Genomic DNA, 72,089 nt, shown 5'->3' with positions numbered 1-72,089 from the left:
AAAAAGGTTGAACAATTGAATTTCAATTGATTGATTATAGATCAAGACATTGACCAAGATTGCTACAATATATGTTAATCGGCGAAAACAAAATTGATGAGAATAATTAACCATAAACATCAAGTGATCTATATTGTATCTTTATGTTGTTGGGAGATTAGGAATGAGAACAAACTCGCTAGACAGACGAACAATTATTTATTTGAGTAAATTTCTATTAGAAGATACTGGAGCATTGAAGAGACAACAAGTGATTATTTTGTTTTGTGTTTGGGCTGCATTTGTTTTATTTTTTTTTTGTTTTTTGTTTTGTTTTTTTATATTTTGTACATTCTAGGAAATCTGTAGAAGTCATTCATAATAAAGTATATAGATTTTCATGAATCAATAAAAGTAAGTTGCTAAAATCAATGGTTTTAAGAAATCCATAACAGTCTATCAACTTTTTAAAGAATCTGTGGACTTTTCAAAAAGTCTGTCATTTAAAAAAAGTCTGCACAAATCCAAATACAATACACCCCCCTTAGTGAGCAATTCTGCCACACTGTCCTCAGATTGAACCTAGTTCACTTTGATCTTGAGGAGAGTCTGTTGTTGCTGATTAAGCTTGGTGTTGTCGCTTTGATGTAGCCTTGCTTCATTTGTTCAAAACAAGCTGCATTATCCTAAATGCTCGTAGGCTCATCTATGGTAGACTTCAAACCACAATTGTTCGAACATGCGTAATTATGGATCCAATCCATATACATTCACTAATCACTTCGTGAAGAGCAATAATCTCTACATTGTTCGAAGATATAGCGACTAGGGTCTGCTCTGTAGACCTCCAAGATATCACGGTCTTTACCCATGGTGAACACTTAACCAGTTTGGGAATGACCTTTGTGTGGGTCAGAGACATACCCAACATCAGCAAAACCTTCCAAAACACATGTCGTTTTGGGATGGGGATAGAGGACGCAGGCCAGTGTTGGCGGCGTTCCTGGTGTGTGATGGGTCTGAATCCATCATCTCTCTGTAGGGATAGAACAAGCCCATATCAATCGTACATCTCAAGTACTGAAAGATATCTTTTACACCAATCCTAATGGCGTCGCGTTGGCGCAAAGCTATATCTTAGTTAACAAGCTTACTGCAAATGAGATGTCCGGTCTTGTGCATTGAGCTAAGTACAATAATGCGCCTATTGTACTAAGTAAGGCACTTCTGCCTCTAGCACATCCTCGTCATCATCCTTTCGACGAAGAGGATCATTTTCAGGATCAAGACTATGGACGATCATGGGGGTGCTTGAAGGCTTGACCTTGTCAAAATTCCTAAGCATCTATCGACACGATGCTCAAGTTCCAAACCGAGACATAATCGTGTTCTCCCAAAATCCTTCATCTCAAACTCGGATTTCTAGTGTTCAGCGGTTTCCCTTAACTCTTTAAGGGCTTCTAATGAAGATCATGTCCAACATGAACCGCGATAGAATCCGAAACTTGTTATGGAAAACGCGTGGGCATATCCCTTCCCAATCAAGTAGTCACTTTAGTGAGCGTTTCAACCTCTTTGTAAAACGCGCCTCGTGGTCTAGAGCCACTTGACTTGGGTAAATGAAGTTCACCATGAACCTTCATGTATATTCCGTATCTAGATCCCCATAGAGATACGTAGTGACCACATTTGTAAGCTGCATGTGCAGTTATTCGGAAACTACCAAACTGACAAGGTAGTGGAGTGCAATGACATCCATTACGAGAGAATATGTCTCATCGTAGTCGATTCCAGGGCGTTTTGTGAGAAGCCTTGCGCCATAAGGCGAGATTGCCATCTCTTTTTCTCATCACACTTTCTAACGAAGACCCATTAGTCAATAGGTTTTATGTCAGGAGGTGTTGGCATCACTAGCTCAGAAAACCTTCGTCTTCGTTAGAGAATCCATCTTAACATGGATCACATCTTTCCATTTAGGCCAAATCTCTCTACGTTGGCATTCATTCATCAACGGAGCGTGGTTCGATATCATCTAACTCAACAAACTCATGCGCAACGAAATGCGCAACTACATCATCAATTATGATGGAGTTTCTATCCCACGTCTCATGTACACTAGTGTAAGTTTCATAGAGCTCTATATTCTCAGGAATAGGTTCTGACGTTGAGGCGTCCCCCAACGATAACCATAACCCGGAAGATACTCATGAGACGGATTTTGAGTCTTGATGATCAAAGGATTGGAATGTGCCAAAGTATCCTTCGAACCCACAGGCCTCCCACGCATCCTAGCTGGGGCCATGGCCTGTAACGTCAAAGTGCCACTCTCTATGGCGTTGGCGCCATGCCTACCTCCGTGTAGGGTGGCGCAACGTCCTCTCGTAGGGACGTCCATCCTTGCTGGAATGTTTGCAGCATATTTGTGTGATCTCGTCACTTTAGTAGGGATCGAGATGAGACATAGTGGGGATAGACTATGACAATTCCTGTCGTTCCTGTTGAACATTCGTGTTCTTATCTCCCCCTAACGACGGGAAGACTGTCTCATCAAAGTGACATCCGCAAATCTAGCGGTAAGGAGATCGCCTAGCAAGGGCATTTAAGTGGCGGACGATTGTTGGAATCTCAAATCCAACGTAGTTGGCCATTCGTTTGTAAGGACCCATCATAGAGCGCTGTGGTGGCGCAATTGGCACATAAATGGCACACTCAAAGATGCATAAGTACGATACTTGTACCCAGTCACTAGCTGTAACGCAGAGATACATTGAGTGGCGGTGGGTCGTAGACGAATTAGCATAGCTGCATGCGATATTGCATCACCCCAAGCGGATATAAGGAGATTGGTGCGCATTACCAATGTCCGGACTACCATCGTAGTCGTTTCGCGAGACCATTTGGGTGTGTACATGGGAATATGATGTCCAACATCAGTCCCAATGCAATAACCATCAAAAGTCTTCAATGTAAACTCTCTAGCATCGTCAAATCCAATTGACGGAATAGGATGATCCGGGGAGTGAGCCCGTCGTTGTATGATATGTGCTAGGAGTGTACCATAAGCAGCTTTATAAGTGGACAATGGCACAACACGTGACCAACGTGTTTGCGTGTCAACCAACATTATGAGATATTTAAACGTCCGCAAGTTGGTGGAATCAGTCCACAGAATCCCTACGGATTCTATGTAAGAACATAATGAGTATTTTCATATCCTTTGCATAGGACGGTCTCAGTCCTAGTTTCCCTAAGGAACGGGGCTTTGTAAAACGAGCGAGAGGCTTTAGAAGCAACCAATGAGAATTTTGGTTAGGCCTGAGCGTCTGAAACGCTATTTGAAGCAAGTTGGTAATTGCAGCATCACCTAGGGCGCCATCACCATGATGGACGCCATCCATGGCATCATGGATAGACGGATCATCATATCATGACCAGGATGACCTATCCTGTCGTGACAAAGCCAATATGTGTCTAAATCCAAGAGATCTTCTCTCATAACTTTATTGGATTTAATAGCTCGAATAGTGACATAGAGTCCACTAGAGAGACACATAAACTTCTCTAAGATGCGCCTTCGTTCGCAATCATTAGAGGCATTGCAAAGGAACTCATTTCTGTTCTCTACATGCGTTTTCGCATGGAATCCGTTGGCTATCCATAGGTGCGAGTTGCCCTAGGAGCGTAGAGAGTTTCTGTGACATTAATTAAGGTGCCATTTGGCAAAGAGAACTTGGGCTATTCCATGTCCTTGAATTAATACTGATGGCCCAGCCATTGTAGTCACAAAGTAACATGCTCATGAATCAAAATGGAGTCATAATGAAAAGAACTCAAAATTTTATTCACAAGCCAACAGAGTACATCATTGTCTCTTAACCATTAGGAGAATCTAATCCAAATGCTAGCTAATGCAAAACAATGGTAGTCGTCTAACTTCTTTCGGTAATTCCAACGCAAATGTGACCAGGTGAGTAGGGAGATGTCGGTGGAGCAAAGCTCGCTTAATTACCACTTATCTCAAAACCTTCCTAGACATCACATTTACTTTGAGTACGCCTACTTTGAAGAAAGACTAAACCATAGGCATCTACTACAAAAATAATATGGCAATTGCCTACATCTCTTGGAAAATAAAGACTTAAACAGAATTGGCGATCTATTGATCCCAGCCAGATTCGTAGTCTTTAACCCTTCACTCTAGATCATCTTCTTGATCTTCTTGTTCTACATAGTGAGCTTCTTTTGCTTCACAAATATGCTTTGTAGGCGGTGACAAGTTCTTCACGAGCTCTACAAATGTGTGTCCAATGATCAGACACTCCACATTGAGAACATACATCTCTTTGCTCAAACTCTATTGATTGAGGCGCTTTGAAAGCGTCATTAAGATGGCTCTTAGTGTTGGTGGAGCCACCAACATGGCCAGAGGCGTTGCCTCCCTCTCTCATTCCACGTTGACCTCTTCGATTCCGTGTTCGCCTATTTTGGCGATTACCTTCCCAAGTAGAGCGATTATATGGACCAGAAAGTCTAGAAGTATCCCTAATGTTAGGGTTTTGCTCTTGGCGCCTTCTCTTAGGGGCATGACTATAATTGGATTCCCGAATATGCTCTATTTCCACGGATCTCGAATTATAGTTCTTCACAAGGATGTTGTCATACTTTTCAGCGACATTCATAGCTCCAATGAGCTCATGAAACCTTGTGATCCGTCCTGCAGTAACATCAATTCGATAGTTCTTAGCAACCATCAATGCAGAAACGGGGAAGGTAGAGAGAGTCTTCTCAATCAACATCGCATTTGTGATCTCTTTACCACAGAATTCCATTAAGGATTTAATGCGAAGTGCTTCCGAGTTGTAGTCAAGAACTGACTTGAAATCATAGGAGCGGAGGCTATGCCATCTCACTTCTAGGTCAGGAAGCAAGGAAGGAGTCACGGACGTTGCCAAATCTTTCTTCGAGTGAGACCACAGCCTTCTGGGGTCTTCTTCATTCATACACTCGTACTGGAGCGAATCATCCATATGACGAGTCATTAGGATGATGGCTTTCGCCTTATTTGCCTCTAAGGCTGCTCTATTTGCTTCCAAAGCTTGAGCTTGCTCAACAGTTAGCACGTCCTGGCTAGGCTCGAGAATCGTATCCAGGATTCCATCGGCCTTGAGATGCTGGCGGACATCACGAACCCACCTGTGATATTCAGAGCCAGTTGTTCCCAATGGAGCAAAGTCCAATTTGTTTAGGTTACTCATCCTGAAAGAGAACAAGAAATTAGGGTTAGTTTCGGAGCGTGAAAAGCTACCACGAAAACATATAAAATTTCTGAGCGTAGTCGCTTCCAAGAAATTAGTAATTTCCGAGCGTAGTCGCTTCCAAGAAATTTAATTCCAAGAGGGGTTGGATTAGATCGAAACAATGATGTTTGCGGTCGATCGTTTTATCTCAACAAACTCTAAGTTTGGAGGACTCTACAAGCTCCAAGCTTGGAGTGAGCACGAACCCCCACAGTTCGGGTTAATTTGGTCTCCCCTATGATAAAGAAAGGGGGGTAGAAGAAGGGAGGTTGCAAGTCCCCGAGAAAAAGAAGAGAAAAACAATAAAAACAGGAAATTTTAGAACAGTTTACCTTGAAAAATTGCCGGAAATCTTGACCGGAAAAATTGGCCGGAAAAAGTCGCCGGAAAATTGCCCCGAAAAGTAGCCGGAAAACTGACCGGCGTTGACCGTTGACTGGGTGCTGACGTAGCTGCTGACTGTGTTGCTGACGTGGGTGGATGACGTGGCAGAGGGCAGTGACATCAGCGGCTTGGCTCCTGGGTTTGAGCTGCAGCTCGGGCTGCGGCTTGGGCTTCTTCCTTTTTCTTTTTCTTTTCTTCTTCTGCGTGGGCCGCGTGCCCTTATTCTTCTTCTTCTCTCTCTCTCTCTTTTTTTTTTTCTTCTGCCCAGCATGTGGGCTCCTCCTTCTTTCTCTCTTTCTTTTTTCTTCTCCTTCTTCTGCCTTCTAGTGTCTTGCGTCTTCAAGCCTTTTTTTTTTTTTTTTTTTTTGACAGCAGTGCAGCTGCTCTAGTGTGGGGGAAGCGCAAGCGAGACCGGTAACTGGGCTCCTGAGATTGAAGGCTACGATATTATGGATATTTAGGGTTTCAGGGTTAGGGCTTCGTGCTGATAACGTGTTGTAGAGAAACTGAAATTGAGAGGAATTTGTTGTGTATTCTCATTGATAATAGGGGTCTCTTTATATAGAGGATTACAATGCATAGAATCTCAATCGTACAAGGAAAGTAATCGTACATTGAATAGGAATCTAGATCCTTCTAATTTAACCCTATTACCACTAGGTCAAGTAACCTAGAGTTTGGGCCAATTTTCTTTTTAGGGGAATTTGATTATACACCCAAATTGACACACCTCTTTTAGAATAAACCCATCCATAAGAGTGTTTTAATATACACCCAAACCAATTAATTAGGTTTATGCAAAATAAAAAAAACTTATTAAATAGAATAAATAATAAAACCCAATGTTGTTAAGAATTACTAAAGCTGCCACCATCAAATTTCCCATTCACCTATTAAATAGCATTGATAATAAAATCCAGTAATGTTGCTGATGGAAGTCGATCATGAAACGGCTGCCCATAGACGTCGCCCCAGAATTACTTAACCCTTGATTTCAGCAATTGAAAATTCTCCTCTGGGTAACCTCCTTCACATTAAAAAGTCTAATCTGTACATTCAAAGCTGGTGTCAATATCTCTACAAGCTTGTGATATAAATGGATTGCACAATCAGATGTTGGTGGGTTGCCTGTGTTCAACAGCATATCCGATTGGTACGGTTCATGAGTATTGTGGTTGCTACCTATTCAAAAGGTGTGTGTGCTCCTGACGAAGAGGTATTTGTTTTGTGATGGTTCTAGGTTTTTGATATTGAGTAGGTATGATAGACTATACAAGTTCTTGATTGCAGGTATGATTAATATGCTCCGAGTAACAAAGTGGTTGAGAATGAGAATCAAATTTCAATGAACCTGAGGTCGAGGTCTAAATGCAAAAAACCCCCTTATTTTAGCCGACTTCATCACTGAGAGGACCAAGAAAGGAAAAGCAAAAGCTGAAATTGTTAAGAAGGACGATGATGATTTTGTCGTACAATCGCCTTCCAAGAAAAAGAAGACCCAACAGTAGATCAAAACACAGGTGTTTGGAGACTACGGGTTGGTAAGTGCATGACGATTCCTGATGCAAAGAGGCTTAAGGTTTATTTGGCGAAAAGAGAGAACAAGTAAGTGGTACAATTATGGATAAAAATGGGATACCCTTTTTATGAGTTCCTATTCAAGTTGGTGTCTCCGTATCACATAGGGTTCGTACCTCTTCATGAGAAGGTTGCTGTATATGTTTGCATTATGTTGTGCTGTAACCGGTGAAAGTTGGTATGTATGCATGTAGGTCGCCCCTGTGGCATGGAGTGAAGTCAGGAGTATTTGTTAAGGATGTACTAGCCATCTTGAATGAGGAAGCTGTCGGTGTGCAGGTTGTTGTGTGCATAGTTATCTACTGAAGCTGCGATTGATTTATTTGCCTGTGTTATAGAAGCATGTTACCATATTTATTTTCCTGTGTTATAGAAGCATGTAACCATATTTCCTCACATATATCCTTATATGTAGTGTGACTATAAATTGGAAATGCTAATGTTTTTGAATCAAAGCTGGTCCTTGCAATGATTGCACCCTCTAGATGAATAACATGGACCCTATTATGGAAAATTAATGAACGATATTGATTCTATACCTACGCCTATTGGAATGGGGAATCAAATTTCATTCAAAAAAAGGGAAAAAAAGAAAAGAAAAATGACATACCTTGATGAGAGGATGTTTAATCACTACATGATAAGAATACCTCCACAAAAGGATGTTTAATCAGATTGAGAAATTATCTACGAAATCTAATAGGAATATCTACACAACCACATCTACTTAAAAATGGCAAATATAAAGATCAAATCTGAAAGGAAGAGATATACAATAATTAAGGCAATTAATCTTTTTAAATAAGGAATATCTACACAAACATATCTCCTAAAATATGACATTAGTTACATACAATAATTAAGGCAATTAATCACGTTGACATATTTAATAATAGGATTATCTACACAAACATATCTACTAAAAAATGGAAAAGATATAGGTCAAATCAGAAAGGAAGAGATATACAATAATTAAGGCAATTAATCGTTTTTAAATCAGGAAAAATAAATTGATGGTATTAAATTCTAATTTGTGTTTATAACTGATGCCATATTTAAATTTAAAAAAAACACCTATATTTGAGGAATATTTTCCTTTTTCGACGAGAAGGGTAAAATAGTCAAACTAAAAAAATGAGAAAAAAACTTAATTATAGACTTAAAACCTATACGGTAGGTTTAATTATATGAATGGGTGTAGATTAAAAGAAAACATATGATTGGGTTTCTCTTAAAATGAGCTTCATTTTTTGGGTTTTTTTTCTAATTTTCTATTCTTTTTATTTTTTAGTTTTTCTGTTAAGCTGAATTGACAAAAGTACCCATCATTGTTTGTGGATATATATATCATAGACTTTTAGATAAGAAAGCATTGATCGCTCTTCCATCTAGGGATTTGCAAAAGAAGCATAGAGCTCAAGCTATGGTGATGGACTGGGCGATGAAAGAGAAAAATTCATAACTTTTTTGAAGATGAACTGAGAAACCAGATCCTTGAGGTATGTATTTTTCTATTTTGAATCTATTGATTGAAATTATCCGGGTGCAGCCGCAAAAACAAACAAGCACACATCCCATCAATTGGTTTATTCATAAATGGAATCAAAGGGTATTTTCCTGTAACAAGAGATTGTAATTAAGAGACACGTTCTGTCTTGAATGGGTCGAACCCAAAATAATAAAAACTCTATTCACTAAATGAATACGAGTGAAATTATGTTCGGTGATATTTTCGCTCACTGTGTGCAAATTTTACCCAACAGCAGCATCCCAGGTATATACAGTAGAGTACGCCATGATTTCTCAATTCGAACAATCGCAACTTGATTATACGACTAACTGTGCTAATTTGTATTTTCTTTCATCTTGTCATGCACTGTAGGTTTCTTTCAACTTGGTTGGAAGGTGTTCACGGGTAAGGGTCATTTCTCCAAGTACTTTAAGTTACAAGAAAATGTATGAGATTGCAGTTGGAGTAGCTCAGGGTATTGAATATTTGCATCAAGGTTGTGAAATGCAAGTTCTACATTTTGATATCAAGCCTCATAATATTCTACTTTATGAGAATTTTATCCCAAAGATTTCTGACTTTGGGCTAGCGAAACTATATCCAGCGAATAACAACATCGTCTCTTCAATGGCAGCAGGAGGCACCATGGGATACATTGCCCCCGAGTAGTTTTATAAAAACATCGGTGGTGTTTCATACAAAGCTGATGTCTATAGTTTTGGAATGTTGTTGATGGAAATAGCAAGCAGAAGGAAAACTCGAAATGCATTTGTAGATCACTCAAGCCAAATTTACTTCCCCTCATGGGCGTATGATCAATATAATGATGGAAAGGACTTGGAGATTGGCGATGCTACAGCAGAGCTAGGAAAAGAAATTGATTAAAAAATGGTTGTAACTGCCTTGTGGTGTATTCAAATGAAACCAAGTGATCGACCTTCAATGAAGAGAGTTACACAGATGCTCGTAGGAGACGTTGAATACCTAGAAATACCGTAAAGCCTTCTCTATGCCCACAACCAATGCCTGTAAGCAATTTGATTCCAATTATGTTCAAATGTGAAGCTAACGTACTCTTTCAGCTAGGTGATCATCACCTAGCTACCATTCACTTTACTTCATCTAGCTTATGAAATTTCAGATTTTCATAGAAATGCAGATTACTGTAGTAATAAAACATGAACCGTCAATGAAGTTCAAATAATGTATTTCTCCTTTACTTTGCTGCCTCATGGTTTCTGTACGTGCCTTGTAACTTTGATATTTACTTTTCGTACCCTATCAATCAATTATTTGCAACTAAGCACTTGGTTCTTATATCTCATGCATAGTTTATTTCGATCAAATACTAGTTACAGCTATTTATGAGCAGGTACAGTATAGAAATCTTCAAGATGTGAACCACAAAATTGAACGCTAATTACGAACAGAATCAAACATATAGAACATTTCTCTCCTCGTTGGTAAACTCTAGTCAATCCAAGTAAAATCTGAATTTAAGGTAGTCATATTTTGAGTCGACTTGTTTACAACCATTTGAACTAGATTGGAAAATGGCCAAGAGAGATTATGCTATACCTGCAAGAAATTCAAACTTCAACCGGAAGCAATTGTTGAGTTAGAGTGCACACCTATGCAAGTTAAGTTATTATAATGTTATGTAATCATCGGATGTGCAACAATTCTACCCTAACAAACATATGCTTAAATTCCACTGATTCCAAATTGAATATATGAATTGTCATATACCTGCAGGAGGCCAATGCTTTCTAGGAATGTCTAGACACTTGGTGCTCAGTGTCCACAAACATCAAGCAGCCAAGCACAAAGCTCATTGGGATTGGTGGTGAAAATACTCGATGGAACAAGTGTTGATGAATCACTTTACTTCTATGAATTTATTTAGAGAAAGTACAATTCACAACACGAGATTTGCTAACGCAGTGTAAACCTCTCCACTGAGGAAACTTCACTGCGTGGCTTTTAACGTAGCCAACACGAATAAACAATCCAATATGAATCAAAGGAGTTTACAATATACAAGTAGTGTTGTACACAACAAACACTTTCACTTAGCAACAAATGCCAACTTGATTTATAATTGATCTAACTCCTAACTAACACAATAGACCTTTCTAGACAATCTATATTCAATCCTTCCTTGCTCTTGATCGAATCACTGATCTTGAGAATGATTTATGAGCATGATTGATTATGCAAATGAACATATGAAACACATAATGAGAGTTTTCAGAAAACGATTGAAACCTGATACTAATGATTCAATAGCCACAATTTTTGCAATCGCAAATCTCTACATCGAAAATAGTTTTCAAAACCTTTTATAGGGAAGCAAGACTCCCCCTCAATCAAATCTTATCTTAATTACAAAATAAGATAAATATAGAAAGGTTTTTAAAACTGTTTTGAACAAGTAATCGGATATGCATACAAAAAGAGATTTTGAGCATAAGTACAATTAATGCATATCAATTAAGAATCATGCAAATATGATATGAATTAAATACACCTCTATCTCAAGATCAGTGAATCAACCTCTTTGAATCTCTCTTCATGATATGATTCTGCGATCTTCTTTTCCTTGCTTTAGGTCACCGAGCAATTTGGATTTGGAGAGATATCCTCCTTATTCTTTGCACGTTTGTTTTCCTTGAGATCTTGGGAAAGTCATGTGTTGAGAGGAGTAGTCCAAGTACTTACAATCTCCCCCTTTGGGCAATCCCATTCAACACATGACGATTTTTCATCTTGGTATTCCTGCATGTTATGTTTTAAACAGACATATACATATTGTGAACGAAAGGTGCTAACTTGGAAAAAGGAATCAGTTTCCATCCTTTTCCTATCCAAGTTGCCAAGATAAAACTACTTAATACTAATAATAAGAAGCATCCCAAGATCTGTGCTTATGCACTTACAACTTCAAAAGAAAATAACTTTGTCCATAAAAATTAAAAGTGCAAGAACAGAAACAGCAAAAAAAAAAAAAAATCTTTACTTCTCCCCCTTTGAATGGGAGGGCACGTCGAACTCCTCAATAAGTTTGGTGACTTGGTCCAGAAACTCTTCTTCATCAATGGAATCGGAGCTCTCCTCTGGGGCGATAGGCTCCTGATATTCCTGCATGGCGTTGGAAGGACGGGGTGCGTCAAACCCGGGAGGGTGGCGCTGCATGTTCCGGATCTCCTGGGTGAGGGTGGTCAGCGCATGACGAGTACGAACCAGAAGAGAATGCATGTCGTCCATGTCCGTAGTAAGGCAGGCAATTCGCCAGTCGGCCACCAAGATCTGGTCACGGAGACTATCCAGAGAGACAGGAGGAGGAGCAGCAGAGGATGCATCAGAGGAGCGAAGAGGAGGGCTCCGACTGCGAGCACGATGCATGCCGGGATGGAGAATACCGGCTCTGGCAGCGGCCTGACGGCCTTCCTCTGAAGGAGGCAGGCGGCGATGTCCACCAAGTCGAGTGGTTTGCTTTGTGCGAACCATTGGGAGAAAGCAGTTGGTGAAAGAACCTGCACACAGAGACAACCAAGAGTAAAATCCGAGGGAGACAAGAGAGGCTATATATATTGAACCAGTAGGGTTAGAAAACCAAAGGTTACACCAGTTGGGATAGCGTCTCAATTTGGGAGAGGAATTATGACAATTAGTGTTCCGAGATACACGCATGCAACTTACTTCTCCCCCTCAACTTAGGCTTAATCAATAAGGAATTTAAGTGCAACCAGATGGCAAGCAAAGAAAGGAAAACGAAGAGACAGAAATATTCCCATAATCTGCAATTATATCACATGAGCGTTTCCTTGGCTAAGTATCAGGGCAATGAATGCATTGGTCATATTGAAGAGAGAAAATATAGCATAGTTTAATCACAGAAAGCACAAAGCACGTAGTGAAAGGAACATAGTTCAGAGTACGAAGCATGATGTATTCTATCAACAAAAAGAATTGGTACTCATAGTCAGACCTTAGATAATAATGCTGTGATGAAAGTGAATATAACCAGGATGTGGGGCTTTGAGATAAGTTTAGTGACATGGAGAAGGAGTGAAGTAGGTGAACCAACCATGTAACCAAGCTCATGATATCTACTGAGAAGAAGTAGGGAATATTGATCCCAAGCACGAATTTTAAGTTGAGTTAGTGACCTCTTTTATTTTGTGACAATTTGAACTCATGTAGCAAGAATCTTCTCAGCAACTCCCAGAACAAATGTTCTTAGGGTACTAAACATATCAAGGATGCTCCATGGAGAGATTCTCGAGTAGTGGTCAGCAATATTGTATTTTACGTGCAAAGATCACCCACCAACTCGTTTCTTGCAAACCTTAGAAAGTTCACCACAACTAAGGCCTGATTACTCGGAGAGATGAGAGATAGTTATCCATTCTCGTTTCTTGCAAACCCTAGAAAGTTCACCACAACTAGGACCTGATTACTTTGAGAAGAGGGAATGAATCATCGGAGCATTTTAAGCAGTTCTTCTACTTCACTGAATCTCTTGTGACAGGAAACACATAGTATGCCACCACATAGGCTATGAGTGCATTGTAGGGTGACGTGATCTAGTGACTAAACATGAGTACACAATTGTATTTGTCCAGAATAAGGCATGGCAATAACAGATACATAGTTGAAAATATGTACGTTTCACTAGTGACTGTGGTCAAGGGATACTAAGATCACAATTTTCTCAATCAATAGTGGACATTCATTCTTTTGCCTTAATGCTTAGAACATATCCCTAGGGCATTTCTCAACATCTCAAACCTAGCAGTGTCAAGAGGCTTAGTGAACAAATCAGCAAGTTGATTTTCAGTGGGCACAAAGCTTAACTCAAGTATGTTTTGTTCAACCAAATCCCTAATAAAATGATATCGAAGGTCAATGTGCTTTGTGCGAGAGTGTTGAACAGGATTCTTGGTGATGTTGATAGCACTAGTGTTGTCACAGAAGATAGACAACTTACCTTGAGGAATGCCATAATCATGAAGCATTTGTTTCATCCATAGCATTTGCGTGCAACAACTCCCAGCTGCAACATACTCAGCTTCTGCAGTAGATAGAGAGATGCAATTTTGTTTCTTGCTATGCCAGGCAACCAGATTGTTGCCAATGAAGAAACATCCCCCTGAAGTACTTTTTCTATCCTTTAAGTTTCCTCCCCAGTCAGCGTCAGAGTATCCTGCAATTCCCACGTTAGTATCGAAGGTATAGAAAATTCCACAGTTAACTGTACCAGATATATAGCGAATGATTCTCTTGACAGCTTCCAAGTGTGATTCTTTAGGATTAGCTTGAAAGCGAGCGCACACTCCTACACTGTAAGATATGTCGGGTCTGCTGGCAGTGAGATAGAGCAGACTGCCTATCATACTACGATACATTGTGTGATCAACTGATTTCCCATCTTGGTCTTCGCTCAGCTTAGTAGTGGTACTCATGGGATTGCTCACTGTCTTCTTAGATTCAAGACCAAATTTCTTGATCAGATTTTCAGCGTATTTTGTTTGAGAGAGAAATAAACCTGTGTCCATCTGAGTTACTTGCAGTCCAAGAAAGAAGGTTAGTTCACCACACATGCTCATTTCAAACTCACTTTCCATGGCAGATTGGAACTCTTTGACGAGATATCTAGAAGTGGAACCAAAAACAATGTCATCAACATACACTTGGGCAATGATAATGTCATTTTTGGTTCGTTTTACAAACAATGTTTTATCTATAGACCCTCTAGCGTACCCTTTTTCTACAAGATGAGTGGAGAGCCTCTCATACCAGGCTCGGGGAGCCTGCTTTAGCCCATAGAGAGCTTTCTTGAGACGGTAGACATGATCTAAGTTATGTGGATCTTGGAAACCTGGTGGCTGTTCCACATAAACTTCTTCCTGAAGGTTCCCATTTAGAAAAGCAGTTTTGACATCCATTTGAAACAATTTGAACCTAAGATGACATGCTATGGAAAGGAGTAATCTAACTGATTCTAATCTAGCCACAGGAGCAAATGTCTCGTCAAAGTCGAGACCTTCAATTTGAGAGTATCCTTGAGCTACTAGTCTAGCTTTGTTTCTAGTCACATTCCCTCTTTCATCACTTTTGTTTCTGAAAATCCACTTGGTTCCTATAACATTGCATTTACTAGGTCGAGGTACCAAGTACCATAGGGGTCGTCAACGGGCCGGGCCGGGCCTTGCTGTATTTTTAAATAATAGCGGGCCGGGCCGGGCTTTATTAAAAATAGACGGATCCAAGCCCGTCCATATAAAGCGGGCTTTGCGGGCTTTTTCGGGCCGGGCCGAGCTTGGCCTTGCGGGCTTTTTTGGGCCGGGCCTTGCAGGCTTTATGTATAAATAAATATTTAAAGACACAAATATTTTTTTTTTTTAATCAAGCTTTGGAAATTCATTGGATAATGATCAAATACAATCAAAGATAACATATCTATAATTCTATATTGTACCAAAAAAAAATCTTTATTTATATATAGATACTAATTTATTGATAAATAAATTTTTAAAGGCACTAATTTTTTATAAATCTATATTTATACATCATACACTCCAAAGAGCAACATATAGCAATTCAAAGAAAATGAGAAAACTGACCGTTGGATGTGATTATTACAATAAAATAAGAGTGTGGTTAAAAATTTAGTCAATTTCACCATAGTTTCAAACCCGATCGGATTGGTCAACTGTAGTCACTTGCATGTTTTCTTGGTTGACCGATGGCGTGATGAACACAAAACTTGCTTATTTTTTTACATCATGTTTGTAAATATTTCATCGATGGATGTGTCTGGACATAAGATAAAAATTTCTATTTTTAATTACAAATACGTTGGCCTATACTAATTTATCTCCTAAAGTTGTATGACTTATACATTGCATTTAAATTGTTGAGGTCCATTCTAAAACAACCGTGAAGTGGAAGATGAATTTGGAGAAACCAACCGCTCGATTGAGAGATTGTAATATTTTATGGTGGTTGTAAAAAATCTAGCCAATTTGGTTATCGTTTCGAATTCGATCAACTAGGTCAAACGTAGTTACTCTTATAAACCTATATTTATATATCATACACTCCAAAGAGTAACCCCTATCAATTCAAAGAAAATAAAAAAAACGACCGTTGGATGAGTTTATTACAATAAATTATGAGTGTGATAAAAAATTTAGCCAATTTCACCATATTTTCGAATTCGATCGGATTGGTCAACCGTAGTCACTTATATGTTTTCTTGGTTGACCGATGGCGTGACAACCGCGAAACGTGCTTATTTTTTCACATCACGTTTGTATATATTCCATCGATGGATGTGCATGGACATAAGATAAAAAAAATTAATTTTAATTACAAACACATTGGCCTATACCAATTTTCTTCCTAAAGTTGTATGACTTATACATTGCATTTAAATTGTTGAGGTCCATTCTAAAACAACCATGAAGTGGAAGATGAATTTGGAGAAACCAACCGCTCGATTGAGAGATTGTAATATTTTATGGTGGTTGTAAAAAATCTAGCAAATTTGGTTATCGTTTCGAATTCGATCATCTAGGTCAAACGTAGTCACTCTTATAAACCTATATTTATATATCATACACTCCTAAGAGCAACCCCTATCAATTCAAATAAAATGGAAAAACCGACCGTTGGATGAGTTTATTACAATAAATTATGAGTGTGGTAAAAAATTTAGCCAATTTCACCATATTTTCGAATCCGATCGAATTGGTCAACCGATATTTAGAATATATATATATATATATATATATATATATATATATATATATATATATATATATATATATATATATATATATATGCACATATTTTATATAGAAGTATAAGAACTTCCACACACACACACACACACACACACACACACACACATATATAGATATATCTATATAACACACACACACACACACAGATATATATATATATAAACACACACAAATATATATCTATATGTGTGTATATATATATATTTATAAACACACACACACATATCTACATAGATATACACACACACACACACACACATATCTACATATATATATATATATAAACACACACACACACATATATATATATATATAATATTTTACGGGCTTTTACGGGCCGGGCCGGGCCGGGCTTTTGCGGGCTTTTTGCGGGCCGGCCCACTACCCACCCGAGGCGGGCTTTGCGGGCTTTTTAACGGGCCGGGCCGGGCTTTTAGCCCTCAGGGCCGGCGGGCCTCCATCGGCCCACTTGATCCGCGGGCTTTTTGATGAGGCCTAAAGTACCACACATCATTCCTAGTAAACTGATTTAGCTCATCCTGCATGGCACTAATCCAGTTATCATCCAATAAAGCTTCCTTAATATTTTTTGGTTCAACGATAGACACAAAACCAAAATGAGATATAATGTTCATGCTTAGCAGATTTTCAGTAATAAAGCAAAGTAATACATTTCCTTCACTTACCTCAGAAGCACTTACCTGAGCTGTAGCTTTTCTCCTTGTTGTCAGTCCATCTTTCAGATTTCCAATGATATCTTGAGAGGAGTGGTCCTTTTGAACTTGCTTGAATCCTTTCCTTTGGATGGGAGCTGGTTCAAAAATGTTGTCGGGGATCTCCTCTTCCTCTTCATCAGTTGAGGCTTCTGCAATTGGTGGTGGTGTGATAGAGGAGGGTGATGGATCTGCATATGATTCTTCCTGTTTTACACATTGATCATCAATAGAAACATTAATGGATTCCATAACAACTCGGGTTCTTTTATTGTAAACCCTATATGCTCTACTGTTTAGAGAATATCCCAAGAACACACCATCGTCACTTCTAGCATCAAATTTTCCAAGGTGCTCTCTATCTCGTAAAATGTAGCAAGGGCTACCAAAAATATGAAAGTATCCAACATTTGGCTTTTTACCTTTCCACAGCTCATAAGCTGTTTGATCAGTACCTGGTATGAAAAATACTCGGTTTATTGTATAACAAGCAGTGCTGATAGCCTCAGCCCAAAAGTTTGTGCTTAAACCTGCAGCATGTAACATTACTCTAGCCATGTCCAGCAAAACCCTATTTTTCCTTTCCACAATGCCATTTTGCTGTGGAGTGATTGGAGCTGAGAACTCATGAGACACACCAAGCTCATGAAAATAGTTAGAGAAAGAGGCATTTTTAAATTCAGTACCTGTACATACTAGGGAAGTCTCAACTAAGTTTGGCACTATCGGCTGGGCCCCATCGGTACTCCCATGTACTATGCCATGGGCCGGGTTCACGACCCACCATGGCGGGGCTCATTTGGGATGCCACCCCGGGCACCCAGGGCCCTGGGCAAGGCCAGCACAGCCCAACTATTTACACAACAGGAGGACTGATATGGCATCAGAAGAACAACTAGTGTCCCACATCGAAGATGGGGGAGACTTCCTTCACATGCTCGAGTATAAAGGCATTAGCACAACCACCTTTTACGGGTAATAACTCCTTTTGTCCACTATTTACTTGATACGCATCTATATTAGTTTCTCATTCAAGCATCAGAGAGGTGTAAACCGTCCGGTACGGTGTACCCCTCTAAGCGTGTGTTATTGATACAGGATTTAGGAGTTGGATCGGTACCCCAGACGGTATAGCATTCTGTGTGAGGTACCCGGAGAAAGCCACCAGAAACATTGGCGCGCCAGATAGGGGACTATCATGACTGAGCCGGAAGGAACGGCAGGAGAGGGTAGAAGTGTCGCCCGGGCACTGATATTCTCTCCGGGTACTTCATCAGCAGAAGCGCCAGGTGTTGAAGAAGTTCATGGTCTCGGATCCTTGGACCCGCATGTCCCGGACCAAGTGTCTCCGGTATCGGAATTGGAATCCAGCGGGCGGAGATAGCAGCCTTCAGGGAACAATCCAGGATCGATCGGGAACAACAGAGTACCGATAGGGAAACAAACCGCCTTACGCAACAGAAGATGCAGGATCTGGAAGATGAAAACACAGCGCTGGCCCGAGCACTGGACCGGAGGCACCAGCACAACGAGGCGCTCACCCAGGCCCTGGCTAGAGCATCCCAACCAGCAACAGGCGTGAACGCTGCCCAGCGGGTAATCCAAGTACCAGTAGAATTATTCCCGGAAAGCTTGAGGCATCTACCACCACCACCGTTACCACAGCCAGTACCGAATATCCCCCCCGGTAACCGACGCAAACACGGCATTACTTGTGCAAATGAGCAACTCTTTGCATGCTCTGCAGGCAAGGGTGCAGGCCACAGAAAACAGGGACACCTGGAGGGCCATGGCCACCTACGAGGACCGCCCGGGTCCTTTCACCCAACAAGTTAGAGGAGCCATTCGAACGGATATGTCGAAGCCACTGAAGATTGACTACACGGGGGTTGGAGACCCCTACCAGCATCTATAGGCCTTCCGCTCGCAAACAAGCGCCAAGGGATATACGGATGAGGTGTGTTGTAATATGTTTCAGGAAACCTTGTCAGGGGAAGCTTTGAGTTGGTTCTACGAACTGCCGGTCGGTTCTGTAGGGAATTTCAAGGAGTTAGCTGACAAGTTTGTAGCTCGATTCATCTTACGCACCGATGGGATACACACACCAAAGGGCCTGTTAAAGGTCCAGCAGGGAGAGAATGAAACTTTGAAGTCTTTTGTAAATCGGTGGCAGGCGGCTACCGCCAAGTGCCGGGACCTTAATAAGGAACTGGCCGAGCTGGCTTTCAGGAGAGGCTTAAGGCGCGGAGAATTTCTCTATGGGATTAACCATAATCCTCCAGCCAACTACGACGAGCTGATGGCCACTGCCATCAGACACGCCCAGGCCGAATTCGAAACCTACGGGGACACCCCCAGACCAGAGCTAAGGGTGCCAACCCCGGCCTCAACTGTCAGGGATGAGCCACGAAAGAGGGAGTGGGCCCATAGTCATGACAGGTCACCCCATACCTCGAGCAAAAGAAGCAAAGAGTCCTCATCCAGGACTAACAGTTATGGGACCACTCACCATCAGCGGGAGCCAGGGGTACAACAGGCCCCGCGAACAGCACCACCCCCCCGGTATGAGGTGTTCACAATCCTTAACGCTTCATACGAGACTATTTGGAACGAAAGTAAGGATGAGATACCGGGCCCACCCCCAAGGAAGTTCCCGAAGAGTAAACTTACCCAGAAAGATACCGGAAAGTTCTGCACTTATCATGAGGATGCCGGACACAATACCAATCTCTGTGTTGCTTTAAAAAATACTATCGAGTCCCTTATCCAGAGGGGCAAGCTTCAACAGTACCTGCCTGCTAAGGAGATAGGAGCGGTGGACGTGTACGGCCAAATCTTCACGATCCACGGTGGGGGCCCGAAGGAATTACATCCCCAGAGGAAGAGGCGAAATTCTAGTTTCGGTCATCCGGAAGTTTTCAATTTCCACAAGGCCCCGCGGCAAGACGGTGGTACCGGATGGACATCGGTGACATTCCTGCAGGAGGAGGAAGCCGATCTGAAAATGCCCCATGATGATCCCTTCTTAATCACGCTCCAAATGGACCATTATATAATGTCCCGGGTGCTCGTGGACACCGGGGCCTCAGTTAGCGTATTATTTCGCGATGCGTACAAAGCTTTGAACAGAGGGAGAGCCAAGCTGTCGCAGGATAATGAGCCCCTCATTAGCTTTTCAGGGGATATCGTCCAACCACTCGGATCAGATTACCTATCGATCACGGTAGGCGAAAGCCCAAATTGTTCAACCATCAAAACAGAGTTCATCGTGGTGGACTGCGTCTCATCCTATAATGCTATCCTAGGCCGACCGGCACTTTGGCGTCTGAAAACCTTCATTGCAGGTCACATGCTGATGATGAAAGTGCCAACCCCGATCGGCATTGCTACGATCCAGGGTGACCAGGCCGCAGCAAGGAAATGCTATTCATTGACCGTATCTCGCGGTAGGGGAAAGTCTGAGATGTTGCCCGTGGCTACTAACCCTCTGACGGACAGGTACGAGGATCCCAGGGATGATACCGATTCAGACGAAGAACAGCCCGGTGCCGTAGAGGACATTGAGGAGGTGGTGCTATCAGAGCAGTTCCCGGACAGGACTGTTAAGATAGGTACTAAGCTGTCTCCGGTTATTAGGGAAAGGTTGATCTCGTTCCTCCGCTCAAACTCATCTGCATTCGCCTGGTCATATGAGGACATGCCCGGTATACCAATGGAGATAGCCACGCACAATCTTAGTATTATCCCTTATTCAGCACCGGTAAGACAAAAGAGGAGGGCCTTCACACACGATAAGTACCGGGCTATCCAGGCTGAAGTAAAGAAGTTGATGGCCATCAACTTTGTCAGGGAAGTCACGTATCCCCGGTGGTTAGCCAATGTGGTCATGGTGCCAAAGAAATCTCAGGGATCATGGCGCATGTGTGTGGACTACACAAACCTCAACCGGGCATGCCCCAAGGATAGCTTCCCGCTCCCGCGAATTGACCAACTAATCGACTCCACTGCTGGGTACCGGTTACTCAGTTTCATGGATGCGTTCAGTGGGTACAACCAAATTCGAATGAACCCGGCAGACGAGGAGCACACTGCCTTTACCACAGACAAGGGTCTCTATTGTTACCAGGTCATGCCTTTCGGATTAAAGAACGCAGGTGCCACTTATCAGCGACTCGTCAACTCTATGTTTGAGGAGGTTATCGGTACTATCATGGAAGTTTACGTGGACGATATGCTGGTAAAAAGTTTAACTCCGGAGGACCACGTAACCAACTTGTCAATCGTCTTCACCATCATATTACGCAATGGTATGCGGCTTAACCCGCAGAAGTGCATCTTCGGGGTCGAGGTAGGAAAGTTTCTCGGGTACATCATTAGCCACAGGGGGATCGAGGCCAACCCGGAGAAGGTGCAGGCTATATTAGACATGGTATCCCCAACCTACCGGAACGAGGTCCAATCTCTTACAGGCAAGGTGGCCGCCCTGTCAAGGTTCATCTCCAGGCTGACGGACAAGTGTACTCCTTTCTTCAAACTGCTAAAAACCCAGCATGTCGAGGTAATAGCCTGGACAGCTGAGCACGAGACTGCTTTTATTGGCTTGAAGGCGTACTTATCAGCGGTACCTCTACTTTACAAACCTGTTCCCGGAGAAATGCTCTACATATATCTGGCGGCATCTTCAACGGCTGTAAGCTCAGCTCTGATTAGGAAGGACTCCGATTGCGAGTACCCGGTGTACTATGCTGGAAAGGGGTACACTGGTGCAGAATCCAGGTACCCGGACATTGAAAAAATAGCACTGGCCCTCCTGGTATCGGCCCGGAAGCTTAGGCATTACTTCCAGGCACATTCAATCACCGTTTTCACTAATCACCCGCTGAGGCAGGTTTTGCAGAAACCGGAGACATCGGGCAGGTTAATTAAATGGGCCATCGAGCTGGGAGAGTTCGATATCAAGTACCAACCCCGGATAGCTATCAAGGGCCAGGCAGCGGCAGATTTTATTTCTGAGGCGATTCCCTCCCATAACCCTTCCCTGGAATCACCTGAACCACTAGCCCCGGATCCGCCTCCACCAGGCACTTGGCGATTATATGTTGATGGCGCATCCAACAAGAAAACAAGTGGAGCCGGTATCCTGCTAATTAGCCCGGACGATCAAGTCTACGAGTACGCCCTCAAATTTGCCTTCAAGGCATCCAACAACACCGCAGAGTACGAGGCACTCATAGCAGGTCTGCAGATCGCCCGGGAACTAGGGGTGCAACACCTTAGTATTTTCAGTGATTCCCAGTTAGTCGTAAACCAGGTCAGCGGTAACTTCGAGGCAAAGGAACCCCACATGTCCTCTTACCAGGCTCTGGCTCGGGCATTAGTGCAGAGATTTACCTCCTACATTTTTACCCAAATACCGAGGGCAGAAAACGACAAGGCAGACGCCCTTGCTAAGCTTGCATCAACTTCCCCAAGTCCTACCTATGGAGCCACTAAAGTCGAAATACTCGAGAGACCTAGCACTTCTAAAACTGTGTCAGAAATATTCGCTGTGGATCACACAGCTTCGTGGATGGACCCAATTTTGAAATACATGGTCGACGGCCTGGCACCGGATGATAAGGTCGAGGCCAGAAGACTGCAGTTAAGGTCAGCTCGATACACGATCATGAATGGCAAGTTATACCGGAGAGGCCACTGCTTCCCCAGTCTGAGGTGTGTAACGCCGGAGGAGGGTCACAAAATAATGAAGGACATACATGCTGGCGTATGCGGTAACCATGCCGGAGCCCGGTCTCTCGCACATAAGACCCTAAGGGCAGGATATTTCTGGCCAACCATGTCGGCCCTAGCCCAAACAATATCCAATTCTTGCCACAAGTGCCAAATGTATGCAAATATCCCAAGGGCACCGCCCATAGCCCTCTCCATCCTCCTGGCACCGTGGCCGTTCTGTCAGTGGGGTTTGGACTTGATTGGTAAACTCCCCACAGCAGTAGGACAATTCAAATACGCCATCGTCGCTGTGGACTATCAAACAAAGTGGGTTAAAGCAGAACCTCTTGTCGCCATCACCACGGAAAAGGTAAAACATTTCTTGTGGAGGAATATCTACTGCAGGTTTGGAGTCCCGGACACCATAGTCACGGACAATGGTACCCAGTTTGACAATGATGAATTGAGGGCTTATACAGAAAACCTGGGCACCAAGATCCTCTATGCATCCCCGGCTCACCCCCAGACCAACGGTCAGGTCGAAGCTGTCAACAAGATAATCAAGAAAATACTGAAAAAGAAGCTCGACGAGGCCAAGGGTCTTTGGGCTGCTAAACTCCCGGAGGTGTTGTGGGCTATCCGGACCATGGCAACAGAGGCCACCGGAGAGACCCCTTTCTGTATGGCTTTCGGATCTGAAGCGGTACTCCCTATTGAAACACAAATCCAGAGTCCCCGGATCGAATACTTCGATGCGGGCACCAACTCAGAAGGCCTACAGCTCGATGCTGATTTACTCGAGGAACGAAGGGATGTGGCACACATGCATAACTTGGCTAACAAGCGGAGGATAGCCCGCTATTACGACGCCAAGGTAGTATCCCGGACACTGAAGTTAGGGGACTGGGTCATGAAGCAGGTCTACCCAGAACCCCGGGGACTGGATCCATCCTGGACAGGCCCTTACGAGATCATTGAAGAGGCAGGCCCCGCAACCTTTTTCATCCGGGATACGAACGGGGTTGTTTCCCGGCATCCATGGAATACCCAGCGCCTGCGGTACTATTACAAGTAGCTCCGGGAGCATCTTGTCCTAGCTTTTGCTTTTTGACCATACAGCTATGGCAAGCTACCCATCGGGTACTCATTCTGTATTTAACCACCATGTGGTATTTGAATGGAAAAATGAATTATTCAGACCATTTCTAGCATTTTTTTTTACCTACCCCGGACATGCCCGGACATAGCTATTGTCAGTTACTCTATTCCGGTAATAAGTGATGCAAGTAAATGCTTAAGGTACAAAATCCTAGAAATTTTAATTCCTTTCCAATTCCCATTCAAATTCAAAAAATTTTAATCCACAAAAGCCTGGACTACCAAGCACAGGAATTACGCCATTGTTCAAGGCAAGGATAACTTCTACTAAAAAAAAAAAAAACATATACAAAAAAGGAATCCAAGTACTACTGCTCCCCACCGGTACTCTGGGATCCACCGGCACCAGACCTGGCTGCCGCATCCTTGTCTTTCTTCTTCTTCTCAAGAAGGCCCCGCCTGAATTTGGCCTCGTCCAAGTACCCGGCCGCCACCCATTCCTTGAACTTCATGATAACAGCTTTGTCTTGGGCAGCAGCCAGCATGGCAATGAGCTCTTCGGAGGCCTTGTACTCCTCTACGGCCTCGTGCTTCTCCGCGGGAAGACGCTCCTCCAGGTAGTCTGCTTTCTCCTTCCAGGATGTGGTAGACTCCGCAGCCTCTTTTTCGGAGTCCCGGGCACTTTTCACCTCTTCCCGGGCCTCAGAGATTTCAGATTCAAGCTCCGCGATTCGCTGCTTGGCCGCGTCCATCTCGGCAAACAGGGGAGTAAAAGACTCAATCTTCTTCTTCAAGGAGTCCCGCTCCTTCTCCAGCCTGGCCTTCTCGCCATGAAGATACTTCACCTGTCCGGAGAGATTGCTAACCTCCTCCTTCAGTTGAGTATCTTCCTCGCTGGCATCCACCGCGTACACATTGAAGAGTGCCTGCAAGCGCACCGATTAAAATGTATATATAGTAATAAAAGGCTACAAGGGTAAAGCAAACCCGTACCCGCATCATGGATTCCCGGGCAAGACGGCGATTCTCTTTGGGAGTATTGTCTTTGGCCCGCACCCGGTCGAGATCAATGTCCTTCAGGTCACTAAGCATGGCCCGCACGAACTTCTCATCAGCAACCCCGTACTCACTCAGCAGCTGCTTGATGGGCTTTTTGGGGATTACCGGAAGGGCAGGAGACAACAGGGCAAGCGAAGGCGACGACTCAGGTACCGGGTGATCCTTCTTCTGTCTCTTAGCACCGGATCCCTTAACGTCCCGGCCGGTGTACGTCACCTCATGCTTCTCGCTTCGGTGCCGATGCTTGTGAGATCTCTTCTTCTCACCTGGAAGCAAGGCCTCATCACTCCCAGTGGAGCGGGAGGAAATAGATACGGAGGCCGGTGCTTTTTCCTTTCCGGTATCAGCAATGGTAATGACGTCAGCAACTGACGGCTGTACGACTTGGGTCGCGGGAGCTTCAGGATCAGGTTCCCCATACCCCGCATCAGTAATCTCCAGTAGGGTCTCTTCAACGGACCGACCCGTAGTTTTCGACCCTAGGTCGACTTCAATATGAAGGGCGTCTTCTCCCTGCCCCATCAGCATATCCATCAGCTGATTATCATCCATTTTGTCCTCCTCTTTTCCTTTCCGGGGTTTCCTCTTCGGTGCTTTCACTGCAATCAGTTCGAAGTTAGTCAAGGAAAAAGGACAGGGTGACATGCAAAACAAAAAAAAAAAACCTTTCAGCCTCACCGGGAAGCCATCCTAGTCCTAGCCTATAAAGTATAGAGTGCCGGATGAATCTATAAGAGCTCCTCTCCTTCTCATTCCAAACGGCATATACCCGGGCTATCCTCTTCCTTTCTACCTCAGACAAACTGTAGGCCTGATCCCCGATGGCTTGGAAGGTACCGGTCAGCTGCCACTTCTTATTTTTAATTTGCCACCGGCCCCCAGCTAGAAATACTTTATTCCTCCACCTTTTGCTCATCGAGGAAGGCATATCGGTAACTAGTGGTTCGTAGTCCCTAGCAGCAAAAGTCACCGTACCCGCACAGGACAGCTTCCTCGAGTACAGGACCCTGTGCCCCGCGCGGAATTCATTTACGGAAGGCCACCCTTGTTGGCACAAATCCCACATGGCCAACATACTATATATTTGGCGAATAGCATTCGGGGTCAATTGCCCCGGTGACAGGTTCAGCATCCGCAGCAGATACTGTAGGCACCGGGGCAGAGGTAGCGATAATCCTTGGTGGAACTGGTTCTCGTGCAGCGCCACCCACCCCGGGGCAGGATTTGCGGCCATCTCTCCATCCTTGAGAGGCCTAAGCTCCACTGTATCCGGTATTCCCCACTTCAGTCGCATGGCGATGATCTCCTTCATCGTCATACTTCTCCCGGGTTCGTCGCATACGGTCCCGTCCGCAAGTGTATACCTAGGCTTCGGTATGCCCTCGGGAATTGCCACCGTGACTACCGGGGCCTCCGCCGACCCTCCCTCGCTCTCACCCTCGACGGACTCCTCACTGCTCTCCGAGAACACCCCAGTCGAGGATCCGGTATTCTCTGCTAATTGACTTACTTGCGCTAAGTACCGATCGATGTCCACTTCAGCTTGCCTGGCAGAGGACTGGTACGACGATCCCGCATCCCCACCCTTGGTTTCTGATTCCATCCTAACTACGATACCGGGGACTTCAAAACTCGATGTATCTGGAATCAGAAGCACAAGGGTTAGCCTAGCCAGATCTAAGACCATGTTGAAGCGCGGATCACTCCCCACTTCAAACAAAAACCCAGAAAAAAACCCAGAAATTCAAGCAAAGTCCATAAACACCCAATCGGCCGTAGCAATTCCTACCCACTTTCACATATTGCTTATTCTGAGTAACCCAGAAACGCAAACAAAAAAACCCAGGAAAAACAAAAAAAACATGCCAAACGGAAACACACAAGAAAAACCAAAAACCAAACCACATTCTCTTACCTCTTTTCCTGCAGTCGCTAATCCAGCCAAGGCCTTCTCTGTGATCGCACCTCAAGGTTTTCGTCTTCACTCCTCACAGCAACAGAGGCACACAGAGAGAAGGTAAAAAGCAAAACTCGCAAATTCTCAGAATTTTGGAAAGTGAGAAGGGAAACAGTCTGTTTCCCTCTTAAATTCAATCCCTAAAGCATCAGGACCGTTGAAGACGAAAAGACCTCAACCGCAAGATCACTACACGTGTCCCACGTCTCGAAAACCGTCAGTTGAGGGGACGGGCATTTATTGCACTCAGTCTGCCCCACGTGGCTGACATGCATCGCCTACCCCATTGGGTAGCACGAGGCTCACATCCTCTACCCCATCGGGTACCAGAGCCAAGTCCTCTCTCTACCCTATCGGGTATCAGAGCCAAGTCCTCTCTACCCCATTGGGTACCGGAGGCTCACATCCTCTACCCCATTGGGTACCGGAGGCTCACTTCCTCTACCCCATCGGGTATCAGAGCCAAGTTCTATCTCTACCCCATCGGGTATCAGAGCCAAGTCCTCTCTACCCCATTGGGTACCGGAGGCTCACATCCTCTACCCCATCGGGTATCAGAGCCAAGTCCTCTCTCTACCCCATCGGGTACCGGAGGCTCACATCCTCTACCCCATTGGGTACCGGAGGCTCACTTCCTCTACCCCATCGGGTATCAGAGCCAAGTTCTATCTCTACCCCATCGGGTATCAGAGCCAAGTCCTCTCTACCCCATTGGGTACCGGAGGCTCACATCCTCTACCCCATCGGGTATCAGAGCCAAGTCCTCTCTCTACCCCATCGGGTACCGGAGGCTCACATCCTCTACCCCATTGGGTACCGGAGGCTCACTTCCTCTACCCCATCGGGTATCAGAGCCAAGTCCTCTCTACCCCATTGGGTACCGGAGGCTCACATCCTCTACCCCATCGGGTATCAGAGCCAAGTCCTCTCTCTACCCCATCGGGTACCGGAGGCTCACATCCTCTACCCCATTGGGTACCAGAGGCTCACTTCCTCTACCCCATCGGGTATCAGAGCCAAGTCCTATCTCTACCCCATCGGGTACCGGAGGCTCACATCCTCTACCCCATTGGGTACCGGAGGCTCACTTCCTCTACCCCATCGGGTATCAGAGCCAAGTTCTCTCTCTACCCCATCGGGTATCAGAGCCAAGTCCTCTCTACCCCATTGGGTACCGGAGGCTCACATCCTCTACCCCATTGGGTACCGGAGGCTCCATTCTCTACCCCATCGGGTATCAGAGCCAAGTCCTCTCTACCCCATTGGGTACCGGAGGCTCACATCCTCTACCCCATCGGGTATCAGAGCCAAGTCCTCTCTCTACCCCATCGGGTACTGGAGGCTCACATCCTCTACCCCATTGGGTACCGGAGGCTCCATTCTCTACCCCATCGGGTATCAGAGCCAAGTCCTCTCTACCCCATCGGGTATCAGAGGCAAGTTCTCTCTCTACCCCATCGGGTACCTGAGGCTCACATCCTCTAACCCATTGGGTACCGGAGGCTCACTTCCTATTCCCCATCGGGTATCAGAGTCAAGTCCTCTCTACCCCATTGGGTACCGGAGGCTCAACCCTCACCCTATCGCAGCGTGTAGATTAGCTACCTACAGCGTAACCCGCTCAAGATATCCCTTGAACGGGAACTTGGGGGACTCCCTATAGGCACACTAGTGCCAAACTTCCGAGACAATAATAAGTCCCCACCCAAGAAACATCTTGAACGGGAACTTGGGGGACTTGTACATACTAGGGAAGTCTCAACTAAGTTTGGCACTATCGGCTGGGCCCCATCGGTACTCCCATGTACTATGCCATGGGCCGGGTTCACGACCCACCATGGCGGGGCTCATTTGGGATGCCACCCCGGGCACCTAGGGCCCTGGGCAAGGCCAGCACAGCCCAACTATTTACACAACAGGAGGACTGATATGGCATCAGAAGAACAACTAGTGTCCCACATCGAAGATGGGGGAGACTTCCTTCACATGCTCGAGTATAAAGGCATTAGCACAACCACCTTTTACGGGTAATAACTCCTTTTGTCCACTATTTACTTGATACGCATCTATATTAGTTTCTCATTCAGGCATCGGAGAGGCGTAAACCGTCCGGTACGGTTTACCCCTCTAAGCGTGTGTTATTGATACAGGATTTAGGAGTTGGATCGGTACCCCAGACGGTATAGCATTCTGTGTGAGGTACCCGGAGAAAGCCACTAGAAACAGTACCATTATCTGATCTTACTCTCACTATACTAGTATTTGATGACTTCTTTTCAATAATCAATTTTTGACTCAAGTTTTTAAAAGATTCAAACGTTTCAGTCTTGTCTTTTAAAAAATTTACCCAGGTGTATCTTGAGAAATCATCGACAACTACTAGCATGTAGCTCTTACCTCCAATGCTTTCAGATTAAGCTGGTCCCATGAGATCCATGTGTAAAAGTTCCAAGACTTTTGTGGTTGTTGCGGAATTCACCACCCTGTGAGGAGCCTTGGTTTGCTTTCCAATTTTGCAGTCTCCGCATATCTTGTCAGTTTTGCCCTTCAAATTTGATAAGCCTCGAACACATTGCTTGGAAGATAATTTCAGCAAGTCCTGATAGTTTACATGTCCCATCTTTTTGTGCCAGAGTTCAAAGGTTTCCTCTATAGTTTTTACAGACAGACAAGACTGCAAGCTGGAAGATTCATTAGCTTGAATGTGATAACAGTTATCAAAGGATCTCTTAATTACCTCCCATGACACCTTCTCCTTTCTGATTTAAGACTAAACATCTCTGTTTGTTAAACCATACATCTTCGTAGTCGTCAGTCAAATGGCTTACGCTAATCAGATTTGCAGTTAAGCCTTCAACGAATAGCACATTTTTGAGATTAGGTATACTTGGGGTGTTCACTGTACCTCGAGCTAGAATGTTTGCTTTCCTTCCATCTCCAAATGTGACTGATCCTGTTGTGTTCTCATCTTCAAAAGAAGCAAACCAGGATTTGTCTCCAGTCATGTGTCTAGAGCATCCACTGTCGACATACCAGAAATCTCGTCTCTTGTCAGCTAATGCAGTTAGGGCTACTAAACAAGATATTCAATGTGAGAGCTTTGTTGAGTTTTGCTTGCACAAGCAAAGAGACAAGTATGATCAGTTTTATCAATATGAGACTGAAGATATCTACTTTCATTTTTCTTGGTCCAAACAACTTTTCCTTTTTCAGTTGGAGGGTTTCTCTTTGAAACAATTTCTGTTAATTTGTTTATGAGTTCTTTTTGTTCTTTAAGTTCAAAACTCAGAGATTCAACAGTGCATTTTTCTAGAGAGTGCTGTGGTTTTGAAAATCTTTCATTACATCTAGGTCTGATATGGCCTATCTTACCACAGTGATGACATGTAGGAATAAAAGGTCTAGGGTTTGCGTACCTGTTCTGACCGGTGTGAAACTCTTGGTCAAGTTTTACCTGGAAGTTTTGATTTGGTTGACCTTCCTTCACATTTTTGACAGAATCATCAGTGGAGACTTCTTCCTTTTCAGCAGGTGGTCGTGATGCTCTTATGAACTTGGTACATTTGGAATTCTCTCCAGTGTATCCTAACCCACAAGTGTCATGAGGAGCTTTTCCGGATCCGAGTAATTTGGACATGGCAATAGAGCTGACATCGAACTTGATGAACCTTTCTTGAGTCGATTTTAACTCTTCTTGCAATGTTTCGTTTTTAACCAACAGTTCCAAGTTCAATGCTCGTTGTCCTTTAACATCCAGTTCCAGTAATTTTATCTTGTTGAGATACTCATTCCTTTCAGTCTTCCAAGTCACCATTCCTTGGTCACCTTGTAAATCGGCTGCTTCACCTTGTAAATTTGCTGATTCCAATAATTGCTCCATTTTTTCTTTCTCGGTTCTCAGAAAATCAACTTCTTTTTCCAAACTCAAGTTTTTTAGCAGGGTTGCTTTTGAAGCTTTGTAGAGTCGTCTGCAGCGGATATTTGTTTCATCATCAGAGAAAAACTCGTCACTATCTGAATTAGGTTGAAATGATGATACCAGTGCTACGTTTTCAATTTCTTGAGACTCATCATCACTCCAAGTTGACAGTAGAGACTTGTTGTTGCCATTTTCATGCTTCCTATTTCCACATTCGGTAGAGATGTGACCGTAGCCACCACAGTCATAGCACTTTGGCTTTCCTGAGTGATTTCCTTTGAAGTATCCTTTTCCACTCTTGTTGGTGTAGTCACTGTGGTTGCCACTGCCGGTATAATTATTCTTTCTAGGAGCATTCGAATTTCTAGAGGAGTTCTTGCTTTTGAGAAATCTTTTGAATTCCTTTGTCAGTAGAGCAAGATCTTGTGTTTCCTCTTCCTCTTCTGTTCCTTTCACTGCCTTGAAGGCTACACCCTTGTTTTTCTTCTCAGGTTTTAACCTCATCTCATAGGTTTTAAGATTTCCAATGAGCTCATCAAGTGGGTACTCATCAATGTCAAACGAGTCCTCTATGCTAGTGACTTTTGAATGAAATTTTTCTGGCAGGGCCCTGAGTATCTTTTTAACTATCTTATCTTCATCAAAAGGTGCTCCCAGACTACGACACTGACCGGAGATTTTAAGAATTCTACCATGAAAATCATCCACGGTTTCATCATCTTCCATAGTCATGGTTTCAAATTCAAATATCAGTGCTTGCAGTTTCTGTGCACGTACCTTCTTATTTCCTTCATACGTAGTCTGTAGAAGATCCCATGCTTGCTTGGCAGTGTCACAGTGACTGATTCTCAATTTTTCTCGTTCAGATAGGGCTGTGAAAATACTGTTCTTAGCCTTGAAATCTGCTTGCAAATCACGAACTTCTTCCTCAGTCCAATCCTTCCTTGGTTTGGGAGTGGCAGTGGAGGAGCTTTCTCCTTTTGCTTTTACCATAGGCATAGTCCAACCATTTTCTACAATATTCCACACATGTTCATCTTGAGCATAGAGATATGATTTCATGTAGATTTTCCACTGAGTATATTTTTCACATCCACCCTCGAACCATGGAGGACTATTTATAGATCCGCCAGCAGCCCTATCACGTGAATGTTCCATCTTTCCTGGGATCACTAGAAGATTCTAGAACCCGCTCTGATGCCAAATGAAAATACTCGATGGAACAAGTGTTGATGAATCACTTTACTTCTATGAATTTATTTAGAGAAAGTACAATTCACAACACGAGATTTGCTAACGCAGTGTAAACCTCTCCACTGAGGAAACTTCACTGCGTGGCTTTTAACGTAGCCAACACGAATAAACAATCCAATATGAATCAAAGGAGTTTACAATATACAAGTAGTGTTGTACACAACAAACACTTTCACTTAGCAACAAATGCCAACTTGATTTATAATTGATCTAACTCCTAACTAACACAATAGACCTTTCTAGACAATCTATATTCAATCCTTCCTTGCTCTTGATCGAATCACTGATCTTGAGAATGATTTATGATCATGATTGATTATGCAAATGAACATATGAAACACATAATGAGAGTTTTCAGAAAACGATTGAAACCTGAATACTAATGATTCAATAGCCACAATTTTTGCAATCGCAAATCTCTACATCGAAAATAGTTTTCAAAACCTTTTATAGGGAAGCAAGACTCCCCCTCAATCAAATCTTATCTTAATTACAAAATAAGATAAATATAGAAAGGTTTTTAAAACTGTTTTGAACAAGTAATCGGATATGCATACAAAAAGAGATTTTGAGCATAAGTACAATTAATGCATATCAATTAAGAATCATGCAAATATGATATGAATTAAATACACCTCTATCTCAAGATCAGTGAATCAACCTCTTTGAATCTCTCTTCATGATATGATTCTGCGATCTTCTTTTCCTTGCTTTAGGTCACCGAGCAATTTGGATTTGGAGAGATATCCTCCTTATTCTTTGCATGTCTGTTTTCCTTGAGATCTTGGGAAAGTCATGTGTTGAGGGGAGTAGTCCAAGTACTTACAGGTGGTTTACTTTTTCCCATTACCATACAAAATGTGTTTCTTAGCCAGAATTGTTGCACCATATTAGTATAAAATCGAACAATAATTATTTTTCATTCTAGATTCAAAATTGTGTGCGCGCGCGCATATTTATATACAAGTACACATCCTACTCCTAATAACTCGTTAATTGTTTCCAGCTGAAGACTTGGATCTCTTGGTAGTAATCGTGCAAGATGTGTAGGAGCAAAATGATTGGGAGGCTTTGATATCATATAACCTAGAAATTTAGGAAACTGAAGATCATCTGCATTGATATTAGATGGTAAATGCAAATAATCATTCTTCATTACCTAGAAATTTAGGAAACTGAAGATCTTCTGCATTGATTTTAGATGGTAAATGCAAATAATCATTCTTCATTATTGCTAAAAAACACACTTAAAGTTCTTGTATTATCAACTACCAAATACAGGGAGATCTATATCAATATCTCCACAAGTACAACTCCAAGGTTGTTATAATTTACTATCACTATAATAAACTTTTTTGAACATAAGAACACCTACGATAATGGAGACAAGAGCAGATGAAGCACCTTGGCGAGAAAGCCAAAGTTCAGTCCATGTCAAGGGCTTTGTGACCTCAAATAGCACAATTTTAAACTTGTCTTTTAAATCCTCTTGTGATCCAGTGTTATCAATCACTATGTCTGCCATGGTCCTCTTTAAATCGAGTGACACTTGAGCATTTATCCGTTTTCGAGCATCATTCTCACTTGTTCTGTCCCTCAACATGAGTCTCTGGAGCTGTGTTTCAGGATTGACCCATACAACAATAACAGGCTTGGTCCATCTGTCAATCTTGGCCTCGAACAATAGAGGGACATCAAGAACAATAACCTTAAACCCCTTCAACCATAACTTCCAAATTTCCCAAAAGATTCCAGATGATATGTAAGGAGCCAGTAGTCTGCAAAAAGATAAAACATAGACATTAAAGTCGATAGGGCATGTAATTTTTATTACAAGGCACTCCAACGCATAATCTCTGATAAAGCATTTGAGAAATTCTGACAAAACCTAGGCAATTTTGACTAGAGGGAATTTGCTTATTTTCCCTTGCTACACAACTCAAAATTGGGGTGAGTATTACAAAACTTGACTGTTTATAATTTCCCCACCATAAGGAATATTTCTTACCTTGGCCTCCTAAAGCTTTTTACATCAATTCTGGCATTTTTGAAAGTGATCTCAAGATAATAATATCCTGTTATTATTATTAACCAAAATTAAAACCACCGACTTTCAGCAAGCAATCTGTAAAACAGTATGATTTGCTCCACCACACCAGGTATAACTCAAAATAGTTTATAGACAATGCCCTTGTTTACATCTAATGGTTTTATAAAGATATACTCCAAGCGAGATCACATAATAAAATTAGGTAATCTGCGAGAATGTACATACCGGTTCAAAAGTTGACGCTTTTCGGGATTAGAGAATACAATTTGTCCTAGTTTAGGTCTATCAACTTCTCCATCAGGTTGCAAAACACCCTGCCCAAATGCTGAAACAACCTTTTTCCATCCACCAGTTCCCTTCTTCAATATATCCTGAAACCAAAGATACTCAGTTCATGAAAGAGCTAAAGAGAACTGATTCACATATTTTTCATAATTGTCAAAGTTAGTATGCTTCAGCTTTGCTCATCACTTACACGAGCCACAAGATCAGCATCGACAACAGGAATGTCATGGGCCTTGAACAGATTTGAGACAGTGCTCTTCCCAGATGAAATCCCACCCGTCAGTCCCACTATCCTCATTCTTCTTATGGTCTATTCAGAAATATCAATGAATAGTGATTAACAAAATTCCTGTGTTTGATTAATTCAGTAAATCTCTGAAGTGTTTAAATTTGCTACACTCAATAAGAGCACTTGCACCACAAAGGGCAAGAGCAAACCAAAACAAAGAGGCAAAACTTTTGGATCATCATCAAAATTCAGTCAAAAAGGATCATGGGAAACAATGATGAAGCAAAATTTATCTCAATTCTCAAGCTTTTCATTATCTGACATTACACCAGTAGGGTTCTAGGCATCAGACCTAGGTTATGTTGCATCACACAAACCTCGAGAGAAGCAATAGCTTTTAATTTTAAACATCTTCAAATCTGAACTGCAAAGATCACAGGGCCTCTATATAGGAGGCTAAGATAATTCAGAACAACTAGAATAAAATAATCCTAATAAAATCCAAATAATAAAGAACCGTTCTATTCTGCATTAAGAAGAAATCCTAAATATGCCAGCCATTATTAAACTTCCCCAAACCAAGCTAGAACCAGAACCCAACGTCCATCACCATCTACAGACTCCTAAACCAGGTCTGCGGGTTTGGAACCTTTTTTATGAGGCTTTGGATAAACCGTAGAGGTCCTCCACTTATATTCTTCATCAGAAGTACCTTAAAAGGAAGCATTCAACAGCTACCAGCCTTTAGGTTTTAAGAACGGCCATTTAAGGGATTGTAGCTTTTGAAATTAAAAAGTAAAGCCTAAACAACAAATATAATCAATGGGGCATAACTTTCTTAAGTAATCAGTTGTGAAAGTCAATGACAAACCCTTAAAGCTATTGAGACCATCTCAACTAAGTTTAGAAGCCCAGGTAACTAATACAGTAAGCAACCATACCTTGAAAACTTAAGATAAATATAACCCTAACATCAATATTATTAAAACAAAAATAAATTACTAGAAAAATAAAATTGAAAAACAAAGAGAAAAGAATATTCAAAGATAAAAGCAAGCTTTAAATCGTGCAATACTCAAATTCTATATCCTGTGACAAACACAATAACAAATTTTATAGCAGGGAATTCCAGGCAGGAAACTATGGGAGCTGGAACAGATAATCAAAAGATAAAAGAAATAAAGAGAAAGATAATTGACTTACCAAAGGGTTGTGTGATCCTCAGTACTGAATGATGAGAAACGAATGAAGATGCTAGTAGAAAAGGCTGAAAATACATTTAAAAGAAAAAGTATATTACATAGCACAAATTATAGAATGAGAATTGAATGTACAAGGATAATGATAGAAACTTTACTGTCATTGGTAATACTTCAACATCTGAATGATTTCTATCATGTGAAATACTTCTATATCCCTGACTGGAATCATTTCTTAATATCAAACCCCATCCAGAATAAGCATCCAAAATTATGGCAAAACAGTACTTTAGTGGCATAATAACATTGGATACCATAACATTTCAAATAACCAACATGCACAGACTCTAAGTAACAAATAAAAAAACCTTCTTTGTATTGGGTAGGAAAGAAATTACATTGTACAGTTAACTGAATGGATGAAACAGTATAAGAGATTGTCACTCATAAGGAGACTTGATTCCTTCTAGAACAAAAGTCTATGAACGCGCAATGCATTAGCTAAGCATTGTTCAAGTCAAACTAGCATCGTACAGAAACACAATAAAGTAACAAAACAAAAATATCCAAATAAAAATAACTTCTTTAGAAGTTGTAGAAATATGATATTCTGAGTGACACAAGAAACACTTATCCATCGTTCCAGACTTGAGAGTAGTCACTGCTAGTATAGCTTTGAAAAGTTATTGTTCTCAATCACCATAGTACAAACATATTGAATACAATAAAAATTCAACTGCCTAAAATTCACTAGATCCAAAATTAAAGTATATATACTATGTAGCAAAGGGTTTAAATTACAGTCTAGAGGAACTCAGAAGGCGAATTGGAATCCGGCTTCCCATTGTCACCCAGTCCACCTGGATGCTGCAAATTCTGCAAAATTTGAGGTGGTAGAGTCCCTAAACCACCTCCAAGGCCATCATTCATTGACCCAAAAAATTGACAAACAAACCTAGCCATGACCCCAAGAATCTGCATTTGATTCTGGCATGCCTCAGCATGCATTTGCATCATTTGCTTCTCATGTTGAATTTGCAAACCCATCATCCTCTCCCGCCACTCCAACTCCTCCTCCTCCCTCCTCTCCTCCATCCTCATCCTCCTCTGACGCTCCTCATCAAACTCCCCCTGTAACCTCAACCTTTTTTCAAACTCCCTTCTTGTCCACATGACCTCTCTCTCTTGCAACTCCAATTCTCTATCTTCTGACAAGTCCTCCTGCTCATTCCTCCTCTTCTCTCTCCTGAACTCAACTTCTTTCCTCCTTTCCTCTCTCTCAGCCTCACCTTTCTCTCTCCTACACTCCCTCTCTCTCCTCCCCTCTTCCCTCTTCACAACCATATTCTGCAAGTCCAACACCTGAGCACTCATCAACCCCAACCTCTTATGCAATCCAACCTTACTCAATTTCCTTTTTTGAGCCATTCCCATGTCCCCAATTTCCCTTTCACCCCCAAACTCACCAACTGGGTATTCCTCGCCACGATTATCGTCATCACCACCAGTACCATCTTCTTCTTCCTCTTCCAAATGTTCTTCTTCTTCATCATCTTCTTCTTCCTCTAAATCCTCACAATCAATCCCAAACCCTAAGTCCCCACAATCCCCAAAAACATCAAAGTTGTCATTCTCACACGACCTCTTGCCCTTACCATCAAGCTCCACATCACCAAACACTTCCTTGTACTTCAAGAAATTCTCCCAGTGATTTTCACCATCCTTCCAGTTGAACTCGTCCTTGGAGACCTGGATCTTCTGCTTGACTCCCAGGTACTGGTGGCGCATGTTTTGGACCTTGATTGACACGTCGCGCCAGGACCATTTGAAAGGGAAGGTTACAGGGTCGTCAAGGTTGTGCACTAAGTTAACATGCTCCGCTATGGGCTTGAATTTTTTCTCACGGGTTTTGAGCTTGGCTAGAGCTCCAGAGCTGAGAAGCTCAGAATACTTCGTGAGAAGGGTCTGTTCTTCAAGCTCTGACCATTTCTTGCGCTTCATTTTTCAGAAAGTGTGAAAATTGAGGACACGACTCAAAGACAAAGCCGTCTGAGACTTTAGGGCCCTGTCCAATAAATAGTGACCCCATTTAACAGTCTCTCACAAGCAAACACGTACAGAAAACCTATCATGTATGGAAATCACTGTGAAAATTTTACTAATTCCCCTTGAAGCCTTCTGTTCGAAACTTATATTTTTTTTTCTTTTTTGCCAAAAACACTATTAAGTCGTGTAATGGCGTCTTGCCAATTCACCATGCAAACAGTAAACTTGAATCAAACACGTGTTCCAACAAATAACATGTCATGGTTCTTACTTTGTTTAATTTGAATATGGAATTGGAAAGGCCACCAAACACAGCAAAGCAACCCAGTCTGCTTATGAATTGAACTTTTCAGTACAATCTGATTCAACCAAAAGAAAAACAACAGTTTCAGCATTTAGAAATTCCAGATTAGACCAAAAGAAAAACAAAACAAAACATGAACCCAGAGTTGGTAATCTGAAGGAGAGAGAAGTCAATCAATTTATGACAATAGATAATTAAGATTAAAATCTTCATCTGATCAAACAGTAATCATATACACAACTAAGATCAAAATTGACAGACGAAAGACACTAGTAACTTCAATGTAATTTGGCATCTGCAACTAAACGAGTGGCCTCAAACGATTTAGGGGTTTTTAATAGCAGATAATGAAATAGGGCTCTCACCTTTTAGTATCCGATGGGTGATAAAGTCGACCCTTTTAGATTTCTTTGTAGCCGTTTAGGAGCAGATGGAAACAAGAATCGGAGAGTGACAACAGGCTCTAATCTAGATGGGAAGCAAAGCTTTTAGTTCAAATAGCAATGGTAACCCGCGCTTTGCCGCGGGATTTATTGTTGCTAACAATCTGCAATAATGAAAGATATAACTGAAGTGACTTGATTCTTGATCAAAATGATAGAACATCATATATCACACATTACTCAGTATAGTGCATCAAACAGTAATGCAAAATATAAGAGACAAAGTTTCCTGTTGTTTACAGAGCCTCTATCTCTCTATATTGTTCCTCCTGTAACTTTAAGGCACTACACTACTACCTGATTCTTCTTTAAAAGAGTTGTCCATGCGCTGCAAGTCTAAAATCTGATCTCCCTATTATGTCTGGTCATCAGCACAATGGTTTCAGCTGATCAGCAGCTATACACAGACATTGAAACATTTACAAAATGCATAAATTAGCCTTCCAATTCAAATGCTTAGATCAGTTGTTATATCTAGTAATATATTAGTTGTTCAAATGACAGATTGTAAAACGTAAAGTGAGCAACTACATATATGTAATTTGTGTTTGAAAGTGAGCATATCCAAGCGTTTTGTAATCTGAACATTTACTCGCAGCTCAATTCCATTCAAACTTTCAAGTGATAGTACGTGAGGAATAATACCAATACAATTAGAAGGAGAGAAATGTATGAGCAGTACTATCTTATGTCTAGCGGAAAGATATCAATCTTTTATTGATGGAACAAATGACCAAAGCATGGCATGGAATATGTAAATAAATAAAGGTTGAGAGTTAAAATCTAACTGATGTGTGTTATTATTGGCAGCATGCAAATTATGGAAATGGTTTTTCTGAAAATTTGATGAGAAATATTTACCTGTTTAATATCTTTAGCTATTGCATCATTACTGAGATTATTCTCCTCTTTAGCAGTAATATGAAACACTGTAAAACACAACATTGAAACCAAGAAACTCAGTGACAAAAGACAATGGCCACTAAAGCATGTTCGTTGTTAAAACTGAATTTCGCTAAGTAGACAAAATGCAGGGAAGTAACTAAATCGATCATAAAAATAACATAGAAAGTGAAAGAATAGTCTTGAGATTTTTGTGAATGGAAAATGAGGATCAAATTCCAGAACGAGCTTTAGAATTTGTGAGAGTTACAGCTAATGCTTCTACATTTTGACTTTATTACTCTAATTAAATTTCAATTGTGAAGTTAACAGAATTTAAGGAAAGTGAGGTTGAATTGTAGAATAGTAGAGGCAACCCGAAAAAACAAACTTGATTGATTGTATTATTCCTCAGAGAAAAGCCAAAAACCACTGATTTGTAATGGACATAATATTAGTCAAACTATATACTGCACATGATTGCATTGAAATACTCTGATTACCATTGATGCAATATCCTTACAGAGCAACCAAATACCTTAGTGAGGACTGCAATTTCTGCTTGTAGGGTTAAGAACACGGTGGGGTGGCTTTAACAAACAAAGTAATAGCATTTTAATCTTTCATTGATTCTTAAAAGCCAGAAGAATTAAACATCAAGTTGAAACTGGAACCCAAACCATAACTTGGACCTAGGCTGCAATTGCATGATTGATTTTGTTGGGTCAATCATGGGCGGTTGCGAAAAACAGTAATAATAAATCAAGACCCTAGAAACAGAGGGGAAGAAGATAGACCTTTCTTGACTGTTTCGATCGGGCACGGCGAGTAGCGTTGACGGCTTTCTCGTCCTTGTTGGGTTCCCAGTGCTGTGAGATTGAAGAGCCGCTTAGTTGTCTGAGCGAGTGGAGGAGGCACAGAGGGGAGGAAGGGAAAGGGCAAAAAAAATAGGTGGTCAGTGGTACAGCCGTAAAAACAAATTCAAATGAGGGCAAAATCATCTTTTCGCCCACAAAGAACAGTAACAGTCGATGAACAGTTAACTCATCTTTTTTTTTTTGGTGGTTTTTATCCATTTACCCCATTTATAGGAATTTTTTTCCCACTTACCGCATTAAGTTTTTTTGATAAAAATACTCTAAAGAGGTCTTCCCTAATACCCAATTAAGGTTTTTTTTTTGTTTTTTAATTTTTTTTAATATTATTTTACCCTCACCCCTTTGTTACTTAGATAGAGAGAGAGAGAGAGACTTTGCTGGAGCCGGTCACCGGCCGCCAGATTCCGGCCAACTTTCGCAGGATTCCTATCACCGGCCACCGCCCTTCGTATTTTTCTAAAAACCTCGCCGGAGATCTCCAAAGAGGTCGTCGGAGATTTCATAGGTCGCCGGAAAAGTTTATTGCCCCCTAATAGACGTCTATTGCCTTCCAATAGAACTTTCGGTAGCCAGAATAAAAACTAATCTTCCTAAAATTAGACAAATAAAACCTTGATTAAACAAAAAAAAGAAGAGACTCTGGCCGGTCACTGAAACAAATCCAAACTCGCCGGAGCCTGAGGCTGGAATGACGGCGGCTGGTGGTTTTGCAAAACGGAGCTGAGGCCCTCGCAGGATCGGGTCTTCGGGTCGAGCGGTGGAGATCGATCTCATCAAAGCTGGTGATGACCTCCTTGACGACGTCGCGAGTCGGACATATCTCTGCCGCCGTTTTGCAAATCGGATGGCGTCGAACAGTGTAGAGCCATGGGTCTTCTGCGTCGCCTCCGCGGTTGAATAAGTCGCCGTCCGAGAAGAATAGCTCTCCATGTCGCCGTGAAACTTTCTCCGGTGAAGGTGGCTGATGATCTGTACAGGATTATGGAGAGAGAGAGAGAGAGAGAGAGAGAGAATATCGTGTTGTGCTGGAGAGAGAGATATGAGAGAATATCGTGTTGTGCTGGAGAGAGAGATATGAGAGAATGGCATAAAATGAAGTTGTTTAATTAGACTGAGGGTATATTTGTCATTGTACTCTGAATTGGGTTAGTGAGAATAAAAATCTGTTGCTGGGGTAAGTGGAAAAAGTTTGGCTCATTTTGGTGCTTTTGGGCAAAGACCCTTTTTTTTTTTTTTGAGGGAAACTCATCTTTATAATATTTTTTTTTTTTAAATGAGGACGATGTTTGATTTTTGAATAAATTGACGTTCTTCTATAAATAAATAAATAAATAAATAAATAAATATATATATATATATATATATATATATATATATATATATATATATATATATATACAGATCCAATCCAGAGCGGAGCTCCGCTTTGAAATTAACGTGTGAAGTTCGAGTTTTGGTCCACTTTTCGGTCGCATATCCACATCTCGACCGTTCAGTTTTTAGGTACTAGTGTATAGATCATCTCTGCAAATTTTCAGCCAAATTGATTATCGTTAAGGTATCTAACTCGCTTAAACCAATGGACGGACTGAATCTGTCAACCTGAACCGTACTAGCTTTAAGGCAATTATCAATGCCTTAACGATCATCATTTTAGCTGAAAATTTGCAGAGACGATCTATACACTAGTATCTAAAAACTGAACGGTCAAGATGTGGATATGCGACCGAAAAGTGACCCAAAACTCGAACTTCACACGTTAATTTTCAAAGCGGAGCTCCGCTCTGGATAGAATCTGTATATATATATATATATATATATATATATATATATATATTGTTATAAAGTAGAGGAAAGATAAAGAGAATAGTTAGGAGGAAGTAGAAGTATCCTCATTCAGTCTCATTAGCCTCTATATATAGAGGTAGGGTTTACATCAAAATACATAACTAATGAGTATTTACGTGGACAGCCACATAGATAATAATATTTACAACACTCCCCCTTGGATGTCCACCAATGAATGATGGTATTGGAAGCGCTTATTGTTGCCTCTTTAAAAACCTTGCCAGGTAGCAAAAACCCAGTGGGACAAAAATAACCCTGGTCGAAGGACAAAAAGAGCACAACGCGCATATGTCCTAGGTAGCATGCTTTTGGATGCTCCCCCTGATTGTTGCAAGCCTCATTTATGTATGCGATAAACTACATGTACCATGTATAGTAGTTTGATGTGTCTATCACTGAAGTGAGACCATGTGTGCTTTGCATATAGGGGCTCATCACAAAATTTCATACCTGCAAAGGTTAAGCAATACCAACAATGCTAGACGATTTTCAATAAGTCTTACCTCATATGATAAGGTTAGAAACAATCTCATATGCTCAAATTCATACACAAAGTAATAGCTAAACAATAGAAAGAAATTGATACATTTAACTTTGTATAGTTTAAAACATTGAAAAATCATCATGGCATACCTAGCCATACACATCAATATCTTTGTGTATTCATATGTCTCATATAAGCTCTTCAAGAGCTCTAAATATTTCATAACTTTGCGAAAGTTAGAATATGTTGCAACATTATAATCATAATTCGAATTCGATAGTAGTCTCGTCATAGTACTCATTAAGGCAATTTAGATCTCGTTGACTAGAACGAAATGAGTACATATGAGCTAGCTTTAGACTCTTTGATTCCATGAGTGAGCTTCAGGCTCTTTCAACCTTTCATGGACTTGCATTTGAATCATTCATGTATTTGAATCCCTTGAGGATTTGATAAGCAATACGCTTATAATGACACTTTACTTTTGAGATTTTACTTTTAGCAATGTGTCTTTAAGATCTTCATAATATACGATGACAACGTGCCATAAATCTCTCGTCAATATAACAGCTATATGTAACACTGTATTTATAGAAAATTGTCATTCGTATAAGGGAAGATGTTCACAATCTCATGTTTCTATAAATAGACATTGTGTCGTAGTGATTTATCTTCACTTTAGTAAATACCATTTTGTAACTTGTAAGGTTAAAGGTCTAAGTATTTGATCACGTTTCAAATATTCAATTTCATTGGAATTGCCTCTTTCCAATTTGGCCAATAATATACTTTGTCGACATTCATAATGAAACGTGTCAATACAGCCCTTAATGATTTTTGGTAGCTACCAAATGAAAATTATCATCGATGATCATTAATCATAGATCCCACACATTCTTATATGCATGCATTAGCTGTAATAAGCTTATTGATATTGGGTACCCATGCCACTTCTGGGGCATACATTGTTACTTCCAGGACAATCATCTCTCATAGATGAATTATGTAGAATGTGGATCTTTTTACGTATAATCTCATGTCGAGCACTATAGGGCTTGTATGATCTTCCCTTTTTGGGAGCTTAAAACTTTAGACCTGGTGGATATAATCCACACAAATTGACACCGTTATTCAAATGACAGTAGTCTTTCCTCCCCTAATGGCGGGAAGACTGTCTTATTATGACCATGCTCAAAAGATGTGTTCAAATATCTATCACTTTCTTTGGAGTGAAGATCTTCATTGGTTGGTGGCGAAGCCGAACCAAGTTTTAGGTCAAAACATTTAATTCATGAGCATTAACCATATTGATGTATTATTGTATCACCAATACATCATTCCCTAATGGCGTACTTACAACCTTTGTATGTGTAGCCATATTAGGTGCTCTGACATTGTTTTATGACATTCTCTTCGGGAGAACCATGTCATTTGGATACATGTATACCACAAATCAAATGAAGTCTACATTGTTTGTATTAATATGGTTGGTCTCAGGGACTTTAATCCAAGCAGATGCCTCCACATTTAGCATATAATTTTGTCACTATCTTTTATCAAATCACTAGCTTAGATATTTCTCAAGATCAAATTGAGATGGTGGATAAATATCTCACACCAATTCATGTTGTTCTTCAGGAACAATCTTTCTCCCCCTCATGGTGGGAGGATTGTCTCATTAACGTGACAATTCGCAAATATGCGGTAAATAAATAATTTGCTTGTGAGTAAGGTTAACAGTCATCAGAACTTGTAAGTGATTCCATGCAACATGATAGATAAAGATGACGTAACCTATGAAGCTAAAATAGTGTATTTGGTTCAATGAACTTCTGGTTCATGACATTATATGTAATACCCCGAAAAATCCAAATTAAATTCTGTGGATTTTTAGAAATGATTTCACGATAGTGGGAGCGAGTACGAGGCTCGGAGGAATTGTGGAATTAGTTCGAACGATTAATTTTCGAAAAAACGAACGTTATTTAGGGGGTCTCAAAAAGTGACTTTTTATACATTGGGAATTTGGGAAAACTTCCTTCATGAAAGTTGTAGAGGACATTAAACCGAGTGCGTGCATATGTGGTACGTAAAAATCGGAGTTCGTATGCGAAAGTTATAAGCAAAATATGAAAGTTACTGTTTATGGTAGATTGGTATAAATTTGAAATGTTACTGTAGCCAGGTAACTTTTCTTTCTTTTCTCTCTCCTTCCCCCGTGCTCTCTCAGTCTCTCTCTTCTGCAACTCTCTCTTTCTCTCTTCTGCAACCTCCTCTTTCACCACCTCTAGACCACCAAATGGCGAGCTGCGAGCATCGATAGACTCGTCTCTTCCTCCTTATCACGCATGTGGGAGTTGTTTACGACGATTTGGCCGGAAATGTGGAGATCGAAGCCAACATTTTTACTGTAGCAAATTAGTCAACGCCGATTTCCGGCCACCTCCAGTCATAAACCCAGGTCCATTAGAAGCGCCTTAAGCCGCTCTTCATGCTCGCCAAGTCTCATAACCCAGATCGAAGCATGGAGGAAGAAAGCATAATTGGAAAATTTCACTGTACATCGGAGTGCTTAATTGTTCGGCTACTTCAAGGTATTTTCTGACTTTGTCACAGTTGAGAAAGTGATTGGAAATGTTGAGATGATGCTGTGGATGAAATTTGGTGGCCAGAGGAGGTGGTTGACCGCCGCGTTGACCGCCGTTGACCGCCCACTGACCGCCGCTTGTGGCGGCGTATTCGACCATATTTTGAGTTTTTATTATCTAGGTGATGATCTACGCATCCTTACGAGCGTTTTGATATATTACAAGGTCATTTTAGAAAACGTTGATAAATAGTGAATTTATGTTTTGACGTTACTATTTAACGTTTTTACGTTTTATCTTCGGTTTACGATCTGTGAGGATCTGACCATCGGTTTTACTTCAAATTTGGATATGATGATCTTATGACTGTCCCAGTGGCTTTGTGTGGTCATGGGCGAAGATCCGACCGTTGGATCTTCGTATAAATGTAAAACAATGATTCGGAAGGCGATTCGTGAGAATCCGACCGTCAGATTTTCGTATAATTTTATGGAGATGTTTGTTAGAGTGATTCAAGAAGATCTGACCATTGGATCTTTGTGATAATTTTGGAGGATGATCCTAAGGGCGATCCGTGAGGATCCGACCGTTGGATCATCGTATAATTTTGATCCGACCGTTGGATCATCGTATAATTTTGATCCGACCGTTGGATCATCGTATAATTAGGATCCGACCGTTGGATCATCGTATAAATTCGATCTGACCGTTGGATCATCATTAAATTAGAATCCGACCGTTGGATTTCCGTATATGTGTGGTTTATGAATGATTGCTAAGTTAAGATCGTATCTGACTAGGTGATTGACGGTTTGAGTTGGTGGACGATTGTGGATCGTATTTTGAGCTGAATTGAAGACGCAGCGGGATTATCGAGGTGAGTAAACCTCACGTGGTTCATATTACGAACCCAATACAATTAATTGCTTTATTTTGTTGCAATCATATGAACTATTGTTGGTGTTACTAGACATTCCTGTGTGAATGTCTGTATATATATTATTACGTGAAATAATATGTATTGTTGGAGTTGTGTTGAGTTATTGTTGAGAAACAATATATTGTGAGAGATATTGAGTTTATTGTTGAGAAACAATATATTGTGAGAGGTGTTGAGTTTTATTGTTGAGGAACAATAAATTGTTGTGATCTGTGGAGATCACTAGGTCACGAGGTGACCATGGCATCTATTAGTGAATCACGCTCTCGTACCGGGCTGGTGGTTATTAATAGTATTAAATCGTAATCACGTCTGTGGCCGGACGAGTGGTTACGTTCAGTTAGAGCTCTAGTCTGTCTGCCAAATGTGGAGTGAACTTATGAGTGAAATTGAGAGTAACTCATAAGTGTCAATATATATATGGTAACCTTATGAGGGAAATTGAGAGTAACTCATAAGGGTCTATATATATATATATGAGTCTGTCTACCAAATGTTGGGAAATCTTATGAGCGAATTTGAGAGTAACTCATAAGTGTCTATATATATATATGAGAGTGAGTGATCTTATGAGCTAAATTGAGAGTAACTCATAAGTGTCTATATATATATATGAGAGTGAGTGATCTTATGAGCTAAATTGAGAGTAACTCATAAGTGGCTATATATATATATGAGAGTGAGAAAGTAACGTGGGTTTGTGGTAGTCTTGAAATCTAATAAATCAACAGTTCTTTCTTGTTTACTCATACTGGCTGTAAAAAGCTTACCGGGTTTTGTGTTGTTGCAACTCCCGGTACACTATTCAAATTGTGTAGCGGGTAATCCTACAGGACAGGAGAACCAGGACGGTGATTGTGCGGTTAGAGCAATTGTTAGAGTTTTACAACAATTGTAAGTTGTGAGGTGTGTTATGCTCATTTGAGCTTTATAATATATTGTGAGAGTGAATTGTAATAATGAACTCGAAGTTTCGAGATTTGGTTTTTTGTAATTGTAATTATTCAGGTTTCGGATTTGAATTTATTATTCAAAATTCGGGGCGTGACAGTTTGGTATCAGAGCGTAAGGTGCATATTTGGTGATGTGTCAATACCTTCCGAGTGATGGCCCGTCTGCAGCGGATCCCCATCGTGTGCTCTTCGGTATTGGCTAAGTCATTGGGTATGCATGAGTGTTGGGAGTTGTTTAGGCCGCTAGGTCGTTTTAGGAACGTGAATACCTTCCCTATAGTATTGACTTGGTTAATATGAATTTGTATTTGACTTATACTGTGTTTTAAGTGTTATACATGTCTTAGCCAAGCATACTATACTCCTTAGGTGATGGAGATTCGAAGGGGTTGTACTTAGAACCTTACAGTTGTCTTGTAGGTTCGTATTGGAATAAGTTCAGTGGCCGCGAGTTACAATCCTTGAGGAATAGGAACCTCTTGATTCAACTCTGTTAAGTCAACGAGGATTGTTTTATGGAAGTGAGGTTCTTGTGGATGTTGAAGTGTTTGGTTGAAGGCATGATGTGGATCTATGCACGTACCTAGTGTGGATACGAGTATTGATTGATAGAAGTTTACCTTCTTAAGTTAGACGTACATATGTTTTTGGATGAGATGTACATGTCAACTAATAGATATCTTGTTTTGTAATGAGATGTCCTTGTGGAGTTTGTTAGTAGGTTTGAGGTTAGGGAAGAAATTATTGTGGTTACTTCTTCCTTGTGCTTGTAAGTTGTTAAGCAGGGTTTAAGGTGCGAGACAAGAATTTTATTTTGTGCTCGATGGTTAGAGATGAGAGACCATTGTTTTGGGTTGTCGTTGAGTACTATAATTCCTTCAGAATCAGGATTGTTGGTAGAATTGGAATTAGTAGTAGTTTTGGTGATTCGGAATTTGAATTGAGTTCGCGAGATATGTCTTATATACGTGGTTGATGTTGCTTGCATCATTTTGGAACGATACGTTGCGATTCACAAGGAAAACTGGATTTGAAATTTATTCATTTGAACACCATGGGTTGATGACCTGACCGTGACTTGTGAATATAGTTTTGTTCAAGTGAATGAAATTGAATTTTGAGGCCTATGTATGGTGCAGGAAGAAGCATGGAGGACATGTTAGAGTCAGGCAAGGGTTTGCCTTTGGTGATTGATTTTAGGTGATATAGTTAAACGCAATTTCAGATATTGATTTTAGTGACTTTGTTAGGTATCCATAGTGGTTCAAGTGAATTACTATGTGATATGGAGTTTGATTCGATTTCTGAATCGCTAAATGTTAGGGATTGAATTGTGGTGAGTTTTTGTTGAAGCAATTGATAGATGGAATTATCGAGATTCTATAAGAGTTGTAAGAGTAACTCTAAAAACGTGGGTTTTTCCTAGCTAACTCAGGATGTGTTTAGCTTTATAAATCCCTAATCCTATCGATGAAATTGTTGTGTTTGGTTTGACTCAGAGGATACTAGCTAGACCTCGATGCGACTTAATTGATTGTTGGATTCTTTTTGAGTGATTGTTTTTATTGCATCATTATGAAAGATGTGTGCAGTAGAGTTGTTTATGGTTTTGAAAATAGTATTGGGTGACCAAGGTTCGATCCTTGGTGTTGTTGTTGGTTAAACAAACAGGAAAGAAAACATGCACACCATCTTATTGAGTTTATATTACAAAAAAAAAAAGAAAAAAAAAAAAAAAAAAAAAAAAGGAAAACGAGGACTATGCTGTACTAAGCCTAGTCAGCAGCTCCGGATGGGTTGAGGCTGAGCTCAAGAGAAACTGGAGATCCACGGTTGTAACCGCCTGAGCCACCGAAATAGTAATCATGTGCACTACCTTCCTCGGAAGTAGTCTTCAGGTTACCAAAGACGTCCTCGCCGTGCACGGGGAACAGAGGAAGAGTTTGAACCTCCTGGTGATCTCCTCCTCGTTGTTGCAGGGATGTTTGTCCTCCTGTTGTGCCAAAAGAGTTGGACTGGTATTAGTGTTGAAGTGTGAGGAAGAATATGAAACAAAATTTAAATCAAGAAATCCTTCATTACCAGTAGAATAGGTGGAACCAAAGTTGAGATCAATGGATCTACCATCATCAGTAGAACTAGTGGACCCAAAATTGATGTCAATGGATCCACCAGCTGGCCCAAAATTGATGTCGATGGATCCACTAGCACCAGTAGAACCAGTGGACCCAAAATTGAGATCAATGGATCTACCAGTACCAAGAGAACTAGTTCCCATGGGCACTGGAGCAGCCTGATTACACCTATTCATCTGCTTCTCTCGAGCCCTGACGTTCTGGAACCAAAAGTAAATGTTCTTACCCTCAACATACCCATACTGGTTCAGCTGGAGACAGATCTCGTGAATCTGCTCTGTAGTTGGGCACTTAAATCCCTTGACATAGTAAAGATCCTTGAGGATTCTTATTTGTTCTGGAGTAGGAATCCACCTGGTACGGCTTCGCCAGAAATCCATGTTGGCACTACTTCCAGCTGCTTGGGTGTTTCCTCCCTCCTCTGTTGGTTGCTGTTGTTGTGGTTCCATTTGTTGCGGGGTTTGGAGCTCCATTAGTTGCAGGGTTCGTGGCTCTTGGGTCATGGGGTGAGAGGATGTGGAAATCGAGGAATACATGGTTTAGTGTTTGAGGGAGATTTTGTTAGAAGGATTGGAGTTGTTGAACTGGTGATTGGAGATCTGAGATTCTCAGAGGAAAGATGAGATCGAATCTTCAAATGGAAGAAAAGATCTGAGAAAGAAGGATTGAAGATTTGGAGGAAAAGATTGAAGATCTGAAAGTTCAGAGGAAAGATGGGATTGAATCAACTAGATGGGAGAGAAGATCAGAAGAGAAGGATTGAAATTGATGAAGAAAGGATTTGAGTTTCGAGAGGAAGGCTGCAGAGTTGAGAGAGAATGGCTGGGGAAAATTTCTTTTCTTTGGTGTGAACAGTTTTTCTCCAGGATGCACCTATTTATAGAACGAGGTGAGCAGATCTCCACCGTTGGATGGACGATCTCTGAGATTCAATCCACGCGTTGGATTAAAGTCGCCCCGAAACCCGGAAAAGCTGTTGGCGCGTGGAGAGCGTGTAAGGGGACCGAGGGAATCTCGAGGCGCTGTGGCAGACAGCTGTAGCCGAAAGCAGATTTGACTTTCCGCAAATCACGGAAGAGACGTGTCGTGGCACGTGGAGTGTACCGACAGTTTGTGTTTATTCTATTGCTTTTGATAGAATAAATAAAAGAATTGTGAGGACAACAGCGAGAGCAGCTGGTGCTCTAGTGGTTGAAGAGCAAAGCTCTTGTACAAGAGGTCAGAGGTTCGAACCTTGCCTCTCGTTTATTTTTATTATGTTCGCTTATGACATAATAAGTAAAACATTTGTACACATTATATTAAGCACAGCTTGTGCTCCAGTGGTTGGTGGGCAAAGCCCTTGTGTAGCAGGTTAAGGTTTCGAACCTTGCCTCCCCCGTTATTTTATTTATGTCGCTTATGACATAATAAATATAACACGTGAGCATATATTAATGAAGGCAGCTCTTGCTTCAGTGGTTGGGAGCAAAACCTTCGTGTTTGAGGTCGGGAGTTCGAACCTTACCTCTTACAAATATTTTTGGATCTCGTATATGCTTGATATACGGACGTATATACGGTATGTACGGTATACATACGTATATACGGTCTGTACGGTATGCATACGTATATACAGTTGTACGGTATGCATACGTATATACGGTCTGTACGGTATGCATACGTATATACAGTTGTACGGTATGCATACGTATATACGGTCTGTATGGTATGTATACGTATATACGGTATGTACAATTTCATACCGTAGCCGAGCTGGAAGTTGGTGGGCCGATTGGTAGGCCCAAATAGTAAGCCCAAATAGTAAGCCCAATTGTTCGGCCCGATTGGTAGGCCCAAATGGTAGGCCCAAATGTTAAGCCCAATCGTTCGGCCCGAATAGTAGGCCCAAATGTTAAACCCAAAGTGGTTTGGGCCGGTTCGAAATGTGGATGGTTCGGTTCTTCGGCCCAATTGGCCAGCCCTAGTGCTTAACCCAAGGATTGAGCAAGCCCAAGTCATCATCATTGGATGACATAATTTATTGGCGTGCTTTTGGGGATGATTTGTTTTGAGTGATGCATCTCTATGGTTGGGAAGAGTGGTGCATGCTTAAGTTTTACTATGGAAATTTACCGTGATGCTAATTGAGTAGCGAAACACTTTGTGGGAGTGTTTACTGTGCTTGTATGCCAGTACAGAGTGATGATCTATGTGAAGATCTATGTGATGATCTATGTGAAGATCTATGTGAGGATCTATGAGATGATCCATGTGACGATTTTGTGTATGTGATGTGGAGTGTTGTTGAGCAGTTGTTGTGTGAGTTTACGTTTGTGATGAAAGGATTTAGTGGCCATAGGAATGTATTTTTATACAAAGAGCTGAGGCTCTGTAGATTACTACAGATTTGGAAAAGATGGAGATTCTATGATTAGGTCAACCTTAATCGAGAGGAATTGACTTACGCTTAAATTTCGGGACGAAATTTCTTTAAGGAGGGTAGATTGTAATACCCCGAAAAATCCAAATTAAATTCTGTGGATTTTTAGAAATGATTTCACGATAGTGGGAGCGAGTACGAGGCTCGGAGGAATTGTGGAATTAGTTCGAACGATTAATTTTCGAAAAAACGAACGTTATTTAGGGGGTCTCAAAAAGTGACTTTTTATACATTGGGAATTTGGGAAAACTTCCTTCATGAAAGTTGTAGAGGACATTAAACCGAGTGCGTGCATATGTGGTACGTAAAAATCGGAGTTCGTATGCGAAAGTTATAAGCAAAATATGAAAGTTACTGTTTATGGTAGATTGGTATAAATTTGAAATGTTACTGTAGCCAGGTAACTTTTCTTTCTTTTCTCTCTCCTTCCCCCGTGCTCTCTCAGTCTCTCTCTTCTGCAACTCTCTCTTTCTCTCTTCTGCAACCTCCTCTTTCACCACCTCTAGACCACCAAATGGCGAGCTGCGAGCATCGATAGACTCGTCTCTTCCTCCTTATCACGCATGTGGGAGTTGTTTACGACGATTTGGCCGGAAATGTGGAGATCGAAGCCAACATTTTTACTGTAGCAAATTAGTCAACGCCGATTTCCGGCCACCTCCAGTCATAAACCCAGGTCCATTAGAAGCGCCTTAAGCCGCTCTTCATGCTCGCCAAGTCTCATAACCCAGATCGAAGCATGGAGGAAGAAAGCATAATTGGAAAATTTCACTGTACATCGGAGTGCTTAATTGTTCGGCTACTTCAAGGTATTTTCTGACTTTGTCACAGTTGAGAAAGTGATTGGAAATGTTGAGATGATGCTGTGGATGAAATTTGGTGGCCAGAGGAGGTGGTTGACCGCCGCGTTGACCGCCGTTGACCGCCCACTGACCGCCGCTTGTGGCGGCGTATTCGACCATATTTTGAGTTTTTATTATCTAGGTGATGATCTACGCATCCTTACGAGCGTTTTGATATATTACAAGGTCATTTTAGAAAACGTTGATAAATAGTGAATTTATGTTTTGACGTTACTATTTAACGTTTTTACGTTTTATCTTCGGTTTACGATCTGTGAGGATCTGACCATCGGTTTTACTTCAAATTTGGATATGATGATCTTATGACTGTCCCAGTGGCTTTGTGTGGTCATGGGCGAAGATCCGACCGTTGGATCTTCGTATAAATGTAAAACAATGATTCGGAAGGCGATTCGTGAGAATCCGACCGTCAGATTTTCGTATAATTTTATGGAGATGTTTGTTAGAGTGATTCAAGAAGATCTGACCATTGGATCTTTGTGATAATTTTGGAGGATGATCCTAAGGGCGATCCGTGAGGATCCGACCGTTGGATCATCGTATAATTTTGATCCGACCGTTGGATCATCGTATAATTTTGATCCGACCGTTGGATCATCGTATAATTAGGATCCGACCGTTGGATCATCGTATAAATTCGATCTGACCGTTGGATCATCATTAAATTAGAATCCGACCGTTGGATTTCCGTATATGTGTGGTTTATGAATGATTGCTAAGTTAAGATCGTATCTGACTAGGTGATTGACGGTTTGAGTTGGTGGACGATTGTGGATCGTATTTTGAGCTGAATTGAAGACGCAGCGGGATTATCGAGGTGAGTAAACCTCACGTGGTTCATATTACGAACCCAATACAATTAATTGCTTTATTTTGTTGCAATCATATGAACTATTGTTGGTGTTACTAGACATTCCTGTGTGAATGTCTGTATATATATTATTACGTGAAATAATATGTATTGTTGGAGTTGTGTTGAGTTATTGTTGAGAAACAATATATTGTGAGAGATATTGAGTTTATTGTTGAGAAACAATATATTGTGAGAGGTGTTGAGTTTTATTGTTGAGGAACAATAAATTGTTGTGATCTGTGGAGATCACTAGGTCACGAGGTGACCATGGCATCTATTAGTGAATCACGCTCTCGTACCGGGCTGGTGGTTATTAATAGTATTAAATCGTAATCACGTCTGTGGCCGGACGAGTGGTTACGTTCAGTTAGAGCTCTAGTCTGTCTGCCAAATGTGGAGTGAACTTATGAGTGAAATTGAGAGTAACTCATAAGTGTCAATATATATATGGTAACCTTATGAGGGAAATTGAGAGTAACTCATAAGGGTCTATATATATATATATGAGTCTGTCTACCAAATGTTGGGAAATCTTATGAGCGAATTTGAGAGTAACTCATAAGTGTCTATATATATATATGAGAGTGAGTGATCTTATGAGCTAAATTGAGAGTAACTCATAAGTGTCTATATATATATATGAGAGTGAGTGATCTTATGAGCTAAATTGAGAGTAACTCATAAGTGGCTATATATATATATGAGAGTGAGAAAGTAACGTGGGTTTGTGGTAGTCTTGAAATCTAATAAATCAACAGTTCTTTCTTGTTTACTCATACTGGCTGTAAAAAGCTTACCGGGTTTTGTGTTGTTGCAACTCCCGGTACACTATTCAAATTGTGTAGCGGGTAATCCTACAGGACAGGAGAACCAGGACGGTGATTGTGCGGTTAGAGCAATTGTTAGAGTTTTACAACAATTGTAAGTTGTGAGGTGTGTTATGCTCATTTGAGCTTTATAATATATTGTGAGAGTGAATTGTAATAATGAACTCGAAGTTTCGAGATTTGGTTTTTTGTAATTGTAATTATTCAGGTTTCGGATTTGAATTTATTATTCAAAATTCGGGGCGTGACATTATATGCCTCAATTTTCTGTGAAAATTTGATATAGTATATATGAGATAGCAAAAAGTCTTTTCCAACCATATTGAAACTACTTAGTGCATCAATATTTCAAATTTGGTAACATGATAGTAGCTCATTCGAAGCCATAAATCAAGATCTACAACTCTTGATATGAGTGTTACCTTAGCTTGAGTAAACATCAATTGTGAAATATTGACAATTAGAATAGACCAAATTCATTTTGACCTGCTGGCCAGAATGATATACTCAAAATTTTGAGTTGAAGACTGCAATCCATAATAAAAAGTAACTTTATCACGTGGAAAACCTCAAGTTCTGTGTCACATATAAATGTGTAGTCATAAAGAGGAGGGACTTCAGGCCCTCATATAATTGGAGATCCAAGAAACTTGAGGTTTCATTTTTTTTCAATTTATAACAACCTCTTAAGGAACATCAGGTTCCTAGATAATCAGAATAAGAAACATTTAGTTTCAATAAGAACTCAAGAGGTTACAATAAATCTGAGGAATAACACAATAGTGCTTTCAACTTTGCTTATTATAAGCAAAAGACATCAGGGATGTGTGATAATCTCAACATTCTTATTAGTCAATGCAATTTAATTTGACTAGTGCCCTTTCAAAAGTGGCTTGATAATCATCCACCATATAGTGTACCATAGGCGACACACGCTCAATTTATAATTTCCTCACATGTGTGGATGTTAGGATAGTATTTACATTGACTCCTGATTTCTCTCTTGCCATGATCCACTTCTGGTGGCATTTCATGGTATAGCCATGTCAATCGACTTTCTTATTATACAATAAGATCCATGAGAAGGAGAGGTACAATTATACATCTCTGGTAATATTGGAGGCGCATGATGCAAAGAGACAATAATATGTGCTCTTCTGGAGCCATCAATCAGATATGTAAGATCTGAGATGATTGTTATATTAGGCTCATAAGCATAAGCCTTAGTAATATTTTCTGGACACCATGAATAAAATTGCATTGCCTGAAAGTCACTCAAAACATAAGTTTGAAGATGACACAAATCAAATTTGTAAGAATTGAACAGTGGATCTCATAAGATACACACGAAGCTTCTGGTCTGTGTTATTCATGTAAAATTTGATGTTCAATTACTGTATTGTTATTTGATGTAGATATTAACATCAAATGCATTTTGAACTTCTGGCCAAAATGACATACTCGAAATGTCGAGTTTAAACTTGATGGCCATAACATATAAGTACTTTAGATGGTCATCTAATTAGTATGATCATAGAGGAACTTCAAGTCCTCATGTAATTAAGCATCAAGGAACTACATGTTCTGATCTCTTTTAATTACAAAATTCATGATCACAAATTTGGGGTATACTCATACTCATTCGTCATAAACCAACAGTTAAATATTTGCTTACTTTTAAATTGGTGTCAATATAATTCCCTCAAAACTTCAGGTTTGAGGTTGACCGAGATTAAAACTCTTCGATAAATTGTCCATATATCCACTCGAAACTTAAGGCTCGTGTCTGCACAATTAGAACTTCAGGTTCTAAGGTGGAGTGAACTTATGGTATAGTAATTAATGTTAGAAAACAGTAAGAATGCTTTAAGCAAGCATAAAGAAGAATGTATCGATCGGCATACGAAAATTTACTTGAAACTTCTAGTTCAAGTTGACATAAAGTCAAATAAACTATGAATGAATTATATGTGTAATCGAAGCTTCAGGTTTGAATATTCTTTCTATGAACTACAAGTTCTAAAATTTCGTAATTTGAACTTCGGGTTCAAATAAATTTGGTGCTCGAAACTTCAGGCTCGAGGTGACTAAAGTGAAGCTTCAAGTTCACTTTTAACTAATTTATATTTTATACTCAAAGCTTCAGATTTGAGTTTTACTGTTAGAACTTCAGGTTCTACTATGAAAGTTTGGGGTAAAGCTATAGTATGTTAACGTTTCTCATACATCAACTATTTTTACCACTTTAAGGACTCATGTTACCACTTTGAGGACTAATATTACTATTTTGAGGACTCATGTGGTAACTAAGAAAATTTACCACTTTAAGGACTCATGTTACCACTTTGAGGACTAATATTACTATTTTGAGGACTCATTTTACCACTTTTAAGGCAATTGTATGCATGTCATACGTTAACACATTGTAGAATTTTCCGAAAGTTTGAACTTCTGGTTCAAAAATATTACATTCGAAATTCATATGTTCGAGATATAGGGCTGCTGGCCCATATGAATAACAAAAAAAAATTAAAAGATCAGTACTGTAATGAAAGTACATAATAAAATACGAAAATTGCAGAGAAGAAAAAGATAAATTATGGATTAATTTTACAGTGGAAACTTCTGGTTCCATGAATGAAGAAAATACGCAGAACTTCTGGTCTGGTTAACTTCATAAATATGATAATCTTGTTTCTCTCCTCTAATTGCACAAGAACATAATATTGTCTTCTAGACAGATTCTCTTTATAAAAAAAATGTAAAGCCAAAAGGCTTCTGGCATTGACCAAGTGTGCAACCTCAAACTACATCTTCTAGAGGTAATTTGAAACTCCAAATTCACAAATAGTCATAAGGAGGAAGGAAACCCCAACATCAAAAAATAATCGGAGGAACTTCAAGCCCTCTTATAATTGGGGATTAAGAAACAATTGAGTTCATATACTTGATTGTATAGCTCTGAGGATCTTCTGGCCCTCGTAATTGCATAAGTTCTTAGGAGCTTCATTTCATGACCCTTGAGGAACTTCAGGTCCCCATATGATCTGATCAAGAAACTTCAGGTTTCGATAAGTTTAAATTACAAAACCGAATAATGAGTAAGAAAAATAAATGAACTTGATCAATTATGCTTAAAAGAACATACCTGAAGCTATAAGTTAACAAATAACCGGTGCCATGATATTGTTCTTGCAATATATAATCGATATGCATATGGACTGATATATGGCATCTAAGCCAAAAAAGCCAATAAGATGGACTAGGATGACATATTAATTAAAGAATCAAAATAAATTCTCAATTTACGTGACCACATACAGAGTTATAGATGGTTCACATTAAGTAGTAATGAACAAAATTGGCTGTATCAAGCCAACAAAAAAAACTGTGTCGATAAGGGATAGAACAATAATTAGAGGTTATCAAGGATTCAAGGATTCTAAAGCTACCTCGCTACGTAATATGTCATAAGAAGTCTATTCATAATGAAATTTCAATTTTCATGATTGTGTAATTATGGTATGACACAATAAATAACGAAACAAAATAATAGAATAATATACAAATAATATTGCATCGGGAATCATATGTATATATATAAATCATTCAAGTTGCATGTATGATCAACATATACTTGAAAACGAAAACCGTAGAAACCATGAATTATGGATGTAGGGATATAAAGGAATCAGAATCGATGAAACAAAAACAATCAAGGTAATTGACGAAATTATAATAGCTGTGCCATGATATAATCTAAAAATTTTGACTCGTAGATTATGAGTTATGGTCAAAAGCAAAAAAGTTGCACCAAAAACTCTTAAATCATCATAGAGTGAAAAAAAAAAATTATAGAGCAAAGCGTGCTGATAACGTGTTATAAAGTAGAGGAAAGATAAAGAGAATAGTTTGGAGGAAGTAGAAGTATCCTCATTCAGTCTCATTAGCCTCTATATATAGAGGTAGAGTTTACATCAAAGTACATAACTAATGAGTATTTACGTGGACAACCACATAGATAATAATATTTACAATATATATATATATATATACGGAGAGGATCGAGAGCGGACGTCCGCACTTTCGCTAAAGTGCGGACGGCGACGCAGCAGCACGGCTCGGGGCTCGACGGAGCGGCGGAGCATGCCGGACGGAGGCCAGGGGTCGGACGGACCTATCTGCAGTCGGGTGGAGTCGCCGGCGACCAGGTTGCTGCGCTGCATGTCCGGTTGCAGTTGCAGGTCGGGTCGCTGCCCAGAAACCTGCAACCCCGACCTTCTCCGACTTCAATCGCTGCCCAGACGCGTTTGGGAAGCCTCCGGCCTCCGTCCGGCAAGCTCCGCGCCGCCGTCGCTGCCTGGAACAGCCTGCTGCGTCGCCGTCCGCACTTTAGCGAAAGTGCGAACGTCCGCTATAGATCGGGCCTCTATATATATATATATATATATATATATATATATATATATAAATTACATTATATGTCGTTTGTTCTTTTGAAATTTTTCCTTGGTCGGATTCATCATTCATAACGTGCCACTACATTAATCAGATAAATTCAATTAAAATCGTAGTTAAGCTGTGTCCATACTTTTTTTTTTTCAAAGGAAATGAAAGACTAATTCATTGATTAAACATCATTACATTTAGAGTTTATAATAACCTCCACACTTAGAGGAATATTTGAAAAGAAATCTAACATAAAATTGCCAGAAATGGCCTCCTGCGCTAAAGAATGTGCATTCAACACCACTCTAGCTTCCATAGCCCGATGAAGCAAGCCTCTTAAGTCTTCAATTAGGAAGCCAAGCTCCGAATGATAGAGATGAGTTAGTAATGGCATGAACCAAATCCAAAAAATCTGATTCAATTATTGCGGGTGTAAAATGGTGTTCAAGAACCAAGTGTGCACCCAAAATCAAAGCTAAACAACTTTGCATGCCAAGACGAATGAGCAGCCATCACTGTATGCCTAAAACCTCCCAAAAAAGCTCCTTCATGGTCTCTAAAAACACCAACCAATCCTATGAGACCCGAACTCAATTGATAAGCAGCATCAACATTCAGTTTCACAAAACCAACAAAGGTTTTTTCCAATTTGGTTCATTTCTAGTCATTGGATTTCAGAATGCTTAGTTTTTGGGAGTAGGTTGCAATGAACCAAAACAAAATAAACCAAAGTGGGCCCAATGATGTGGCCAGTTCCTGTCCACACAAACTGGTTACTTTTTGTTGACTATTAATGGTTTGCTAACTGTAATTTGTGTGGGTCATGGTAAAAGAATGAGGAGTTTCTGGTATTTTAATTTGGCAGCTGGTATCTTTTACTGTTGTGCTCCTAGTATCTTTCATATCACCTATTGATTTCCGTTTGGATATTTGACATCAGTGTTTGGTAACAAATCAATGTTAGGATTCTATAAATCTTCTTAAAGTCGGTTGACAGGACCCGCCCCGAAATTTCACCCTGAAATCTAAGGTGGCCCTACATGCAGGGCCCACTTATAAAGAAGATTTTACTGAAAGTTCGGCAGAACTTGCCCTAAAAATGGGCAACCCAAAAACCTGTAAAAGCACATTTACACTTCTAACAATCCAACCTTATTCTCCTGGAGCCACCATGCTCCCCAAATCCAACCAACTCCACAACCAAGTAAAACAAAACAACACTTGAAATACCAATATCCCAGCAAAAGATCCACAATTTAATTTACAATAAATCCTCGTAGTTGGGTAATAAATCCTAAATAACGAATACTACAAATTTAGATAACAACTCCAAGGTGATTAGAGCAATCTAAGATACTAAAATTGAGATGATAATTCGTAGGTTAAATAGATAACCTACATACAAGATGTGTAATACCCCAGAAATTCGTTATTATTTTTCGAGGATTTTTCAAATTTTTTTCAATGATTGTTGGGACGATTTCGTGGTTCGGAAATGGAGTGGAATTATTTTCGGACGAATTTTTATTCGAAACACAAAGTTTTAGGGGGGTCACGAAGTTTGACTTTTTATATGTTGGGTTTTTCCGAAATCTTCCTTCACAAAAGTCGTAGAGCGTGTCGATACGAATTTGTGGATATGTGGAACGCGGAAATCGGAGTTCGTATGTGAAAGTTATGATTTATGGAAGCTTCTGCCATTTTTGGAAATTACTATAAATAGAATTTTTTGAAATTGGAAAATCAGAATTTACTTTTTTGGAAAGCTTCCATTTCAGGAAAGCCAGAAACCCTCTGTTCTCTCTCCTCAACCACGACCGACCCGACCCGTATCCAGATTTCCCACCCGGGCAGCGTTCCTTTTTCCGGCGATCTTCGACGAAGGCGCTAACACAGATCGACTCGACTCCTTGTTCTGGTCCTCCCTGTGGTGGTCTCTAGCGGCGATTCTCACCCACGGCGATGCAGCAAGGCGGCGAAGGTAGAGGCAGTCGGACCCGATCGGAATTTCCTCCTCCGGCGACGGCAACGGCTCAAACTGGTCTTGTTAGCTTCGTGGGAGCTTCCTCTTTCGATCCTTAGTGGTGGTTTCTATTGATTCTCGTTGGTTTGCTGCAACTCAACATGAACAGTAAATAATGGGCTTGTGGCTGCGATCGGCAGCGATCTAGGCCGATTTGGCTTGAACCCCAGGTATTAAAGTTGCTCTACTTGGTATTCTTGACATTTTGGATGGTTGGATTAAGGTGGTTTTGGGTTTGGCCGGCGACAGGCGGCGGTTGGCGGTGTTTCCAGCCATGTCAGGGGTAGTTTCTGGTTTTATATATCATCTACTCGTCGATACGAACATTTTGATATATAAAACGTAATTTTTGGAGATCTTATGAATTTGTTAGGGTTTTTACAGTTTTTGATTGTTTCGGTTATCGATCCGTGAGGATCCGGCTTTTCAATTGACTTGTAACTTTGTCATATCGATCGTAGAAGTATTCCGGAGACTTTGGGTGGTCTCGGATGAGGTTTCGCCTCGATTGGCGTTACTTATGGGTTTTAGTTCAATTTGAGGATTCGAACTTTAATCGCTTGTTCTGAATTTAGATGCTTTCGTACCACAAGTGGTATTAAGATGTGATTTTGATGTGATTAGGTACGTGGAAAGTGTGTTGAGTGCATTGAGACGATTAATGCTTATCTCGGTTTGTGTGTGAAGACACAGTAGGATTCAGAAGTGAGTAAATCTCACAATATTCATTTATGAACAAAGTTACCTTATCGTCTTAGAGTTATTTAGTTAACTGTGACAATAGTTGATAATAGTGACATTCTTGAGTGAATGACTACGTGTGTGTATATATATTTACGTGAAATATATACCTCCTTGTAGATTTGACGTACGATGAAAACAATATGCATGATTATGTTAACATTATTGTTTTGGGATGTGATTTTTCAGAAAACAATATATTTTGGAAATGATGATCGATTTCTATTGTTTTGAAAAGTATTGAGATTGGTGTAACATTTTGGGTCCAGTGCGACTCGCTTAATGTTTTAATCTCGTCACAGATGGTGAGCAAGATTGGGAAATCTTTGAGTAGATTTGTGGAACATTTTGGGTCTAGTGCGACTCGTTTAATGTTTTAATCTTGTCACAGATGGTGAGCAAGATTGGGAAATCTTTGAGTAGATTTGTGGAACATTTTGGGATGTGGATAGTTGACGCAGGCCAGTGTTGGCGGCGATTCTGGTGTGTGATGGGTCCGAATCCATCGTCTCTCTGTAGGGATAGAACAAGCCCATATCAATCGCACATCCCAAGTACCGAAAGATATCTTTTACACCAATCCAATGGCGTCACGTTGGCGCAGAGTTATAACTAGCTAACAAGTTCACAACATATGAGATGTCTGGTCTTGTGCATTGGGGTAAGTACAATAATGCGCCTATTGTACTCAAGTAAGGCACTTCTGCCTCTTAGCACATCTTCGTCATCATCCTTCAGACGAAGATGATCATTTTCAGGATCAAGACTACAGACTATCATGGGGGTGCTTGAAGTTTTGACATTGTCAAAATGCCTAAGCATCTATCAACACGATGCTCAAGTTTCAAACTGAGACATAATCGTGTTCTCCCAAAATCGTTCATCTCAAAATCGGATTTCAAGTGTTCAGCGGTTTCCCTTAACCCTTTAAGAGCTTCCAATGAAGATCATGTACAACATGAACCGCGATAGAATCCGAAACTTGTTATGGAAACTCGCGGGCATATCCCTTCCTAATCAAGTAGTCACTTTAGTGAGCGTTTCAACCTTATTGCAAACGCGCTCCGTGGTCTAGAGCCACTTGACTTGGGTAAATGAAGTTCGCCATGAACCTTCATGTATATTATGTATCTAGATCCCCATAGAGATACGTAGTGACCACATTCGTAAGCTGCATGATCAGTTATTTGGAAACTACCAAACTGACAGGGTAGTGGAGTGCAATGACATCCATTACGAGAGAATATGTCTCATCGAAGTCGATTCCAGGGCGTTTTGTGAGAAACCTTGCGCCATAAGGCGAGATTGCCATCTCTTTTTCTCATCACCCTTTCTGACGAAGACCTATTAGTCAATAGGTTTTATGTTATGAGGTGTTGGCATCACTGCCTCGAAAACCTTCATCTTCGTTAGAGAATCCAACTTAACCTGGATCACATCCTTCCATTTAGGCCAAATTTCTCTACGTTGGCATTCATTCATCAATGGAGCGTGGTTCGATATCATCTGACTCAACAAACTCATGCGCAACTACATCATCAATTATGATGGAGTTTCTGTCCCACATCTCATCTACACTAGTGTAAGTTTCATAGAGCTCTATATTCTCAGGAATAGGTTCTGACTTTGAGGCGTCCCCCAATGATAGCCTTATTCCGGAAGATACTCATGAGACGGATTTTGAGTGTCGATGATCAAAGGATTGGAGTGTGCCAAAGTATCATTCGAACCCACGGGCCTCCCATGCATCCTAGCTGGGGCCATGACCTGTAACGCCAGAGTGCCACTCTCTTTGACATTGGCGCCATGCCTACCTCCGTTTAGGGTGGCGCTACGTCCTCTCGTAGGGACGTCATTCCTTCACTACAACAGAAATGCTAATTTGCGAGGAACAAATTTGTCGCTGAAAACTGCGATTTCCTCGCTGTAGTGTTTTCGCGAGGAAAATATTTTTGTCACCAGTTCCTCGCGGTAGGGTGGTCAAGAAAAGTTTCCGCGAAAAAAATAGTATTTCCTCGCCAATCCCTTTTCGCGATGAATATATATTTTTCTCGCCTTTATTCTTTAGCTACAATTTTTTTCCTCGCCTAAACTCATATTTTTTTCTCACTAAAAATTTTTGAAGGCCAGAAAATAGTCATTAAATATATTTCCCGATAAAATAAATTTCATCGGTAAAGTATTATTTCCTTGCTAATGATATGTAAATAATTTAGAAATTATAAATAATAAAAAAATTGAAAAAATATTCCTCGCCAAAAGTACTCAATGACGAGAAAATTTACATTTGTCGATATAGGTTATATGATGTATTCCTCGCCAAATGTACTCAATGACGAAGAAATTTACATTTGTCGATATAGGTTATATGGTGTATTCCTCGCCAAAGGTACTCAATGATGAGGAACTTTACATTTGTCGATATAGGTTATAAGGTTTATAGTGAGGAAATTTACTTTTGTCGTTGTAGGTTGTATTTGCTATAGCGAGGAAATTTACTTTTGTCGTTGTAAGTTGTATAGTCTATAGCGAGGAAATTTATCTTTTGTCGTTGTAGGTTGTATAGTCTATAGCGAGGAATCTTACTTTTGTCGTTGTAGGTTGTATAGTCTATAGCGAGAAAATTTACTTTCATCGCGGTAGATATTATATTCTATAGCGATGAAATTTACTTTTTGTCGTTGTAAGTTGTATAACCTATAGCGATGAAATTTACTTTCATCGTTGTACATATTATAATCTTTAATGAGGAAATTTATTTTTGTCGTCATAAGTTATGTATTGTATAGCGATGAAATTTATTTTCGTCATTATACATTCTATAGCCTATAGCGAGGAAATTCTTTTTCGTTACAATTGATTGCTTATTACGAGGAAAATGTCGACAATACATATGGTTTTGTCACCGATTGTTCTCTACCATATTACATGAAAATATTTAAAACAAATTGAAATAATCAAACCAATAATAAATCTCATAATAATAAAACCAAAGTAACAATCAAAGTGTTTCATAACATAAGGAGTAACAAAAATAGTCTAAAACCAATAACAAAATCAAGATGATCTAAAAAATTATTTCTCCATGTTTAAGTTCTCTAATAAAGATACTAACTTGATGGATGTTGCCTGGAAAAGTTAGCCATGAACTCCTCAAACTTTTTGGCTTGCTCCTCCAATCTTTGGATCACCTCATTTTGTGCATCAATCTTTTGTTGTTGAGTCCCTACAAGGTGTTGGGTCTCTTGAAGCTGTTCTTGCAACTCTTTGTTCTTTTCAGACATTTCATTTATCGACGAATGAGAGACCCTTGATGGTGGAGGTCTAGGGCCAAAACCACAGCCCTTGATGTAGTCTGATTTGACTCCGAGGACTTTTGCACAAATTTCATCATCTGTCATTGTCTGAGTTCCATCAGGTTGAGTTGTCTCAGTTCGCATCTTAATCATTTTATCCTACAATAAAAAATATATACAGTTAGATATGATATGCAATTTCTCAATTACAACCTGATCAATTTAATCATATTTAGGGAATTTATATTAATTTCACCTATGGTCATGGTCAATATATATACATTATAGAACTTTTGTCCATACGTATGTATCGTTAACAAGTTACTTACCCACTTTGCTTTTGCTCCCAAGTCCCAACCTTTTTTAGTGCTTTTGTACTCTGTTTCAAAGCGATCAATTGCATCTTGCATCTCTCCATTCTGTGATGCCTATTGCACTCAAACATATTCTTTTAACATCTACAAATATATATTGATGCTATAAATTTATTAACAAAATTTATAAATATCTTACAATTTGCTCTTGGTGAGACATAAATGACTTTGACCCAGCTTTGTGGTGATGTGTCAACTTTGACCTATTTATAGCCATTATTCTCTGAACGAATCTGAAAATTATTATGAAATATCCAACAGTTAGTTGGAATCTGAATAAAAACGAAAACTAAGATAACAAAAAAGTGAACTGTGTTGAAAAATAGTTAAAAAAATAAACAATATTGTACCTGAAACTTTTCACTAGAAAAACGAGCATAGAGAAACTCTCATTCTTCCTGAGTCTTGACATCATTGTGTTTGTTTTCAATTGCTTCCTCGATTGTTGAAAATTTCTCAAAATGTTTCTTCAACTTATAACAAAAATTACAAAATACAGTCTGACATGTTGTAATTACATATCTTTCGACCCAAGGGAGAGACATGTCAATGTCAAACTTGTTCTGCATATAAATAATTTCATGTCAAACAAAATATTTAATTAAAGTAATCAATGTAAACTTACATTTTAGAAAAACAAACCATCACTCACCGTTATTCTTTTAACCAACTTATCCACTTCAATTTTTGGAATCTTCTTCCATTTTTCCACATTTAGTGGGGCATGGTTTCGAACTGTGAAACCAATTTCATTGGACAACATTTCAGAATATGGGCCTGTAGGCCTACCATTTTGTTCGGTCAGAGTGACAGGTATTTTAGCATTTAATTGAGAAAGCACCTTATCTGCATTCACTCCTCTTGTCTTTCCCCGCACCTTTTTTGTTGGACCTTTAACATAATTCTTAATTAATGTACACAAATATATTTAGTTCTCAAAATATAACAATATCTATATAATATTGTATATACCCTAAGAAGCACCGAAACGGGTACGAGTTTCCGGATACGATACGATCGGAAACGTGGAAACGGCAAATCTTAAATGTAATAGGAAACGGGTACGTGAAGGAAACGCCAATTATATATATATATATATATATATATATATATATATATATATATATATATATATAATTAGAAAAAAAAAATGAAACATAAACAAGGTACTAGTTTATCACAATCAAACATTATCAATCCAAATGTTCAAATAAAATGTTAACACAACTAATAACAAGTTAACAACCATCAACTTCATTCAACTTGGACAACATACTCAAGGTCTCCATCTTCATGATCAACATTAAACAAAACCCCCTCTAATTGTGGTTCATCAAGTGAAAGGTTAGCAATCTCAAGCCTTCCAACATTAGTCTCTTCCAAAGAATCAATGTCATCACTTCCAACATCCCACATTTGAGTTGCACTCTCATTATAACTTGGGTTTCTTCTAGCTAAAAGGCGAAGATTGGTATGCACAAATACCAAATCTTCCGCTCTTTGTGGTGTTATCTTGTTCCTTCTCACAGAATGAATGAAATTGTAAGTACTCCAATTTCTTTCACAACATGAAGAAGAACAAGGTTGACCTAGAACCTTGAAGGCTATGGCTTGGAGAGATGGTGTCGAAGCTCCATGGACAGTCCACCATGTTATAGGCTGCATAATAAACCTATCCTTTATAGCATCTCCACTTCCAAACTCTTGCATGCACATAGAAAAATTGGCAAATTCTATGTTAACTTTCCTTCGATCATCTTCATTGGCAAAGTATCTAACGATACAATTTTTCCTCTACCTTGTAATCTCTAAATCTTTGTGAGGAGCAACCCGATTAGTATCTTCACTAAGCCATTCCGAACTATAATACCTAGATATAAAATAAGAATAAGTTTAATTTCCCCTAAATAATTTATGAAAGATTAAACAAACAAGCAAAAGAGAAACAAATGTTATACTTACTTCGGATTCAATGAATGTGCCAAGCAATTGAGAGAAGTATTGCTCTTGGACCAACGAGCCATTAGAACCTTATACACCGCATCCCAAAATGGAGACTCTTGATGAGGTTGCTTCCTTTCTTTCCTATATATAGTTTTCTTCACTTGCTCAATCATACTATCCCACCATTCATACACCAAATGAAGAGAATGTCTATCAGTGTTTGTTCTCCTAATCATCTCATAGATAGGCTCAGTAAAAGAAATGATATAATCAATGTCATCCCACAACAACTCATCTAATAATTTCTCTTTCACAGAAGCTGCCTTCCTAACATCATCTTCTTTGTAATCATCCCACTTTGGACTGATGACCATCTATTGCAAACCATTTTTGATTTGCCTAAACCTCTTTAGCATGATTAACGTAGATGCAAACCTTGTGGGAGCAACCGAAAGCAACTTCAAATTGCAATGGTCATTAAACATCACTAATCTCATTCCATGATTCATAATGAAGTTCTTGATAAACATAACATCCTCAGAAACTGGCTGTATCCAACAACATGCATCAAACACATCCGCATTGCTTGCAACTAATGAAGGTGTGCAAATATTCTTGACAGCAAGATTCAAAGTATGCACTACACATGGTGTCCAAAAATTAGTAGGATACTTACTTGCTATCAAGGCACCGGCCTTGGAACAAACAGGAGCATTGTCGGTAATCACTTGCACAACATTTTCCCAACCCACTTCCTTGATGGAATCTATAATCAAGTCTGCAATCAATGCATGATCCTTGAATTCCCCCTCACAGTTTATAGCCCTCAACATCATCGGACCACTCTCACAAGTGGCTATCACATTAATCAATGGTTTTCTTTGTGCATCAGACCAACCATCACTACAAAAACTCACACCTTAGTCTCTCCTTGCATTCTCTCACCAACTTGGACATTTGAGTAAATGCATGAGGAGTAACCTTGTTGCAAACTGCTATCCCCGCTGTTCCTTCTTTCAACAAATGACCACAGACTCTAGTATAAGACCCGTTGTAGTGCAATTTCCAAAAACTGCACCGCCACCTCCAACTTCCTCCACTTGCCATTTTTTCAATCTTCTTCACAAATTTCCACAATGGTGCTTTATCATCAATGGTCTCATTTTCAGGATCATCAGATCCACTACTAGCACCGGCGTTAACAGACCCGGCACTAGAACTAATAGGAGGTGTTCCTCCGCTGCTCATGGTTCCTGAAAAATACACAATTCAACGTTACACCAATATGCAAACAACCCAATATTTAGACTTGTAGACCCAATTAGCATCCTCAATGAAAACCCAATGAGCTCAGCCAAAACAATAAAGCAATATTGCTTTTAAACAGATCAATCGAGAAAACTCAGAAAAGCAAAGAGGATAAGAAATTAAGAACTAGCTAGCCCTGCTATACACACATCAAATAACAATATCAGAACAATCTCCAAGCTCCAAATTGAAGAAAAAATATGAGAAAAAGAGCAGAAGTAGAACAAACGTACCTGGACTGGAGAAGAGGAAATACCGAAGGAATGACCGGACTGGAGAAGAGGAACCACCGAACTGGAGAAGAGGAACGACCGGACTGGGTCTCGTCCGAGCAGAAGAGAAACGATGGAGGGTCTCGTTTGCGTCGTCGCGTCGCGTCTCTGGTCGTTGTCGCGTCTCTGGTGTCTCTCTCGATCTGGTCGCGTCTCTCTTCTCAGGAATATCTCTCGATCTGGTCTTTTGTTAGTTTATTTATTTTTTTTTGCAATTTTTGCCTGGTAAAAAGTCAGTATTACCCCCACATTTCCTATTTATTTACATTCTGGCGTTTCCGTATTGGATACGTACGTTTCCAAACCGTTTCCAAATCCGGATACACGTTTTCTAGCGTTTCCGAGCGTTTCCAAGGCGTTTCCGACCCGTTTCCCGTTTCGATACGGGAAACGAGGGCATTTTCGCGTTTTCGTGCATCATAGTATATACCTGTAGGAGGGTCTTGATTATTGGCTAACATCACATTATCATTTTGCTCTTCAGTTGTAACATTTATCAATAGCTGATCATTAGCAGTTTGATGCTGAAGACGTGAACTAATTCTGACCCCTGTCATTATACATATAATTTAGGTATACCCTTCTAATTTCCAATTCATGAAAACAAAATTGCATTCCGCTCTCTTTTCCCTATACTTCTCAGTACATAAATAATTAAAGTGATAAAAATTGAATTCAAGAAGACTGCAATACTACTTACTAGTAGTAGTTCGTTCTGTAGTGGTACCAATAGCATAATTGAGTCCGTCTTGTACATAATTTTCGCATGACTGATTAGTAGTTTGCACACGAGAGCGTTTACTCATTGCACTACCTGTTATTACACACACATGTTAAATTAATCAATATGAGTCAAATAAATAAGTTAAATCTAACTTTCTGTAAATATTGTTGTAGCAAAACAAAAATTGAAGAATTACCTGAAGTAGAACGGGATCCATTTGGGCATGGCTGATCAGTAGTTTGCACACGAGAGCGTTTACTCGGTGCATTACCTGTTGTTATACATACATGTTAAATTAAATTATTAATCAATCAATCAGCTAAATGAATTATAAACTTATAAAAAAACAAAATACAATACGTACCAGTAGTAGGCTTTTGGATGTTAGACACATTAGAACGGCGCATCTTGTGACTACTATTATAAAAAATGCAAAATCAAGAAATAACAAACTTCTCTGTCAAAAAAGAAAAAAAAAATCTATAACGATAGATAAGAAAGCAGTAGCCAAAGAGGCATTAATAAATTAAACCTCAAATAAATATTTAGAATAATTACCATTACAATTTGTCATTATAAATCTCAATCCCTAAACGTCACACATTATAATAAGGTTTAGTCCATAAAAAAAAAATGAATAACAAAAAATTAATATTAAGCTATATTATAAACTAATCACTATCCTCATCGCTTGAAATGATTTCTTCTTCATCACCGTCTTCAATATCATATTCTTCTTCTTCAATATCATTGCTTATGAAATTATCGCTCCTACCATCGTTCATCCATTCATTGTTCACAATATTGGAAGCAATAACCTCCGGCTCAATATCGTCCAAATGCAATTCAGGAGTTTGAAGACCCTATTCTTGAACAAACCACTGAATATCATTAAACTCATCTTGTTGATAAACATCATTTGCCACAGGATCAACACCATCCTCATCTACCTCTTCATTGACATCCTCAACCTCTAGAACATCCCACACATGTCTCAATTGCACATTTTGTACGACTTTCCAGTGAGAACCCAACTTATAATCATCAAGATAAAATACTTGTTGTGCTTCCGTAGCAAGTATAAAGGGTTCATCATCATACTAGGTAGTGCTTGTATTAATGCTAGTAACATTATAATCATATCGTATCATTCTCCTCCTTTCGTCCCTACTTGATTCGTCGGTGTTGAACCATTTACACTTAAATAAGAAGACCTGATTCATATCTAAGTACGTTAACTTCACAATACTTAGCAAAACACCATAATAATCATGACTTCCACCAGTGAAAACTCCGGAAACATATACCCCACTATTTTGTGTGGTTTGATGATCGTCAAGATCTTTTGTATGAAATCGAACTCCATCAACAATACAACCAGTGTATGTATGACCACGTAAATCCGGTTTACAAGCCAGAGAATAAAACTTATCAGTTGCATCCACCAATCCACTTTCTCTCATGTTAGTTATCTATGAATGACATTAACAAAATTTAGCATATTTATAAAAATATAATGCAAAGTTCCTATTTAAAATTGAGCATGGATAACTTACTCGTTTCTCAAACCAAGTAGGAAACTCTTCTTCTTGTCTTTTATACAGGTTGGCATTACTTGTTTGCCTCAACTCATCTTCATGTTCCCTACGTGTGTAAATTAGACAATTAATTATCTAATTTGATTTTAAAAAATTGAACCTAATAAACACAAATGCACAAAAGACACTCACTTGAGATAAGGTTGCACCTCCTCACAGTTGTATAGCACATACCAATGAGCTTTATCCACTTCCTTCCGGTCCAGTAATATATATTCTTTTCCACTAAATGGACGAACTTTTTGAGAGAACACCAATAAATCACCATCTACTTGGTCATGTTCTACATCAACATTCTGTTCTGCTTGATTGAAACGAGTTTCAATCTCACGAAAATACATAGAACAGAATGTAACTGCTTCATTAACAATATACCTGACAGAACGGGTTTCAATCTCACAGTTATTCGTTCAATCATCTTAGTCACATCAGCTGATTTGATGTCATTCCATTTTTTCACATTCATAGGTGCAAAGTTTCGAACTATTAAGCTAATATCATTCAAGAATAATTCTGCATATGGACCTGTGGGCCTTCCATTATATTGTACCAAAGTGATGGGTATCTTAGCATTAAGCTGGGAATGCAAATTCTCATAATTCAGTCGTCTTGTCTTTCGTCGCACTTCTCTTTCTGGACCTTTAATACAAATTTTAATTAGTTAGTCAAATAATTCGTTCTCTAATTATAGCAAATATAATACAATGCGTACCTATAGTAGGCTCATGGATATTTGTTGACATTGTAATATCACTTAGCCCGATTGTTGTAGCAAAAGTCATTGGCTTCTCCAAATCTTAACTTCTGTCTAAGTTTGGACACCTTCCAGTACATGAAATAAATTCAAGAGTAAGATT

General features: G+C 40.2%; 1 protein-coding gene and 3 long non-coding RNA genes across 20 annotated transcripts; 2 read left to right on the top strand and 2 right to left on the bottom strand.

Moving 5' to 3' along the window:
- Positions 1-33,483: 33,483 nt before the first annotated feature.
- LOC133743182 (dephospho-CoA kinase-like) lies at positions 33,484-40,649 on the bottom strand. Of its 17 annotated transcripts, none has more exons than XM_062171029.1 (10): positions 40,510-40,642; positions 39,692-39,759; positions 39,128-39,227; positions 38,753-38,934; positions 38,355-38,442; positions 36,839-38,102; positions 36,042-36,105; positions 34,800-34,919; positions 34,550-34,695; positions 33,484-34,052 (listed from the first exon to the last, which is right to left on the bottom strand). In XM_062171029.1, exons 8-10 carry the CDS (start codon positions 34,905-34,907, stop codon positions 33,599-33,601), a joined length of 708 nt encoding a protein of 235 aa, XP_062027013.1. In that variant the 5' UTR covers positions 34,908-34,919; positions 36,042-36,105; positions 36,839-38,102; positions 38,355-38,442; positions 38,753-38,934; positions 39,128-39,227; positions 39,692-39,759; positions 40,510-40,642; the 3' UTR covers positions 33,484-33,598. The 17 variants fall into 17 exon arrangements, with proteins under 17 accessions (XP_062027013.1, XP_062027015.1, XP_062027014.1 ...); XM_062171031.1 differs by lacking the exon at positions 36,839-38,102 and adding an exon at positions 36,196-36,259; XM_062171030.1 differs by lacking the exon at positions 36,839-38,102.
- Positions 40,650-44,781: 4,132 nt separating this feature from the next.
- On the top strand, positions 44,782-47,451 carry LOC133742286 (uncharacterized). The gene is made up of 3 exons (XR_009862467.1): positions 44,782-45,516; positions 46,311-46,387; positions 47,269-47,451. It is a non-coding gene; the product is annotated as an uncharacterized LOC133742286 (long non-coding RNA).
- Positions 47,452-51,920: 4,469 nt separating this feature from the next.
- Positions 51,921-54,650, top strand: LOC133742228 (uncharacterized). The gene is made up of 3 exons (XR_009862433.1): positions 51,921-52,769; positions 53,564-53,640; positions 54,522-54,650. It is a non-coding gene; the product is annotated as an uncharacterized LOC133742228 (long non-coding RNA).
- Positions 54,651-69,612: 14,962 nt separating this feature from the next.
- Positions 69,613-70,135, bottom strand: LOC133743165 (uncharacterized). Its single transcript, XR_009862983.1, has 3 exons — positions 69,999-70,135; positions 69,831-69,905; positions 69,613-69,724 (listed from the first exon to the last, which is right to left on the bottom strand). It is a non-coding gene; the product is annotated as an uncharacterized LOC133743165 (long non-coding RNA).
- Positions 70,136-72,089: the final 1,954 nt, after the last annotated feature.

This window comes from Rosa rugosa, chromosome 4, assembly GCF_958449725.1.
Source record: "Rosa rugosa chromosome 4, drRosRugo1.1, whole genome shotgun sequence".
Lineage (NCBI taxonomy): Eukaryota > Viridiplantae > Streptophyta > Magnoliopsida > Rosales > Rosaceae > Rosa > Rosa rugosa.
This window is presented reverse-complemented; position numbering and strand designations above follow the sequence as displayed.

Excerpts from the sequence above, each read along its gene's own strand:
- LOC133743182 (XM_062171025.1), bottom strand. The coding sequence starts at position 38,038 with ATGAAGCGCAAGAAATGGTCAGAGCTTGAAGAACAGACCCTTCTCACG.